This window comes from Lissotriton helveticus, chromosome 6 (genome assembly GCF_964261635.1).
Source record: "Lissotriton helveticus chromosome 6, aLisHel1.1, whole genome shotgun sequence".
NCBI classification, from domain to species: domain Eukaryota; kingdom Metazoa; phylum Chordata; class Amphibia; order Caudata; family Salamandridae; genus Lissotriton; species Lissotriton helveticus.
The window spans coordinates 59,699,059-59,771,147 of NC_136067.1; positions in this window are offsets into that span (position 1 = coordinate 59,699,059).

A 72,089-nucleotide genomic window follows, 5' to 3' on the forward strand; every position below is an offset into this window, starting at 1 on the left:
ATCAGGGCAATAAATCCAAGGGGAAGAACATGGCGCTGCGAAGACAAGTGTACTACTGAATATGGACACTCACAATATTGTGGCATACTAATATCGAGGACAGAATATTGAGGGACAAAACATCGAGAGGTAAGTGTATATAGGTAGTATAGATTTACTAATCCTAACACCACATCTACATACCTCGAAGATACATGTGCCTCATAGGTACATGTATGAGCAGTTAGTTATAGAAAATCTAGACTTTATCACCTTCGATATTTTATTTTTGATATTCTGTCATTGATTTTCTGTTCCATCAATATTGTTGATTCGATATTCAGGGAGTACACCTGTGCATCTGGATGGAGCTGAGCAGAGAGTTTGAATGGGCTACTGGGTCACTTATATGGCCTGGATTTTGAAAGGCAATGGCGTATGAGGCAGTCTGAACAAAGGCCGATCACTACCCACCCAGCAAACAAGTGACCCACCTGCCACCACTAATATCCATCCTCACTCAACTGCTTGACTCACACATGTTTCCTCAATACCGGCTCTTGCATTTCAGGAAACAGAAATTAACAATCAGTGGAAGTGCGTGGAGCCCACCAATACACAAGTACAGTTACAGCAGGCGTCTTCTTCGAGAGCCAAGGTTTTGCCAGGGCTTTCAGTGTTGCTGCTTCTAAAACTGGACACAGTGATGGAGAGAACACAAGGCTCCGAGGGCTGTGATGAGGAGGAGAATCAGCATGCTGGAGGACCCACATGTTCTTTGACTACTTGATTCACTCCTTGTCCATCCATTTGCCTGCCCACCTTTCACTTCCCATACTGATGTTTTCTGCCTGTGCCCACAGTCAGTACTGTGCCAATCAAGAGGGGAACTTCAGCCAACCCCTGTCAACATTAAATCCCTTCCATCAGCCAGAGAGCAGAAAGAGTGGAGAAGAGAGCAGAAAGAGGGTAGAAGAGAGCAGAAAGAGGGGAGAAGAGAGCAGAAAGAGGGGAGAAGAGAGCAGAAAGAGGGGAGAAGAGCGACACTGGTGCACCAGAAAACTGAGTAGTAAAACTGGAGAGGTAAAAATAGAATGTGAACGTGTTTGTGTGGCTGTGTTTGTCCATCTGTTCAAGGGTGCATCTGAGGGCGAGAGTATGAAGAAGGGAAAGTGAAACTGAGCACATTTATTTTATTTTTAAACGTAGAAGGTGAATGTGTGTGGGGTGTGGTTGTGTTTATCCACCTGTTAAAGGGCCCAACTGAGGGCGGGTGCATGAAGAAGGGAAGATGAAACTGAGCACGTAAACGTAGAAAGTGAGTGTGTGTGTGGGTGTGGTTGTGTTTTTCCTCATGTTGAAGGGCGCATCTGAAGGCGGGTGCATGAAGAAGTAAAAATGAAACTGAGCACGTAAACGTAGAAATTGAGTGTGTGTGGATGTGGTTGTGTTCGTCCACCTGTAGAAGGGTGCATCTGCCTAAGCGTGGGCGACATTGCATGTATTCATGTATATCATGCTGTGTGTGAGTGAATGATTGTAGACCTGTAGGAACTGATTGAAGGGACCTGGGGCAATGAGTTAATAGGCTACAACTATAATAGTTGGGTTCGTGTTCCGCTGGCATCTTGGGTCTCCGTATAATTGGGCCCAAACTGTATATCAATAACCATCTTTATCACTTGCCCCTTGACATTATGAGGATGAGCAATCTTAGTTAAGGCATTCTTGTCTTGGCAACATGGAAAGAGCCTCGCTATTTTGACGGGTTGGAAAAACTGGCATTACAATGTATGCTTGGCTACTGTATTGCATTCTCTGTGGTCAATGAAGCCAGCTGCACGGCTACGTATGGTTAACTGGGGTAATGCAAATGTGTCACTCCAACTGGAATCAGCTATGAAAATCCTGACATCATATAAATTGGAAAGCAATGAGTATGTAATTCGAGAAATGTGCAACTGGCATGGCAATTTCTGGGGTCAATGTAGGCAAAGGCATTGAAATGTACGCCTAACTGTGTATTTGTGAGCTTCCTGTGGCACTTTGAACATTTGGCATAACAATATGGAAACGGGCTTGGTTAATGTTGGACTTTGCCCTTTCTGCAGGGTCATCCCTGAACTTTCTGCCTTCCTTCAATATTCTCTCTGACCTGTTTTTGGTGGTTTAATGACTCTGGGCACTTTACCACTGATGACCAGTGCTAAAGTGCATATGCTCTCCCTATGAAAAGTGTATACATTGATTGGTTTCCATGATTGGCTTATTTGGTTTACTGTCAGTCCCCAGTAAAGTGCACCAGGAGTGACAGGACTTGTAAATACAAATGCTGCTGGTCGGCCTGCAGCACTGGTTGTGCCATCCACAGAAGCGGCCTAGTAAAATGTGTCTACGGTCTGCCATTGCAGAACCTACGTGCAGTCTGTTACTGTCATGCTGACTGCGCAAGTGCACCCACTTGCCAGTCCCTATACCTTCTCTTAACTTCATATTAGTCACCCCTATGGTAGGCCCATGGGCAGAGTGCATTGTAAGCATAAGGTAGGACAAGCCCTGATGTGTGTGGCATGTCCAAATAGTGAATTACAGCCATTTTCGGTTTTCACTATTGTAAGGCTACCTGTTCTCATAGGCCAGAATGGGCTGCTGGAAATATTACACTCTATAGTCCCAGTAGGCTAAGGGAACATGATAGAAAGTCAAGTTTAGTATGCCTGAACTCAGAATAATAAAATACTTCTTTTAGTAAAGTTTATTTTAATATCCTGTGTTTGCATTGCTACTTTTAGAAAGTTACCATTTGCTTGCCTAACTATTTCAGCCCGCCTCTGCTAGGATGTGAATCTGCTGCCTGGTTCTGTGAGTGACAGGGCTGGGGGATTCCAGGGGACAGTCTGGGCTGCCAGGTGGTGAATAGAGTGATTGCCCCCAGGATAGGTGGGAGGAGTGCGCCTTAACTCTGAATAGGGCTGTGCTCTGCCACCACAATGCTGGCTCCACCTCCTGCGGAGCGTCTGGTGTCCCTGCCCTGCACCCTGAAAGAAACAGCCAGAGGCTCAACAACAAAGTGCTCCAAAACTGGGCTGAACCAGGCTCAGGCACCCTGGCCTGGAAAGACAAAAGAAACTGTGTATGAAAATAGGAGCCCTGCTCCTAAACATCAGATCCTGTTTTGACCACGAAGAACCTCTGCCCGACTAGAAGGACCGGGAGAAGCTGAAGGAGGAAGACTGTCTCTGACCCAGGAGACTGGCCTGCAGTTTGTGCCTTGCTGAGAAAGGAGAGGAAAAGACCAGAAAGGACTTTGTAGAACTTGTGCCTGAAACGATCTCCAAGGGCCTGGAAGTGAGCTGGTCCCCTGAACTGAGCCCCAGGACCATTGAGCTCATCCTGCCTTTGCCCGTCTGCTGCTGATCTGCTGTGTCCCTCCCTCACCGGAGCTGTGATCCCCGTGCGCCCCCTTTGGGCTGTGACCCTTGTGCCTGGCTGCCCCCGCCGTCCGTGAGCCACCGCTCACCTCAAATACCGCTGGGCCGCCCGCACTCTGTCACCTCGCCCGCCTGGCTGCGCACCGTATACTTCACCCCTCCCGCCGGAATTTGACTCAGGCGCGGTTTCCAAGCCTCGGACGGCCCCGCTCCGCACCCCCGAGTCATAAGAGGCCGCGCCGCACGAAGAGAGCCGCTGGTACGTTGTGTACTAGCCGCTCCGTGCCGCGCCTGCCTACAATGAGACGCTGTCAGTCCCGCAGATCCGAAGGTACGACAACCCGCACAAGCGTACTAGAAGAGTACGCCCCGCAGGCCTGAACGTCGCCTCGGCCCGTGAGCCGCTTCAAGCCCCCGACCGCCGCACCTCTCCCCATCGTCCTGCTCCCCCTGCCTCACACCTCGAGGGGGCTTCGAGCCGGACAGCTCCGTGGAGAACCGCCGGCCCGTCCCGGGCCCGCCCTCACCGGTGGCCGCGTCTGAAACGCCTCGGACATCTACAACAAAGTACTGTGTAAATCGAACTCGATCCCGAGTTCGCATCGGATCCAGGGTCCGCAACGTTTGTTTTCCCTGTCGCTCTACACCTACAAACGGGTCACATCACCAGCACGAAGCGCGCAACGACCCCCCCAGAGTACCTTGTTGCCAAAACCCTGAAGAACTTTTGCCTTTTTAGATCTTGTGGCCTCATTTAATAATGTTATAACGGTCTTGTAAGTAAACCTGCAGATGAATTATATTTTTACATAAAGTCTACGTATTTTTTGATACATAACTTACACCTGGTGTCCATTTGTGGTGGGTCTTTTGATATTACTGTATGTGGTCATAAATGCTTAACTGACATAGCTCCCTGAGGATTAGCATTGACTGCTTGCGCCACGCAAACTAAAGGGTGAGCAGGGGTTATTCTTAAGGGGTAGTTCCCTTGCCCTGACCAGAGGAGAGGGTCCCTGTTTGTCACAAGTGCATACCTGAGCCAACCAGAGACCCCCAATTTTAACAGTTAATTTATAAAGGAGATGTAGCATCTGGCCCTCCAAAGCACACTTAATCTGGGATTGTGCGTGCTAGCATGGCAATGTGGGACTGGCAATGTGGAAAATTGAGCAGAAGTTTCTTGGAGGCAATGTCGTTATATTACAGTGCGATTAACTTGGGACTTGTGAGACTATCATACTAATGCAGATACTGGCATGTTATTTTTTTGTAAACATTGGACACATTTGCATAGTAATTTGTGCTTACTGCGGGGGAGGGGCACATATGAAACTGGTGAAAGAATGTGGAACCTGGCATGGAAATGTGGAAACTGGCATGGCAATGTGGAATCTGGCAAAGCAATGTGGAAACTGGCAAGGCAATGTGGAAACTGGCAAGGCAGTGTGGAAACTGGCATGGTAATGTGGAAACTGGCAAGGCAGTGTGGAAACTGGCAGGGGAGTTTTCCTCTTGATGGGTTGACCCAGCCATAGCAATATGTGCTTAACTGGGGCAACACAACACTCGCATAGCAATATGCGATCTGCCATATCAATACAGAAACTGATAAGAAAATGTAGATGCGCAATATGAACATATGCTTAACTGAGGGTAGGTAAAGCTGCTGTTGCACATGGAAACAGGCATGACAATATTTAAAGGGGTAAGATAGCAACCTACATAAAATGTATTCTGACCCAGGGCATTATGAAACTAGTGTGGAAGCTATCATAGCATTGTGGAAACGCAAATGGCAATTTTCTGGGATAACAGGAACACTGGCTTATCATATTTATCCCTAGTTGGGGCAATGTGAGATTGTAATGGAAATGTAGAAACTGGCAAAGCATAGTGGAAACTGTTTGGACTTTTGAGCAGAGCAGATTGGCAAACAGAGCATACAAATATTAGTGAAACCACGATATTATTTGCCGTATTTTGGAATAATTCAGCAGCACTTAGATACATTTGGGGCCCAAACTATTAGGAGCAAGGAAAGCACACATAGGCAGCAATTTGATGGACTTGTAATTCTTAGCACAATATTCTTCTGGCTATCAAGTAAAGAGAAGTATACATTTATATCATCTACCATGGTACATTATTTAAAATACATGCAATTTCAACGTAGTTTATGTTTGACCTTTTTAGCATGGGAATTAGATCACTGTATTACACTCTGCTTCAGTGATGTGGAAGAAATATGCGTTTGCTGTGCACCAGGTGTATTTCTAATGTCGGTATTGCAATAGCATTAAGTCCCTCATTACAGATGTGGGCATTTTATCCAGATCAATACCTCTGGGAGAAATTCTGCAATTTAGAATTACAAATCTCTCAGAGCCAGTGATTGTTGAGTCCACAAACTCCAGACCTGATCATTCTGTTCCCTCAGAAACTGGACTTGACTTTGCTGCTGCAGGGGCTTTGGCTGTGGGCAGCAGCCTACCAGACCCCGCCCGACACCTGCAGCAGAATGGGTCGAGCTGATAATCCCCCAATCCCCAGCAGACAGAAGCCTGCCCAGACTCCCCTTCCACCACAAGAGCCTGCCGCTGGCAACTTTCTGTCTGCTCAGAGCTGGCATATAATGTCAATGTTTTTTTAACTAGAACAGTAAAACACTGCCTAGTAAGAGACCAGGTAACGCTGGGTTTGAGCAGTTATTCCCTATTCTGTGGAATAAACTTGGAATTGCCAGAATTTGGTGGTGCGGTGATGGGGATACTCAGGGCCAGACTGGAAACCCAATGCAGCCAACGCAATGTTGTCAGACCAGCCCCCGTAGGGGGGGAGGGTACAAGTGTAAACTGCTGCTGCTTTTGTTACTGGGGGGGCAATATTGCAGCACCTCTGCAAAACCGACCCCCAGTAACAAAACCAACCCTCAATTCTGCAAAACAGGCTCCCCACCCTTCCAGCCTCACAGGAAAAACCGGCTCCCCACCCTTCCAGCCTCACAGGAAAAACCGGCTCCCCACCCTTCCAGCCTCACAGGAAAATTACTGATGCCCGCTACGGCCAGTCCTGCCCTGTGGAATCGAAGATTCTGGCCCCCCGTATCCCTGCATCAAATTCCCCCCAGCTCTTGTAGAGTATTTCATTAGATCCAATTCTGAAGTGCATGGTTGAATCTATGGCTTTGTGTTAAAAATAATTTTTAAATGTGTTGTAAAATGGATCATTTTGGAAATATTTTAAAATGTTTCTTAGGGGTGGAGCCACAAAGTCCACTGTTTAGGGTTGGGATTGGTCGCCATGCTTGTTTGTTCAAAGTACTGTGGAGCCAGTATTTACACCCTTGCGTCTTGAAGAGTTACCCACCACCACTGGCTGCAGGATTCAGAGTGAATGCTACCTTGAAGGACTTAAGTATGCCCCCTAGCTATGGTGTCACATCCTGCATGTTCTCAATTGTGAAGCAGGAGCCTTGGCCAGTCTGCCACGTGTGTTCCATTGGTCTGCTGGCTTTCTGTTCATAGCCTTCGCGGATCCCCATGATTTTCAGAGATTGGCACCGCCTTGTAGTCGACTGGCATGCCTTTGACAGAGGACAGAAGCAAATTTTCTAACACCGTGAGGCCGTTCTTTGACATCATGTTTACGTCAGATTGCTCTAATACACTACAACAGATATAAATCACAGATAATCAATGTTAAGACAATTATATATAGACAAATGCAAAAAGAACAATTGATGGACAGAATGCAGAACAGTGGCATACATTCACCCCAGTACAGAGATCTGGGCCTAAATCCCTTGGGGCAGATTTACAATGAAAGTGACACAGTGCGTTCGGCAAGTCATTTGGCTGCACCGCACTGAGTCACTTTCAGAGCACAGGGATGCGACATATTTACAACAATATATATCGCATCTCTGTGCTTCCCCCTGGGCTGGCGCACAAACTGCTGCCATGCACTGGCGCAGGCACCCTTGCATGCACCATGTTGTAGGGATGCCTGCACTATGGTGCAGGGATTCCTGCGTCATGAGGAGATAGTTTTTTATATATATATATATATATATATATATAATATAAACATGGCTTGTAAATCTGCCCCATTTTTTTTTGCCCCCCATGCCATTCCAGTTCGAACCCAGCCATATGCAAATCAGCCTTGACCCTGTGCATCATGGGAACAGTCCAGCCCAGGAAAACAATCACTACAGGCATTTTCATCTTTCAAAGCGTGCTGTAGAATGTAGCACGCATTGAAAGAGGAAAAAACGAGGAGAAATGAATACATTTCTCCTTGTTGCGCCTCCCTACGCCTCCCCTCGGGAGGCTTAGCATTCCGACGCATTTCCAGGTTTACAATTCCTCGTAAATGTGGAAATGTGTCTGGTTCCATGGGTGTTGTGTGGGAACACCCACAGCAACACCCATAGAACGCCCCTTTAATGCAAAGTGCTGCGTGTAAGGGGGCCATATTTACAAGAACAGGAAAAGCCACGCAGGGTGGCTTTTCCTGTCCTTGTAAATATGGAGCAGTAAGATACACCACCAGTACGTCACAAAAAAGTGACGTACTGGTGGCGTAGGGGGCTTGTAAATCTGCCCCATTGTTTTTTTGCCCCCCATGCCATTCCAGTTCGAACCCAGCCATATGCAAATCAGCCTTGACCCTGTGCATCATGGGAACAGTCCAGCCCAAACTGCCAAGCCAGATCCTCCCTGCACTGGAAACAAGCATCATAGGTCCAGTTTCAGAGTTTAACACAGATCTCTTGACTGGGGTGAATGTATGATTTCTTCAGCATTCCATCCATCATTTGTTTTTGTAGAAATTACATATAGACAGCACAGTTTACTATGCACAACACCATGTGCGAATCTTAAGTCGAACACACAAGATGATGGACGGAATGTTGCACAATGGCAAAACATTCACCCCCAGTCACAGATCTGGGTTTTATCAATCGTTATTTTGCTCACCAAGCCACCCCAGTTCAGACATGGCCATATGCAAATCAGTCTTGACCCTGTGCCTCATGGGAACAGTCCAGACTGAACTGCCAAGCCATGTCTTCCCTGGGCCGGAATCACGTATCCTAGGACCGGTTTCTGGCTATCAGCCTTCCTCAGCCAGGATAGCTTGACTCCAGTGGCTTAGTGAGCACGGGACCCACGTCTGGGCATACCCGTCCCACATAGGGTGAACAGCAACACACACAAGATGATGGACGGAATGTTGCACAATGGCAAAACATTCACCCCCAGTCACAGATCTGGGTTTAATCCATCGTTATTTTGCTCACCAAGCCACCCCAGTTCAGACATGGCCATATGCAAATCAGTCTTGACCCTGTGCCTCATGGGAACAGTCCAGACCGAACTACCAAGCCATGTCTTCCCTGGACCGGAATCAAGCATCCTAGGACCGGTTTCTGGCTATCATCTTTCATCAGCCAGGATAGCTTGACTCCAGTGGCTTAGTGAGCACGGGACCCACGTCTGGGCATACCCGTCCCACATAGGGTGAACAGCAAAACACACAAGATGATGGACGGAATGTTGCCCAATGGCAAAACATTCACCCCCAGTCACAGATCTGGGTTTAATCCATCGTTATTTTGCTCACCAAGCCACCCCAATTCAGACATGGCCATATGCAAATCAGTCTTGAACCTGTGCCTCATGGGAACAGTCCAGACCGGACTGCCAAGCCATGTCTTCCCTGGACCGGAATCAAGCTTCCTAGGACCGGTTTCTGGCTATCAGCCTTCATCAGCCACGATAGCTTGACTCCAGTGGCTTAGTGAGCACGGGACCCACGTCTGGGCATGGCTTGGCAGTTCGGGCTGGACTGTTCCCATGAGGCTCAGGGTCAGACTGATTTGCATATGGCCATGTCTGAACTGGGGTGGCAGAGTGGGCTAAAGAAAGGGGATGGATTAAACCCAGATCTGTTGACTGGGTGTGAGTGTTTGATTGGTTCAGATGCTCCGTCCATCACCACCCCCTTTTGTACCACTTTGTTCGCCATAAGTTTGCAGGGTATGCTCAGACGTGAGTCCCTTGCTCACTTTACCACTGGATTCAAGCAAGCCGGGCTGAAGACGGCTGAAATGCCAGAAATCGATCCTCGGAAGTTTGTTTCCGATCCAGGGAAGGCATGGTTTGGCAGTTCGGGCTGGACTGTTCCCATGAGGCACAGGGTCAGACTGATTTACATATGGCCATGTCTGAAATGGGGTGGCAGAGTGGGCTAAAGAACGGTGATGGATTAAACCCAGATCTGTTGACTGGGTGTGAGTGTTTGATTGGTTCAGATGCTCCGTCCATCACCACCCCCTTTTGTACCACAAATCTTGAGTCGCCCTTCTTTTTCTGGGATCCGCTTCTCCCTACCACAGACTAAAAAAAAGAAGCAAAGAGCATGTGGTAGGTGGCACGTACCCTGCAGCGGTCCACCAACCACTGTCTAATTACCAACACTCGTACACTGGGACACTCACTTTCTGGAGCTGAATTCTGATTGGCTGCCAGCATAAAGGCTCAGGCACCTTTCTCCTTCCTCACAACAGGGCCCGCAGCCCTCCGATAGAAGGTGTCAGCCCAGGCCACACCATCCATCTGGAGTTGTTAGGATCACCTGTGATTCATTAGAAATGACTCACAATCCGGGCGCCCAACTCAATGTCTGCGGCTCCATTAACCCTGAAAATCTGCCTGAACGCTTCGTTTGCTTTTAAAATAACACCGGACCTATTTTTCACTGCCTGAAATGCTTTTCATTGCATGTCATTTTTTTTCGACGCGAAGCAGAAAGTCAGGGGTCCGGGATCATTATTTTTGTCTCCATCATTAGCATAGATCTGTAAAAAAATTGTTTTCACTCCATTAGCCTTCACAGCTCAAGAGCACGGCAGAGGGAGTGGGGAAGGCGAGAGCGGCGCCCGCAGAACGCAGTCATTATTCGCGGCAGCCGTTCCTCGAGATGGAACTGACTCCGGCACGCGGGCTTTGACAAATTAATTTTTATTATTTATATTTTTTGCAAACAACCACACGCACGAGTCGATTCGCGCGGCAAATGGGTTCCTTGGGGGTTTTATGCACCTCTCCATTCACCCATGATGATAAACTGCCGAGTTGTTATCATGTTTGTTATGAAATCTGTCAGGTTTCCTGTGATTTACACCTGAAACAGAATATAAACCAAGGCAGTGGAAGCCGCAGCGCTGACAAATGCCTGTCAGGACTGGGGACCCGCAACGGGGGGCTGAGGGCTTGGTACTACTGGTCCCATGGCTTCCCTTCACGCTCCCGCCCTCCCTCTAAGGCAGCAGCCTTCGAGTCTCCTCCCCCTCCCTAATTCCTTCCTTCCTTCTTCCCTTCTTTTCATCCCTCACTCCCTCCCATCCGGCCTCCCTTTTCTGTGGTTATCAAAAAAATTAAAAATCCAAGCAAAATGTTCCCATTGCTCAAAGCTGGTGTAAACTAAATACCCACGTTTCTCAGACTTATTTTTTATCTAATTGTCAGTTTGTAAAATAATTGACATTTTTTTCCAGATATCACACTTTTAGATTTTATATATTACATTTTATTTTTAAGAATTTGTTTAGCATGAAGACTGGCTCATAAGCAGGGGTGAGCGGAACTCATGGCATTTGTCGCTGTGGAGTTCCACGGATTCCGAGGAGTTCCGCCAATGGGCGAAATAGGCACATTGCCCTACTCATGTCCTGATTTAGCGCCAGGAGCGTGTATCGTGCTATAAAATCAGCGCAAACAGCACCTCAAAGCCTGCCAGAGAGCACAGATACTTGAGTTGACTTTGCTGCCACTCGAGTAGATTTTGTACTTGCGCGGCAGCCTACTGATCTCAAACGGTTGCGACGACACCTGCCTTAAAGAAATATCGCTGATGTCCTCCAAGCGACTGAAAATCGCAGTAGGAGACACCAAATCTCACTTGTGATTGCCAACTTGTGGTGCTGGAGGTGTGCACAAGAAAAAAGTCCACCACGCGGCTATTGGCGGGATTTTGGCGGAACTCCAAGTTACAAGAGTAATGCGGAATTTGCCAACATTAGGCCTGCAGAACGGAATATTTTACCCACCCCTACTCAGAAGTACACCAGGGTACCAATCACAAAAGGCACAAATCACGCAAAAGCTATCACAAAAACATGTTTACATTTATAATAAGACTGTGATTGAAAAGCTATTGGCTTTACCAATGTGTTTTTTTGATTGGCAGGCGTATGCGAAAGCATGCATCATGACACATGCGTATACTCATGGATGGAAATGTGCGTACATTGTGACCATGTACACGCTTGGGTTGCGACGGAGAGGGATGAATGTGTCACAACAGTGGTCCATGCGTGCTTTGTGACATATGCGTACACATGAGTAACTATAAATATATGTCACTATTCCCTCTGCAACAATCAGGATGCAGTTCTGTGACTGTCTGATCATACATGCATATGCAGTGATCAGATTAAACAACTGAGATTTCATAACGTAAAAGAGTGCATTCTCAACTGATTCGTTTAACTTGCATTTCTTGGTCATTTAAGGTTTTTGCATTTTTTATATGAGGTTACCTTTTCTTTGACCCTAACACCACTGCACTGTTTCCACACTTTGGGGCCCATTATGATGTCGGGCGGATTGCCTCCGCCAGGCTGGCGGTAGCCACCGCCGGCCTGGCGGAGGCAATCTGCCCGACACCTATGCCCGGATTCCCCCCGCCGTATTAGGATGGCGGGGGAGAGCGCGGCGGACGGAAAGACCGTCCGCCGCTTTACCGCCGCGGTCGCCTTGCGACCGCGGTGGTAATGGAATAATATGGTGGCGGTGTCCAATGGACACCGCCAGCCATATTACAATGGTGCCTTTCTGCGGCGGCAATGCGCCACAGAAAGGCAGGCGGTGTTTGCTGCGGGGGCCTCCTGCGGGGCCCCCAGGTGATGCCGGTGTAGGGGGAGGACAGGATTGGTACCTATGGCACCCCCCCCCCACATTTGCATATGCAAAGCGGCAGGCACCGTGCGATGCCTGCCGCTTTGCACATGCAAATGCGTTCACGAGTGTTTTGCATTGTGGCGGGCGGTGCAGAGTGCACCACCCTCCACAATGCAAAACATGGAGGACATGCCCGCCACAGTGGCGGGCACATCCTAATTCCCCCTACGGGACCCCCGCCCTTATGGCGGGCGGTCCCGTTCTAATGAGCCTAATGAGCCCCTTTGTTAGGCACTACAGCCACTGCATGTCAATGAAAACAGCCTGCAAACACACCAATTAAATAAAGTCACACTTCCAGGCCATCTTCATTTACAAGTACTTGTTGAGGAATTTGCGCCCCATTGGGAATACAGCAACAAAACCAAGGGGGTGCACCCCACATTTTGACGACCTGTGGTCTAGATGTGTATGCCTTTGGAGCGACAATTACTTTGAAACAGAAACGTTTTTGAGAAACTGTCTACGAAGAAAATAAAAAAGTGGTAGTAAGTGGTTGAATTTTTGGTTCTGCAGGAATTCCACAGAGAGCAAATTTTCCTATGAGAATTTAAATGAGAGATCACACTTTTGTAATCCCCCTTTTTCTTGGCCCCCATTTGACAGATCTGCACAAAACCTTCCACGAAGGGGCCAAATTGGGTGAACTTTTACTGGGGAAAGTTTCGTGCAAATTTGTCAAAAAGCACCAAAGTTATTAAGAAAATAATTATTAGTTATTAAGAAAATAATTTCTCATATTAAGTTTGACTTAACTATAGCTACACGGGCGCTAGCTAGTATTAATAGCAGTTGGAGTTTAATGGTAGTATGAGTGATACTAGGAGCAGCACTAGTGTTGTTAGTAATATGATGAGGGTTTTGGCCGCAATGGACAGCTTTAAGTATTTATTCCAATGCTGGTGAGGGTGATCAAACATTGGTCTGAGTGGTATTAGACTTTCCAATCAATCAATCAATAATAGACTTATAAAGCGCGACTAATCACCTGTGAGAGTGTCAAGGCACTGCGGGGGAGGGAGGCGGGGGCTGCCAGTGATTTCCCAGTTATGGGTACCACATCCAGTGGAGCTTTTACTCCAGGGAAACTGGGTTGTACCTGACGTTCAACAGATAACGGAAACACAATTCGGATTGACTGGACCTCATGAATTCTTGACTCTGTTGATGTATGCATCCTTCTTGTTGCTATGTTTCTTTGACAGATAACTAAAATGCCCCCTTCTGTTTTCTTCTCTTTGCCTCTTGCCAGGATCCAGGCTCAGCACAGATGGGTGATCAGGTGTAGGCCTAGCTGGGGCTGGGGGTGGTACCCTGGAAACCAAGAGAACACCAAACTGACTGATACGCTTAGACACACCCTTCCTGGTTACTGGTACACTTCTGGGGCGTAAGCAGAAGAGCCAATATTTAAGGCCATTCTGACATGGAGTCCACTTTTAGCAACACACGCAGACTCCGCGTTGTACCAGTGCACACCTGTTCATGCGTCCTTCACATTTGTTGTTTTGTGCCTTTTAGTATTCTCACGTTAGGTTTCCTTCCAGGTTAGGGTTCCCTCCAGTTCCTCGCTTCTAATGAGCACTTGGTTGTGCTTGATGCCCTTGGGTATCATTCTTTCTTTAACCTTCCCAGGCCCAGCAGGTCAGGTGCGCTGTGATAACCTGGTGCTCCTGCCTGGTACCCTAATCTGCCAGGGCTCGTCACAGTAACATGCAACACTAAAATCGGTAAGCTTGCATCTCGCATATGTTCTTATAGTGCACTCCAGACTGTACCCTTCTACTTACCAGTGGTATTCCGTTCATCTACAGCCAGGTCAGTTATGTACGTACCATTCCTCCAACAGCAAGGTTACCATGTGCCATCCCTAGCAAGTGACAAATCCAATTCGCGAGCGAAATCCAGTCCAGTGTTTACCTCTCACTCCTTTTCCCTGTTTTCACTGATTTCTACCACAAGTATGTTATTCATATTTTCCACCTGCATAGGTTTTCAGGAATGGCAGGGATTTTCTATTGATCTGCTCTATAGGAACCTGATACCTCAGTGGATCACCTAATTCCCCAGGTAGGCGCTCATAGAAAGAGGTTTTCATCAGATGGGGCATTAGTCATCTCTGCACGTCCAACAGACAGTGGCAGCTGCTCCAGGCAAGCAGTAGTGGGGCAGGCAGTGGGGAAATGGACAAGGGAGCTTAAAAAACAAACAAAAAAAATCACATACCTGCTGACTGGCTGGCCGGCCGCCGCTGCCTCTCCTCCGTCCTCTCTGTCCTCTTCCTGGCTTCTGTGTGAACAGGAAGTAGAAAAAAAGCAGACAAGCTCTCCTAAGCCAATCACAACGCTGCATCTGAGCGCCCTGGTTTGGCACTCAGAGAGGGAATGGGAGCCTGGGCATGTTCTCCACCCAGGTTGTAAAACAGTCTGGGCGGAGAACATGCAAAGTGCGCATGACTGTTTGACCGGCACAAGCTGGCCGGCCAAATAGTCATGAGCACTTAGAGAGTGCCGCCACTCCTCCCCCTGTGCAGCCCAGCCCCACCCCAAATAAAATGATAATAACCTTGCATTATTATCATTTTTTTCCTTTTTTGCAGTGATGAAAGGCAGTGGGGTGACGCTCCACTGTCTTAGCGGAGGAGCCGCCCCTCCCATCTGATTGTGAATGACAGCACAATCGCTAGCCAGTTAGTCTTTGGGAGGTTTCTTACAGACTGATCTTTTGCATAGGTTTGCAGCTGGGTAAGAATTAGTCTCAAGCTGTTTGCAAGAGCATTGCAAGAATTAGCCCAAGCATTTGTGACAGCATCCACCCTCACTGCTTAGAGGCTGAAAGGGTTTTAGTTTGAGGATCTGACATTTTTTGGGGGGGCTATGATATTAACCTGGGGCTTCTAGAAGCCATTAATATGAAACGAAAAGCTAAAGTTTTGACTGTATCTTATGGTGGCAGATTCAAACAAACATTTTAGGAGTATAAAGGGTTAGCCTAGAGGACCTACCCCCAGCATCACAGATTCTCAACTCTGTTTGGATTATGAAAGAGAAGGTCTGGATACTTTTGGTGCATTTATCTGGTTGTGATTTCTACATTGGGAGCTCGAATTAATCAAGTGGGGCTTCAGAAGGCAGATAGTTTTTCACATAGGATCCACAGAAACAGATTTGCTGCTGTGAAGAAACTCCAATCGAGACAAGCCTCTTTCTTCAGCCCAGGGAGGAAGGAAGTTAGAATAAATTAAATATTGGATAGCATAAATTATGTGGTCCATGTCCTGAGGAAGCAAATATAAAGCAGTATGTCATCTGCGTAAGACAGAATTGCCACCTGAAGATTTCGGGCCAAGTCAAAAAGGAAGCACACATAGATATTAAAAAGTGCAAGAGATAAAATGACCACTCTGGAACACAAAAGTCAGCCGAGGAAGGGAAAGAAAGAAAAATAACTAACAGGCACAATGCATCTACCATTTTTGCGAGCGCAAATGGTACGATTCGGAAAAATCGTCCGTTTGCGCCTGCAAAAAGGGCTTCTGTGATGCATCAACCTGTCAGCCTCTTGCAATTTAAGATATCGCAAAATATTGAGATTTCTTTAAATTGTGATTGCATTTAAGGAATTGCAAATTGCGATTCCTTAAATGCAATGCATGATGGAATCGCAAATTGCAATTTTGCTAATAGGGGGCGCAAATTACCATCAATTTGTACTTGATGGTAATTTGCAAAAACTTTGAAAAATATACTAAAGTGCATTTTTCAAAGTTGTAGGTTACACACATGCATGCCCTGGGGGCTTGTGTGTGTTCAGCATGTCCGCACAGTTCAATTTCAGGGGTGCAACAAGGTGTCCTTCTGACACCATTGCACCCTTGAAATTGGATGCGCAATTTGCGAGTACCTATTGGTACTCGCAAATTGCGCATGCAATCTCCTATTCATTCCTATGGGCCTGTAGGCCCATAGGAATGAATGGGAAGGCCAGGGCTGGACTGGCTACCGGGCATTTTAGCATTCTGCAGAGCTCAGGGCTGATGCCACTGCGGTGGGGGCTAATTTCGTAGATGGAGACCTGCGTGTGCTTCGAAATCAACAATGCAAAACGAATTTCGTTTTGCACACGCAGGTCCCCATCAACGAAATCGGCCCGCAGCTCTGCAGAATGCTAAAATGCCCGGTAGCCAGTCCGGCCCAGGGGAAGGCATTCCTTAATTGCGACTCGCAATTAAGGCATGTTTGGGAATCGCTTATTTTATAGCGATTCCTACATGCATAGGCTTTTCCAATTCCTTAATTGCGAATCATTAATAATCGCAATTAAGGAATTGCAAAAGCCTACATTGACGCATGTGCCTGTAAATCCGTTGACTCCTTCAGGTGGGAAGCATTGAAACCACGTAATGTTCTCTTCCAGTGCCCCCAGCAGTGTGGACAGTTGCTTGCAGAGGATAGTGTGCTCTCTCGCATCAAGGTTGAGGAAAGTTTCAACATGCTAAGGAGAAATGCAGCAATATAATGTAGCGCATCACCCCAAAACCCTAAAAAAACTGTCCTAGTTCAGTTCAGGGGTTGAAACACAGCTTCTGTCAGGGACACACTCGCATTTGCGTTTGAAAGTTATTGAAGTTGCTGCAGCATACCAGTTCTAAGGGTTTGGGTCTTCAGTGGCATGATCGCCATTGGCTCAACGTTACCTGGCCGCTTAGGATGTTTGCAGGCGGGAGTCAGTAGGCCTTCCATCAGTAGAGTAGGAATAAAGGCCTCTCCTAAGAATAAATAGACGAGATGCTGCAATACTGGTGCAAAGAGGCAGCCTAGAAGTCGCTGCACCTAAGTGGCCATTCACTGCAGCCTTCAAGCTCTCCACTTGTTAATGATGCTCAGACTCATGGCCTTTAAGGGTCTATGCGGTGGCCACAGACCATCTATGGTGGGAAACATCCTTTACGACACAACTTTTACCACGCAGTGCCGTTACAACGCAGGTTTTTCAACGCAAGTCATTACAACGAATTGCGCTGGGGGCGCTCTAGGATAGGTAATAGTTTAATTTACTATCCAACACCTTCCCTACCATCCATGGGGACTGGAGTTGGAATAGTAAATTAAACTATTCACTATCCAGCACCCCCCAACGCAAGTCGTTGTAACGACTTGTGTTGAAAAACCTGCGTTGTAAAAGCATGCGTGGTAAAAGCATGCGTTGTAACAACGTACATCCATCCATGGTATTATATAATTCTTCTAACAAGTGTAACTAAAGTAGTCCATGCAAAGTAGGTCCCTTTTCTGTAAAGAATGAAATGCCTCCTGCCCATCTGACCCTTCAGGAAATTGCATTATGGGGGTTCTTATCTCTCTGGTCAGACAGCCAAAAGCTGGGCACTTGCTGCCAGAAAAGGTAAGGAACATTCAGGATCACCTGGAATTTAGGAGAATAATAAAGACGTGGCTGTCCTCAAAGAGATAACCCCTTTTTCATGGGCATAGTAGACACAAAGCATGGTGTTGTCTACTCCTACATGAATTATTTGTTTGTTTCAAACTGTACCTATGTGCAGCCACTAGTTTGCTAAAACCCAATATGAGCACCGACCCCACCTGCCGTCAAGGTCAACACAGACTAGTGCTCTTTTTTGGTGGAAGACAGGCCTCCAGTGATTTTTACCTTGGCATGATGTGGCACTCTGTTAGCTCTACCCAATTTCATGCAACTGTGCTGCTTGCAGGCCTGGTTCCCTTACCGTATTCTGCCTAAAGTTGAGCATGTGTATTTGGTTGGCTAGTCTCATATGGTGCAAGCTTTGCTTAAGCATGAGGTTGCCTCGTCTGATTTAGTGTAATATTGGGATTTCCATACTGAGGGCCTCAGAGTAATGTCCAAACGAAAGAAGAAAGAAATGACATCTATACATAGCATTAAAGATGTAGCCCAGACAATAGTTACAGTGTTTCTAAGACCTGCCATTGCCACCAGAACATATCCAATGGGTCTAGGTTGAAAGATGGGAAGTTTTAAAGTTCCCCTTAGGCTTATGGTAGAGGGATAGGTCCAGAAAGTCTAAGGGGTTTAAGCAACCCAATTTAGCCTTGCTGCACTTCACCACTAAGTCACAGGACCAGGCGCTCAATACCGATCCTTACAAAATGTAAATGTAAATTGATACATGTATAGCGCACTACTCACCTGCAAAGGTCTCAAGGCACTTGTACGAATACCGCTGTGGAACCCATCCTGGCTTTCCCTGTGAGGTGTCCACTCCTGGGCACCCCCATGGTGGAGGCCAGGCATCCTTGGTGTTGTGGGGGCTGTTGTGGAGATTAAGCAAGCTATTGCCCAGAGTTGCAGAGTGGGACTCCATGATTGGAATAGGCACCGAGGCGAGAATTATCAAGTCTGTGGAATTTTTGAGCCCAAGACCCACCAAGGCGGGGAATTGAACCCTGGTCCCAGGCTAGACCTCTGCATCAGGGTCTGCTGCTCTAACCATTGAGCCACCTGTATTACCCCCTCAGCCCACTGGGCGGGCTGAGGGGGTAATACAGGTTCGAAGCAAAAGCAATCCTTTAATGTCTCTGGCACAGCCTGAACCCTCTTGGGTTGCTGATGGTGAACTTGCTTTAGGTTTGGTCTAGGCACCTTCAGGCTACTGGGTTGGTACGTTGGAGGTCTTCCCCACTCTGGGCTTACTTATCTGGGCCTTAGTCTGGTCATCAAAGTCAGGTGATGTTTCTCTCCACGATGGGCAGTGTGGCTACTTTTATTCCAATCAGGACACTTCCTCCTATAAATACTGAATTCTTCCCAGAATTATAAGAAAACAAACACAATTTCAATGTCCTGGTGCAACAGAGCAAGTGAAACATATCATGAATTCCAACTGCCAGCTCTGGAGGACCTCTAATGATGTCAAACTTAGCCTACTGCACGGGGAGGCTTGGGCGGCAATGCCAATTCTAGATCAACAGAACTCGTCGACATGTTTCCGCATTTATTGGAACTGAAAGATGCCACTTTGATTAAACTCATGCTCGCATGACTGTGGAAGTCACAGGTTCCTCCTAATTTTAATCAGTAGAGGAATTGGTCAAAAAGGTAATATTGAGATACTGAATATGTTTCACATTCATTTAGGGAAAAGTGCTTTGTGTCAGGATATTTGGTTGAGAGTGAATGTGCACAATTAAATTGTTACATTTAAGAGTGCCCTTTATCAATATTCCTGAGGGTTGCGAGGTATATTCTAATCAGGGAGCAGATGAAGAATGGTACTTTTTTCTGAAGAAAAGGGTTGGTGCAAGGTTTTGATTGACAACATTTTTCAAACAAAGGGTGCCCTTACCTCATCCCTTTGTTTCAAGTCGATTGCCCATGGTTCCATATGAGGATTCCAGGATAAAAGTAAAAAACAAGTTAAGTTTGGACCAGGGCCGGCTTTAACACTGGTGGCACTCTGTGCTACAATGTTTGTTGGCGCCACCCCAATGCCCACCTCTGCCACGGATTCCCTCACTAGCACTCTTTAACCCCTTCGGGGCTGATGACAAAGCCAGCTCGTCATCGACGTTACCTGTGCTGCGCGGATGACGAGCTGGCTTTGTCATGATCAAGCCATTTTTAGAATTCCAGCGCACAGCGGGAAAACGCGGTAGCGCGGTAGGGGCTAACAGTGCCCCTAAAGTCTCCATAACCACTGTCTTTCAGATTCATTTAGTTTTATAGCACCACTCATACCAGTGTAAGGTGTCAGAGCACTTTACATCACACACACATTACACAGACAATCATATGAGTAAATCAGTGTATAGGAAATGTTACATCAGACAGGACTACAAAGTGTAGTGTAGAATGACATGTCATCAATACTGGTTGGCAATATATTTGAAGAGTCCTTATTCTGGAAAGGCACACATTCAGAATTTAAAACGTAACACCATTGTTAAAGGTTCTCTTTAATAATAAGAATTGTTTTCTACCCAAATGAACCCTTTTGGAAAGAGTAGAATAATGAAAGACTGTGCCAACAAACATATAGCTCTAACATATACCTTTCAGTTTGTATGCAGCTCTTTGATGACAGTTAATAACTCAATGTTCTGACTTCTAAACTACAAGTAACAAAAGGAGGTCACTTACAGAAACAGTAACTCACTGACCTATTTACATTATATGCACTTTCTTATCTGCATAGTACACGTTTTAGCAGCGGCATTTTAACCCTCTGTGCTACCTTAGAATGAGTCAAAACTTTCACTAGACAAACCTCCAGACTCTTTCCAGGAAGGACATTAATCACAGGAGTTATCTTGAGACTTTAATTGATGCCTGAACATTGCTGGAAGCCAGGAATGCAGCAGCAGGTGCTTTTAAAATGTTAATATACTTGCAAAAATGACGCCCCCACCCCAAGTCAGCGCCCGGTGTGGTGCACCAATCGCACCGCCCTAGAGCCAGTTCTGGGTTGGACATTAAGCCCCTATATCTTATTGGTCAGGAGGTTGGATCCCAGCCACTGTTCAACTGAAATAAGGTTTCATGCAAAGTGGACAGCGTTCTCCATGAGGCAGAGTGTAAAGTAACCACAATCTATGTCTTGTTTGGGTAATTATAAAAAGAGACTTCCCATGCATGAAGCATTGGTACGGCCCTACAGATATTAACAGATGTGGACAGCATTGTTTTCTGTGAAACATTTGGGTCATGTCCATAGGTTGAAAGTGTCAAGGATGCATTGCTAAACCCTGATGTTGTCCAGCTGAATGCATCTATCCCAACCCAGTCCAGGGCTTTGGACCCGGTGGTCATGAATCCCAGGTAGAGAGATGGTCAGTGCTGTTGAATACCAAAGTTTTTTTCGGGTTCCCTGAGCAGTAACACAGTGTAAGTATCTCTATATTGTTTAATAAAGCTTTCAATCATATATTCATGAAAAAGTTCAATAGCATCCAATATAAGTCCGTAGTTTTTATTTCCGTATTCTTTTGATTTCTTACGAACACTTGCTAAACAAATATCCAATTTTCAGATAATGCAGCCAAAACCGCCGATAATAAAGGGCTTAAACAACAAATTCCTTGTAATACTTCTTAATATTGAGGATCACCGAAGCCTCCCAGCGAGTATACCCAGAGCAAATGTGGCGCCACATTTGCTCCGGGTATACTCGCTGGGAGGCTTCGGTTTACGATAATACAGGACTTGCAGTCAGGAAGAGACTGCACGTTTTTTGGATATTGGATTGATCTGAAATTGAGTTTTAACTTGAAGAACACTAATGAGATTAACAGATGTGAATACATGATGATCCTCAATATTAAGATGTTTTACAAGGAATTTGTTGTTAAGCCCTGATGAAGTCTTTTGGAAAAATTTGCCATTGACGAAACACGCGTGTTGGCTGTTTTGGCTGTATTATCGGTGGTTTTGGCTGCATTATCTGAAAATTGGATCTGTGTATAATAAGTCTTCGTAAGAAATCAAAAGAATACGGAAATAAAAACTACGGACTCATATTGGATGCTATTGAACTTTTTTATGACTATATGATTGAAAACTTTCTTACACAATATAGAGATACTTACACTGTGTTACTGCTCAGGGAATCCGAAAAAAACGTTGGTCTTTAGCAATTGCTTCCAATTGCGAATTAACAGCACGGGTGGTGGCTGTTCAGGGGTCCCTTGGAAGCAAACTTTGTGATTTTGAATTTGAAATATTTAACCCATCAGACCTTGCGCAGTAAAGACCCCAATGCCCATCTGTAGAAATTATGCTGTTGAATACCGTTGGTTGGCTAATATTGAATCCAGTACTGTCGCACCGCCTTAATCACCCTAAATTCAGCTCCTTTCTGTACTGTTCTATTAATGGGTCATACTTGGTAGATTTCTAAAGCTCCAAAAAGAAATACCTGGCAAAGTGTTTCTGCCCTCTTAACAGAGTCAGTCTCATATGGTGTTAGGACTCAGATGATATCTGCACAGACCCTCTTGGTGACCAAATAAAGGCCTAATCTCCAAAATCAGTAGACACATACAAGTATCAGCATGATTATTTATTATAAATTATTCGTCTACCAATAATAGTAATAAAAATTATTGCAAATATATGAAAAGCTCCCCAAATAGTGTACAAGTCAGGGCAAAGGTAAGATATACCCTGATCATATTTAATCACACATCCCTAATCAATTATTGAAATAGCTATTTAAGTTAGAACTAGCTGTGTCATATCAAAGCTGTATTAGTTTATGGGTATATGGCAAGTTATGTAGGGTTACCCTGTGTTTCCTATTGTGCTATCTGGCTTGAAGTCAGAACTCCATGGGGCAGATTTACAAGCCCCTTGCACCACTTTAGCGTCACTTTTAACATGGGAAAAGTGACGCAAAAGTGGCGCAAGGGCCTTGTAAATCTGCCCCCATATTTCAGTATCCTTCCAGCAACTTATCTGTGGGTTTACCCGAATCAAACAATGGTATCTTTTATACCTTATTATGCAAGGTGCTCTGTGGAGTGAGGAGGGCGCCACTCACCCCGACTCCTGTATTACAATACTCTTATTCAAATGATACAACATACACAGAAGCTTAATATTACCTTGTCTTCTTTTCTTATTTCAAGACTAAACTTGCCAGGTGATTTCTCCTCATAGCCACATTTCAGCTGCTGTGTTTATTAAAAAGCTTCACAGAATGGAAATTTTTCCTCCACTTGCCTAATAACATGATACCCAGAAAGCATGACAATGAAGCACATATTTTATCAATTGCATGCATAATTTGATTGGCTCTCGTTAGAAGATGAGCATGCCTGTTTCTGTGCCTTGTGTTTTCATCCCTCAGTCTAATGCATTCAATGCATGAAAAGTGACTATATTAACATACAGCATGGGTACTCGCAAATATATTCCCAGGAGGCGAAAATGATAGTTAGTGGTGTGACAGAGAGCCGCATTGATGCCAGCAGGGTGGGGATCAGAGGTAATGGAGGGGGAAGGAGGGTGTAGGGGAGCAAAGAATGTACATGGGGCCTCATTTATGAGGCCGTGCGTCACTTTTACGCCGCCGGTGCGTCACTTTTTGTGACGCACCAGCAGCGTAAAAAATGTGCCTTGTTGCACCATATTTACAAAGTGACGCATCTAGGTAGATGCGTCACTTTGTAAACCCCTGCGCTACATTATACCTACGCCAGGTATAATGTATGCAGGGGGGGGGGCGTTCTGACGCAAGAAAGGGTCCTAGAAGTGATGCAGTGAAATCTATAAGATTTCACTGCGCCACTTCTAGGACACAAATGCGTCAATTTCTTACGCCTGCCTCACAGCAGGCGTAAGACTGACGCAGGCCCTTTCACATGGGGCTTGCCCTATGTGAAAGGACACATTGCTGGAGTTGCGTCACTTTTGTGACACACTCCAGCAATGCGTCACTTTTGCGCCATACAGATACGTCAGAAATTCTGACGTATCTGTAACTCCTTGCGCCATGATGCGTCATACTGTAAATATGACGCATCATTGGTGTCGCAAGGAGGGCGCAGTGAAAAGTGGCGCATCGCTGTTTTCACGCAGCGATGCGTCACTTTTCATAAATGAGGCCCATGATGTGGACTGAGTCATGCAGTTATTTTGAGGGTTTCACTCGATATTTGCCTCTAAATTCGGTTCCCCCATCTGTAGAAGCGACATAGATTTGACAATACTGAGCCATACTGTATCTGTGTTGCTATCCCTCCACCGCACCCTGGAGTAAGCCCCTCTCTGCTTGCTATCGCTACCATTGCAGAGTCAGGTGTACAAAAGAAGTAACTTGATTATTGAATTGGGGAAACAACATTTACAACGCCATTTTTACAACGCACTACCAGTACAACGCAATCATTACAACGCATGACACTACAACGCACACCACTGCAACGCATGTCATTACAACGCATAACATTACCATCCAACACTTACCCTACTGTTGCACCTCCTGGAGTTAGAATAGTAATTTTTACCCCTACACTATCCAACACTTACCCTACTGTTGCACCCCCTGGAGTTAGAATAGTAATTTTTACCCCTACACTATCCAATACTTACCAAACATGCAATGTAATGTTACGCGTTGTAATGGTATGCGTTGTAAAGGTATTATGTGTTGTAATGGAATGCATTGTAAATGTAGTTTTTAAAATTTCGTTGTAATGGCATGCGTTGTAATGGAATGCGTTGTAATGGATGTTACGATGTAAAACATGCGTTGTAAAGGTATGCATTGTAAAAGTGTGCGTTGTAGTGACATACATCCATTGAATTGGAATGAAATAGTATTGTGGGCCTCACAGACAGTCTCCTTATGCCTTTAGTCACTCATCTTTAAACATTTGGAGTGGTTATCAATAGGTAGAGTTAAGATAGCAAGTGCTATTGGAAATCCTTGACAGAGACCCTTCCAACTAGGTAGCTATTTACTGAGGTGGGCAGACGCAAATACCGAACCTCCACCGTTAGACCTGTCACAGTGGGAAAGGTTTAGCCATGGCACTAGGAGACTTGATGTTTAATCCTGGCTTTACTTCTGTACCAAAATATGCTAGTAGTGACCTTTATTGAAGGTATGGACAGGTTCCTCATCACATGGGTATTTCTTTGGAATGCTTAGTGCCTACATTTCACCATCAGAATTACTCAAACCACTGTGCTTGTGTCATGAGCAAGATGGAAACTGTGGAGCCAGAATGAATGGTTTTATTAATCCTGGCCTCCATTTATGACAAATTGTATGCTCTTGAGCAATCACTATTTGACCATATTGCACTACTTTATTTACAGCGATAGGAAGCTATAGTAAGAACCTAAGTCAAAGTTAACTGTGGTACTAGATATGTTATAAGACAACAGGACTTTAACTCAGCAATCCGTCGATTTTAGTCATACGGAAGAGACAACGTAGTCACTTTGTCCACTCACTAAATGGGGTGTAGTGAGAACCTTCTAACACAGGTCTTCCACTGTGGTGTTGATGTTCTTGCATCACCAAATGTTTTGATGGTGGTCAAATCATATACTTCCTTTACCTGTGTCCCCTTGATTGCATGTATGTGATAGAGGGGGGCAAACCCCTCCACGCTCAAGCCAAGCTCAAGCCAGATGTTTGGATCTGGCTCAGCTCGAGATTCTCTTGAATCCTCAAGCCCAAACCATGGCATGCCTTCATGTGGCTTCCGTCTGCCATCAACGTTGAAGCCTCATGCACCAAAGTTAAAGTTAAAGTTAAAACTTTCGCTTTTGATGCAACAAGAGAGAGGGAATGGTATACCCATCTAGTGGTGGAATTACACAATGTGAAAGCAGAAAATGAGATCAATCCTAGCTTCCCATCTTGAACACATTTAATAGACTATAATGCTGTTCCGTCTATAACATCCCAGGCCACACAGCGGGTGCATATGACATCTGGCTTACATCTTGATTCACAAATGGTATTTGTCATCAGGGTAGGGGAGAAATAAAGGTTTCTAAGTTCATGTTTGAAAACAATCACTTTTGATAAATGCCTCTCAGTGCAGTGATATGGTCTGATGTGCTAAGGTGAAATACATCTGCATATTAAAGGAATACACAAAGTGAAGTTAGAAGAGACTTCACCATGTCTTTATACATGAAGTTTTTTTTTAAGTTAGTGGTGCAGGACACCTTCTGTCTATCTTTTCCTTTACTCCAGTTAATGTGGGAATACATTATGAATGTTAATTCTAAAGGGCAAGACAATGAATATCCCGCCCATAGAGCAAGGCAGGCTTTGAATGCAACAGTATAATAAAATAAATAAAGTAGTCATGCCACACCTCACTTAAGTTGTCTAAAGTGGCTGATTTAAGTCGCAAGATATAGCTGACATTGTGACAACCTGTAGTCACAAATGTCGTTGTCTTAAATAAAGGTTTGCAATTTGCAATTGTTTACTGAACATGAGTTTGGAGAACTTGGCCAGGCTGGAGGTCAGATGCAGGACTAGAGTTGAACATATGGTAGTGATTGGTTACATCCTTGGCAGGACTGGGTACCAGAGGCAGGATCAGTAGGCCAGACCCTGGCACAGGACACACCCACTCTCTGTGCCTTCAGCCAACTTTCGCTCTCTAATCACCCTTCTTTTATGGAAACTGAGGCGGAGCGATAGCAGTGTGTGGGAAGAGGTGTGACATCACCAGGGCAGGGATAAACCAGCATTTATTACATCCATTCCTCCAGTGTCAGCAACACCCTCCTTAGCAATCATAGACAGGGACTGTTGAGGCCCTGGAAGCAGTCAGGGCCCCAAACCACCAGGTCTCAAGGTTTGACCTGCACCAGAAGGTTTGACTCACTAAGCTTCCTTGACTCTCTGGGTGGACGTGGATAAACAATCAAGCAAGTCCTAACTCGTGTACAGAACAACACCATTGACAGTGTTACACTAAAGATGTTAATGTCGAAGCCAGAGCTGAGTATTACAAACCACTTAAATGGTATGCGGATGACACGCAGCTCATCCTGGTGTTAGATGACGACACTACAGAGGCTGAAATGAATTTGAAAAACTGCCTCAAAGCTACCTTTGAATGGATGAGAAATAACCATCTTAAGTGCAATTCAGGCAAAACTGAAATCCTGCCATATGGACAAAACAACCTTTTTAACCCCACACAATGGTGCCCAGAAGATGCATCCGTCCCCCTAAATTCCATTAAGACAGTTAGAAACCATGGGATTAAATTCAACGTCACTCTATCTTTCAAACACCAAGCATCATTAAGGGCCTGAGGAAATTTTTCGATCTGTTACCATTCTCAGCTCGGAAAATGGTGTCAGTAGCGCTAATAACATCGCGACTTGATTACTGCAACAGCCTACATGCAGGGACAAACAGGACGGTCGGTTATAAATTACAGATGGTCCAGCATGCAGCTGCTAGATTGGTGTTGAGATGGCGTAAGAGAACATCTGCCACAGCGGCAATGGATGTCCTCCATTGGCTACCGATACATAAGAGGGTGCTTTTTAAACTTCTTTTAATTACGTTCAGGGCCTACCACTCAAGAGGGCCCAGCTACATCCAGTCGATGTTTGAGCGTTATAAACCCTCACGGAATCTGAGATCCTCAAACGCCAATCTCCTTATCATCCCCACTTTTAGGCTAATAACTAGGGGAGGAAAGGCACTGGCGATCTTGGGCTCTAAGGCCTGGAATAAACTACCCCTGCTTCTTCACCAAACAACCTCAGAAGTAGTTTTCAGAAAATCCTTAAAAACCTGGATATATAGCCTACCTGACACGCTATGCAAGAGTTTAATATGAAGCGACAAGATCCACCTGAGATATAGCTGATATAGTGCCATCTTACCCCTGCCGGGTTTCTCGAAGTGCCAAGATGCTCCGGGGAGTGATAGTTGCGCTATATAAAACCCCCCTTACATTACATTACATACATGTGAAGATATGTCTAGTGGTATAAATTGCAGGTTCAGGCCGCGCAGGCCAGCTGGTCCTTTAGGCTTATAGTAGCCAGATGGAAGTGGGTAACCTCCTGTTCAACTCTCAAGTCATTGTGATGATCAGAGCTGCTGGGCAGCTCCCAAAGTCAGGCATTTGGTGTGCAGCCTGCTGCCAGCCACACTCAGTGCATCCCACAAAAGTTCAATATTCAGCCAACGAGACTGGAGCACAAAGTTACCTCCTAAGAGAGCGGTGTGTGAAAGGGCCACTCAACTATAGAAGAATCTCCCTCCATGCAGAGACCCACCAGACAGCCCCTTTTAGGGACTTTTCTATCACTGAACTGTGGGGGGTCCTTCCAGACAGGTCCCAGAAAAGAAAGGAAATTGGCAAGAGGTTGTCTTTTGTGGGCAGTGTGTGACTGCACCCCCACATCTAAGGTTTCAACACAATATTTATTCAGAAAATAAACACAGAGGGTCCCCTGTCTGCTTCAAAAGTCTGGGACAGATTTATGAGGATAGGCCAGTAGGCAACTCCCTGGATGACACTATGCATTTCAAGCTGCTGCACGTCAGGACTTGTGCAGATGAGTTCGAGGGGGCTTCACTCTTGAGATTAGAAGGTGGGAGACCACTTTAATGCCTTGCTCCCTAGAGCTTCCTTTATGGGTGACCCAGAGGAGCTCTAAGTTGCAGCTTGAAGTCTCTCAGGATCAGGGACCCCACAAATGATTGCCAAACAACCCAGTGTTGGAGGTCTTTCCTCCTTAGACCAATCTCCACAAAGACAGTAATGTCCTACAACACTCTAGACTAAAATGAATAGACAGAATGCAAGCAGTGGCTGAAATAAAACACACATTCTCCAAGAGAAGACATTGGGAAACACAAATATGTATGGAAATAAAACACTTCGGTACGTTTCTAGTCATCAGGGAACGTGCCTGTTTCAAGGGTGCAGTTGATTCTCCATTGTAGTTTTAGTGCAATGGCAGTGGCGGCTCTGTGGTAGATGTGTGGCGAGCCGGGCTCAATGGGTGCTCCAGAGTGTTTGCTCCTCATAGTGTTTGCAGTGTCTTCTGTGGTGACAGGGGTCCAGGTGAGGAGGGTCGGCTGGGCCGGATGGGTGGTATTGGGTCAGTGTTCTGGTCTTGGTCATTGGAGGTGCTGTAGAGTTGTATATGTAGTTGTAATTGTAGAGTCTCTTGAGGAATTGGGTGGTGATGCACGAGTAGAGGGCTGTCCCGTAGTAGAGCTGGCTGGTGATAAGGGCTTAGGTGATGGTTTTCCTGGTGTTGACAGGGATCCACTTGAAGATATTTTGGAACATGCAGAGGGTGTGAAAGCAAGTGGTGATTGCATTGATTTGCCAATTAATTCGGAATTAGAAAGTGAGATATTGACATGGGAAAAGTAAAACCTGGGATCTGAGCAAAGCAATAAAGAAACCCTGGGGACGAAAACATCCTAACAGCAGCAGAGTCCAGCTTCATTTCTCAGCGAACTTTTGGTGCAAGAATTGTAGGCTTCAATGATAGTCTAGATTTTGAAAGACCATTTCTGGTTCAGCATCATGACTTGCCCCATTGGAAATCAAGAAAAAAGACTAAGGTCCCCCTTTAAAGTAGGGCAAGTGTCATGCTGGGCTGCCTGGTTGGGGGACACTTTGGCCTCTGCTACTCTGGGGGAGGGCCACTCACCCACTTTAGAAAACCGCATCTGCCTTGCGGGTATTTTTAAGCCTACAGTGGAACCACAGCACTGGAAGCTCCACTGTAGAATCAGTGAAATGCCAAGTGAGTGCCATGTTCTTCTGGCCTCATTCAGCATTTGTGTTCATTTAACACAAACTCCAAAGGTGAAGTTTGTTAGTGTTGAAAAATGTAATGGTCCTGAAATGCAGGAAGTGTTTCCTTGCCTGGATGCTAGTAATTGATTTATTTATCTTCTGAGAAATGCCATGGTTTTCATGGTGATCATTGGCAGGGAATTTGATTGACGTTGGTCCAGTCCTAATAGGGTGCGTTTACTGTAAGTGCTATGTAGCGGCACTGTAACAAGTGGGCCTTTAGGTCAAGGAGTTCCTTCCAACAGCAGAGCCAACTGAGGCTCAACAGTCAAAAATCCTACAGTTCCCCCACTTCTAAATGGGAGGTACTGTAAGTTTGGCCGGCGGGACATCTCCTGCTTTATGGCAGATTCTTCACTTCTGGCACACACTAGATCAGGGGTCTTCAAACGGTGGAGCACGACCCCCAGTGGGGGCGTGGAGTGATAGAAATGGGGTCGTACTTTCCCGGTCACAGTTCTGGCTATTATTATTTCCATTTGTAGTGCGTTACTGTTACCAAAAGGTGTCCTGGTGCTAATAACCATCTGCTGCCTGAAATGGCAAATGAGAAACACACTGAAGGGGAAGGAGAACCAGCCAAATGGGGTAACCTACAGGGTGTAGAGCCAGGTTTTTATAGCTGCTTAAAGGACAATACATTCTTGGTGGAGCGAAGCAAAGGAGGGTGCAAGCCCCATAACTGTGTGGCCTGCACCAAAACGAGACAGACAATTTGTGCCTTCCTGAACTTGGGAACAATAAGATGATTGGCACAGGCCGAGAGGAGCATACGGGTTGGTTCATACTATAAACTGGACAGCAAGGGAGCGAGAGAATTTGATTTAAGAGGTAAGGAATTAGGAGAAATGTGAAGTGTCATAGGAAGTGCGGAGGAGAGATGAGTGTGAGTGAAAGGTGAGGGCACAGAGGAGGGCAACTGTTAAACTGTGAGAGAAGATGGCTGAGAGATGATGTAAAAAGAGAATTTGATACAACATGGTGAGGGGTGCTGAGGTAACAGGGGAGAGGGACGTTGTTTCAAGAAGTTGTGAAAGAACAAAGGGGAGATGTGAAAGACGAATGGGGGACTGGAGAGGTCTAAGATACAAATAGACAGAAATGTTAAGGGAGAGACTTGAGGTGAATGAGAAGTGCTGAGGGGCGACAGAGGTGACGGGGCCAGAGAGGCCAAGAGATAAATGCAAGAGAGTGAGGACAGTGAAAAGACAGAATGGAAAGAGGTGATTAAAGGTGAAGTGAGTGGTTGAATGGGGAGAGTTCAGAAGTTGTAAAAAGGGATGAAAGAAAATGGTCTGCAAAGTGAGAGAGGGATCTGGGGTTGGGAGAGGAGAAAGGGATGTAAGAGAGAAGGTGTGAGGAAAGAGGCGTCAGTAAACTGCTTAACTCTGCACAAGACTGCTAGGGTTTTAAGGGAATCCTGCTGCTCCTGGCCAGGGCCAGGTGAGCTTCTAATGTGGCAGCATGTATTCCTGCGGAGTGGAAGGCACTTCACAAAGGTGGACTAGACATCTTTCTGTTGTTTATTGCAGTATTTTGCTTATAAACTGGTACTGCTGAGGTGAAATCTTTCCTCAGCGTTACAGTGTGTAAAAATAATGTAGCAATACAAGTCCAAAATATGCGACATCACATAGCATTATTTTCATTTTCTTACCACACAATTTAGTCCTCACCTGCCTCATAATTCCAGTAGCCCTGCCTATAGGTTTAGAAATGTTTGTCAGGGGTGGGTCCTTCCGCCTGAAAATTTTGATAGGGGGGTCTCGGCATCCAAAAGTTTGAAAACCTCTGCACTAGATGATCCATAAGTCTGAAGACAAAGTGTTTCCCTGGTGTGTCCTGCAATGCTTTTCTATCACCTGCTCCATCGTAGCCAGCCTGAAATTGCTCATAGCTTCCAGGCAACCACAACTATTACCTTAACAGGTGCTTTGTGTTTTTGTGGCACTTTTTGTCTCAAAACTTTAAAACTTCATATCTCTTGTTCATTTAATTTAATTGTCACCATTCGTGTGCTATTTTGCTTATTGACTTTTGGAAATGTAAGTTGCGTTAGGAAAAAAGGTTTTACACTGTGTAAAAAGGAGCTCTGGATAGGGTACAAAAACCATGTTTAGAAAGTGTGTGTGAAATGTTCATGTTTTATGTGTGGATTAGGGTGAGCAAGCAGGTTATCTGTTATGTTTTATCATATGGGGGCAGCCAACACATTTTTAGATCTCCTATCTGAGGATGCAGAAAGCCTGCCAGACAAGGTTGTAAACTATAGGAAAATCCCTATGGTCGTCTGAACAGGGCCCTGCTCTGGTGAGAGCAAGGAGAGAGATAGATGCCCTTTTGAGGTGCAGGAACAGTCTTGAACCTTTCAGCTTCATTCTACCCCTGAGGTATCACTGCAGATAGTTTCATATAGCGGCTGCGTTGGGAAGGCCTCTCTCTCTTTTGTGATTTTGTTTCAGATTTCCCTCTCAAGGAACACTCTTTCAGCTGAATTAGCCTAACCAGTCTAAGGCTGAAAGACAAATGTCTGGAACTACCTGAAATGTGCTCCAGAATTCAATCTCTAGACCGCATCTGCAAAACTAGAATAAATATTGGGTAGGAACCCATATAAGCGTGCCAGTGTTCAGGTTGGCCAGTGAGAGGATCAACACCATTGTGTGGGTGGGCGGTAGAGACAACCTGATCAAGGTGGAGGCAACCTGGCCAAGACACTTAATGGGAGATCTGTTGACTGCCAGGTGAAGGTGAAGGATAACCTGTCTTGTGGATTCATAAGCACCACTGCCTGGTGACTAAGGAGCTGTGCAAGAGATTTGGGTACTGTCCCTGCTAAAGGAGCTGCACCTGACTTGAGGGAAAAGGCCAACTCACTATCAGAAGGTTGATTAAAGTGTCTCCTTGTAGAAGAACACCTTTTAGAAAAGGAGACCGCAGCTTTTCAGAAGAACAAAGGACTGAGATCAGCCAAGATCTCTGGTATTGGTGGCTGGAGTCCATCACCAGAAAAAGACTCAGGTGCCCAGTTGCAGGGTGGCACCTTCAAATGTACACCTACTTAGCCTACTAGCTTGATCCAGTGTACGAATATGGTTCTTGTGTGTTGTTCTATGACTGTCTGTCCACTCACTGATTTCCAAGGAGGGCCAAAACCTATTTGCCGCACTTCACTTCCAAGACTGGTATGAGCTGGACATGCAGCTGCCTGAAGTGTTTCTCGCTCAGACCTTGGCATTACAAGAGATCAAACTTTAAAATTACTAAGAAAACACTTACTATTCTAGAATATGAACCCTGAGGAACTCAATTGTAATGTGTTTCTTTCTTATTGCATCTTGCCCACAGGTTGATTTCACTGCCTGTAATCCAGTACATTTTCCTGAATTTGAACTTGCAAGGATATGAACTTGCAAAACTTGCACATTGCAGATCAAATTGGTGATCATCAATCACTGAGCCATTTTGGGGCATCCATTAAATATGCAAAAGATGCGGTGTCAGCGTGGGCAGGTGTAAGGTGTAGGGTAGGATGGGGTGTGAGCCTGGGTAGGTTTATGCCTCACATGCAGTTACTGTGTTATTCTCTGGGTCACAGCACATGGACCCAAAATAGTGAACGTCAACATTTACCTCAATTACTCTTGCTCTGCTTGAGTGGTGTATGTACAGACAGTTATGTTTCTGTACTAGTGAAGGCCTTCTAACATTTCTGTTACATGTGTACAGACTCTTCCCGTCTCTAGAAAACAGTGATTTTCCTCACAGGTTGGCGGGCATCCAACACAGACTTTAATTTGACCTGTCAATACACTTGGCCTATCAAGTATCAGCAAAGTTAAATGCAGAACTTTAAATTACTCCTAAATAAATAAATTAATCTCTTTTTGATTTTCTTCTGGCATCCTATTGGCCACAGCGGCTCTATCATTTCCACATCATACAGAGCTGACTGTCACCAGAACCTCTGCACTCCATTTCATTTCATTGGCCTATAATTACAGACACTTTCATGGTCGTCAATACATTTTTCTCTTTATGCTTTATGGAGTCATCTCTTGTGCAGGTATAGGCGTATGCTAGTCTATTAAATAAAGTAATAACAGGTAAAAAAAATGCATAGATGTAGGGAGCCACACATTTGCAACAGGTTATCGAACATATATGACTCAGCACTCAAAGCAATTAATCAAATATGTTGTCCAAATGCAGATTGCTCAACCAGGTTTGTTAAGAAACAACAAAGAAGAATTTAGAGTCCATGGTACCTTGTCACGTTCTCATGATGGAAAGATTATTTGATTTGCCGCCACATACAGAAAGACTCAAGCAACAGGTCCTGAAGAAGTCCTGGATGGGATGAAACATTTTGGCTATGGCTACAAAAAGAAGACCCTTTTTATAAGAGAGAAGATGTTGGTTTGGGTGCTGAGTCATATACATTTGATAAGTTATTATGGAGTTTCTCCTGTGGGCAAGGTTAAGATGACTGATCTTCCACACTCATGCACCCCTTCTTTTTGAATATCACTATAACCCACTTCAGTGATAGGTGCGATAATTATTGCATCAGTCTCTTTTGTAAATCGCTTGATATGCTACATGGATCCATGTACAAGAGTGTCATCACATATGAAGAGAGCATTTTCAACGACACCCATAGGTGTGCATTCCTCTTCCGCAGATATGCAGGTCCCAATTATTGACAGTATTTATTAATATTTGTTTACTGTCCGTTTAATATACCATATAACTTTTAAACCAGTGCACGAAACGCCCTGCACTGAGTAACGGTGTAAACAGGAAGAGTGATCATGGCAAAGAACAGTCTTTGTGGGCAATTTTTTAGAGTTTCCAAGTGTTTTTGCTGTCTGGCTCTTCATCTTCCTATACAGCATGGTGATGGTCGTGGAAGGGAGGAATGGATGTCTGAGGTCCCATGACATGCATTGTGAATACCTTTGAATGCTTATGATAAAGTCCTCAAAGATTATGATGAATATCTTTGCCTGTCAAGAACGTCCCAAGGAAGAGCATTTTAGTGAAGGTTAAAGTTATGGCTTGTATAAACATACTGAAACCAAAGAACTTGAGAGGCTGATGTCAAAAACTGCATAAAAGAGAGAAGTACTGGATTACCAAGAAGAGTACTTTAAGGGTTCGTTGGGGAATCTGTGATGGACCTGTGGTGAACTTATAGTGACCCTATAGTGACCCGTGGTGAACCTATGATGAAGGCGGGGGTAAACTGTCCTAATAACCGATGTCAACCAGTCTGGAAAAGAAATTCTGGCAACAATGGATGTTGGAGGCATTCGTCGAAGTGAAGGGGCGGCTACGGAGGCTTATAGTTGATAACCATAATATTCATGAATTTTTGTATTGCCGTCTTCATGTTTATTTGTTTGTTTGTTAAATTGTGGGTTTGAATAATGCAGACAAGACCCCCAAGGGGAACACGGACATTCAACAGTTGTAGTTATTTCAAGTAACTATAACTCGTACCGCTGCGATGTACAGCGTTGTCGTCAATGATGTAATTTCAGTTCTCAGCAGTAGTGTTCTCAATGATGTCACAGAGCATCTCATGAGTGTTGTAATATGTGAGAAATGCAAAAAGAACAATTGATGGAGAGAATACATTCACCCCAGTACAGAGATCTGGGCCTAAATCCATCGTTTTCTTTTTTGCTCACAATGCCTGGAAACAAGGTCTGAAAGACCGAAACCGGTCCTAGGATGCGTGTTTCCAGTCCAGGGAGGACCTGGCCTGGCAGTTCGGGCTGGACTGTTCCCATTGGGCACAGAGTCAAGACTGATTTTCAAATGGCTGGGTCCAAACTGGAATGGCATGGTGAGCAAAAAAAGATGGATTTAGGCCCAGATCTCTGTACAGGGGTGATGTATGACATTGTTCTGCATTCTGTCCATCAATTGTTCTTTTTGTAATATGTGAGTTCATAAGCAGAGCATGACAAGGGTGTGAGTTATAGATGCTTGAAACAGCTATAGCAGTTGCATTTCAGTGTTTTTTTATTTAAAATGGTATATTTTAATTTACATTTTCAACCCACTACAATGTTATATTAAGCTATGTTTTTTTTCAGTGAACTTCTAATGTTTTTTACAGTAAAGTAATATTTGATTACCTTATGTAAGACCAACTCCCTGCCGCACACTGCCTTCAGCCGTGAGTGGCGGGGGTTGACGGCAGGGTCCCTTCACCCGGGGTGATCAACACCCTCACCACACACAGCTTTTGCCTATTTGCCGAAACACACAGCAGACACTCAGGTCTGCCTCTTTTTAAAAAAAAATCAGATTCCACAAGACAAATGTGGGAGGCAATTTTCGCCCCTGAGCTCCAGTAGGATTCCCGCGGGTGTCCAGGGGACCGCACTGGCTCTCACGGGACACCTGCAGAAACCACAAAAAAGAATAAGATTTGGTTCTGTGGAGGGAGTCCCTCTGGGAACCCTTCAGCCCACCACAAGGTACAGGCAGCAGGATACTGCCACCCAGTCCCATTATACATTAATAATTAAAAAATTTCAGATCACGGAGACCATGTCCTGAAATGGCAGCCGCAACATTTCTGTTCATGTTCTAGTCAGACAGCTCCCGCGGGAGTTCGTGGAAATCTTTTGCTCCTGTGTGAACAAGGCAGCCCATGGGAAAAAAGCCCCCTCAGTCAATCAGATCTCTCTGTTATTTGAAGTTGTGTTATCGTGTGACTCTTGTGAGCATCCCGTGTACCCAACCATCCAGATATACATTTCTGAAAATTAATTTCTCAAAAACTACCAAACAAATTTACACCAAATCATGAAAAGCGCATCTTTTTGACAATGATCTAGTGTTATGGCAAATTTGGTTCAATTGTGTTCAGCCATTTTTGCGGTATTGCTATTCCATTTCATAGAACTAAAAAAAGAATCCAAAAAACTGGAAAGGGTTTGGAGAAAAAATTATGATGAAATCTGTAAGAATAACTATAATAAAGCAGTCAAAAACAACCTTTACGCAGTTAGGCAAATTAGGGTTAGCTATTTCTCATCTAAGATTGACAATGCATCAAACTCATCTAAAGAACTGTTCAATCTGGTGAACAGCCTGATAAAACCAGCTAAAAATCAGTCCCGTCATCCTCCATTGGAAGCTCGATGCAACATGCTTGCTGACTTCTTCCTGCAAAAGGTAAATAACATCCTCCACACACTCGCAGGGGATTGTGGCATAATTAAGCCTCTTCAGATGCTGCATGTTATCGGAGCAGTGGATGAAGGACTAACTGCCTTTCCAGGAATTAACTTGAAGGTCACAGAAGAAACTTTAAAATCAGTCAAATCAGGCTCCTGTAGGACCCAGACCCCCTGGATATAATGTTAAAAGGGGGGGAAGTAGTGTTGTCTACCTTGACAGACATGTTCAACCATTCACTACAGTCCGACTGTCCTGCTAACATGGAAACATGCCATTGTTAAAACTTTCCTGAAAAAACCCTCTGCCAACCCACTACAGTGTGTAAACTACAGACTGATCTTCCTTCCAGGGCAAAGTAAAGTCTTGGAGAAATTTATAAACAAGAATCTCTCTTTATGTCTTGAGACTAATTGTATTTTTATATCCAGGCTCTAGACTAGGAAGTAGCACAGAAATGTATTTATTTGCAGCTATGGAGGAACTGACATCAAGGTGGCTCAGCGGCTTTAATTCTACTAGATCTGAGTGCAGCCTTTGATACCGTCTCCCATCCTGTCTTGGTTCAAAGGCTGGAAGAGGCTGGCATTGGTGGGTCTGTGCTAAAATGGCTTGCCTCCATCCTGAAAACAGAACTTTTCAAGTGTGTGAAGAAACTACACTATCCATAACCCATTTCCTAAAATGCGGGGTGCCCCATGGTTTGTCACTAAGCCCCACTCTGTTTAATCTGTTGTTCTCCTGTTGTCAGAGATTGTGAAGGCTCTCCCCCACACAGAAAAGATAGCCAACCAGCTAAGTAACTTCTTTAAGCATGTAGTAAATGGGATGTCTGCAAGCATTCTGAAATTAAATGGAGAAAAGACGGGAGTGTTAGAAGTTAGTAACAATCCTGCCTTGTGGATGGTGCTGAGCTGGCCAGATTTTCTCAGCAGCTAGTCCAAGCCTAAATCAGAGGCCTGGGCTTTTGGATCAACAACAAGCTCTCTATAGAGATTCCGACCAAGAAATTGTTATCAAACTGTTTCAGCCTAATCAGGACACTGAGAAAACTGTTAAAATGGCGGCCGGAACCATGACGAAGAGTGGTTGTGCAAGGTCTAGTAATATCACAACTTGATTATGGGAATTCTCTACATCTGGGGAGTCCCAAATCTGTTGTGTTTTAGACTCCAGGTAAGCCAAAAAGCTGCAGCCCAGATTCTACTAAAAATCCCCAAACAACAGTCAGTCACAGCGGTTCGGCTACCTTGCCCTTGCTTCTGGTGTTCAAAAGAATTCCGTTCGAGTCACTCCGTCCTGCTCATTGAGCAATGTACAAGGAGGTCCCTTGGCTGATATAAGGATTTTAAAAACCTTATAATCCAATTAGAACTTTGCGTTCTACAAACCAGCAACTGTTTGTAGTCCCTACAACCAAACAAATCAGGGTGGAAGACGTTCATTTACTTTCTATGACCCCATACTTTGGAGTCGGAATTAAAATTCAGAGAACTTCTGAAGACTGCTCTTTTCAGCTAACATATACGTTTAGGTCAATTCAACCCTAATAATGTCTCAGTGCTGGGAGGCCCTTCAGGGTAGCCAGGCGCTTTAGAAATCTGCATAGATAGAATAGATTAGATTTTTCCTAAGGAAAAAAGCATGGGGGAATTGCATTTTGAGATCCCCTTTTTTCTCATCTACCGCTTGACAGATCACCCAAAACTTTCTAGGAAAGAGCTGAGGTGGATGAACTTTCTTTAAAGAAAGTTTTGTGAATATTTCATTAAATGGTGTCAAAGGTATTAGAAAAACCAAAAAACACTCTTATTATGGTAACTATGTCCTAACTATAACTAAAAAGTGGCGACCACCAAAGCGCATGACACAGAACTCTCTATATGACGTAACAATGTCAGCCCAACCAATCTGAGAGTCAGCAATCTGACTTGTCACACCAGAGTGTCTTATTCACAAACCTCCAAAAAGTATGTGACGTGAATGCCACAAGAGGAAATCATCAAGCCAAACCGAAAATTGTGCTATAACAGCCCAAAAATACTGGATAAAAAGGTAAGGCTTTAGAGTATGCCTCGAGGGGCGTGGAGCTCATTACACTCACCTGCTTCATGTAATAACTGGGCAGTATTAAAGATGTTATAGGGGCGGCTTTTGCCTCACAGTTGTTTCCTGTGTAAAGGAACCCATCAGACATGTGGCCCACATTGCTTCAGTATATGTGTCAGGAATTACTAAAATGGAATTGCATTGAGGGCAGTGGAGCTGGTGAACTTGTGCACCAACATTTATGGATTGTATTGACTGCATCAGTGCTAGTTCAGTGTTGCACTGTCCTAGACTGCATCAACGCTAGTTCAGTGTTGCACTGTCCTTGACTGCATTGGTGCTAGTTCAGTGTTGCACTGTCCTTGACTGCATCGGTGCTAGTACAGTGCAGCACTGTCCTTGACTGCATCGGTGCTAGTACAGTGCAGCACTGTCCTTCACTGCATCAGTGCTAGTTCAGTGCTGCACTGTACTTGACTACATTGGTGCTAGTTCAGTGTTGCACTGTCCTTGACTACATCAGTGCTAGTTCAGTGCTGCACTGTCCTAGAATGCATCAGTGCTAGTTCAGTGTTACACTGTCCTTGACTGAATCAGTGCTAGTTCAGTGATGCACTGTACTTGACTGCATCAGTGCTAGTACAGTGCTGCACTGTCCTAGACTGCATCAGTGCTAGTTCAGTGTTGCACTGTCCTTGACTGAATCAGTGCTAGTTCAGTGTTGCACTGTACTTGACTGCATCGGTGCTAGTACAGTGCAGCAGTGTTCTTGACTGCATCGGTGCTAGTTCAGTGCTGCACTGTCCTAGACTGCATCAGTGCTAGTTCAGTGCTGCACTGTCCTAGAATGCATCAGTGCTAGTTTAGTGTTACACTGTCCTTGACTGAATCAGTGCTAGTTCAGTGTTGCACTGTCCTTGACTGAATCAGTGCTAGTTCAGTGTTGCACTGCCCTTGACTGCATCGGTGCTAGTTCAGTGCTGCACTGTCCTAGACTGCATCAGTGCTAGTTCAGTGCTGCACTGTCCTAGAATGCATCAGTGCTAGTTCAGTGTTACACTGTCCTTGACTGAATCAGTGCTAGTTCAGTGTTGCACTGTACTTGACTGCATCGGTGCTAGTACAGTGCTGCACTGTCCTAGACTGCATCAGTGCTAGTTCAGTGCTGCACTGTCCTAGAATGCATCAGTGCTAGTTCAGTGTTGCACTATCCTTGACTGAATCAGTGCTAGTTCAGTGTTGCACTGTACTTGACTGCATCGGTGCTAGTACAGTGCTGCACTGTCCTAGACTGCATCAGTGCTAGTACAGTGCAGCACTGTCCTTGACTGCATCGGTGCTAGTTCAGTCCTGCACTGTCCTAGACTGCATCAGTGCTAGTTCAGTGTTTCACTGCCCTTGACTGCATCAGTGCTTTTTCAATATTGCACTGTCCTTGACTGAATCAGTGCTAGTTCAGTGTTGCACTGTCCTGTGGACCATCTTCCCGGTGGAAGGTGTCCTTTGTGCAGTGGCCACTTAGTAAGTCAATATTTCACTTGTCTAACAGTATAAAAGTCAGTACCAAACTGCACCGGTAACTACTCAAAGTATGTAATCTATACATTTCAGAGCAAAACTGCACCGGTAGCACCACCATGTATGTAATTTGGAAATGTCAATGTGAAACTGCACCAGTAGCCCTTCAATTTACGTAATCAATCTGGACATGTCAGTGCAAAACAACACAGGTAGCACCTCAATGTACGTAATCATTCCTAAAAAGTCAGTGCAAAACTGCACCAGTAGCACCTTAATACACATAATCTGGAAATGCCAGTGCAAAACTGCACCGCTTGCAGCTCGATGCACATAATCTGGAAATGTCTGTGCAAAACTGCACCGGTTGCACCTCAATGTAATTAATCTGGAAATGTCAGTGTGAAACTGCACCAGTAGCCCTTCAATTTACGTAATCAATCTGGACATGTCAGTGCAAAACAACACAGGTAGCACCTCAATGTACGTAATCAATCCTAAAAAGTCAGTGCAAAACTGCACCAGTAGCACCTTAATGCACATAATCTGGAAATGCCAGTGCAAAACTGCACCGCTTGCAGCTCGATGCACATAATCTGGAAATGTCTGTGCAAAACTGCACCGGTTGCACCTCAATGTAATTAGTCTGGAAATGTCAGGGTGAAACTGCACTGGTACCACCTTTATGTGCGTAATCTGAAAATGTCAGTGTGAAACTGCATCTATAGCACCTCTATGTATGTAATTAGGAAATGTCAGTGCAAAACTGCACCGGTTGCACCTCTATGTATGTAATCAGGAAATGTATGTGCTAAACTGCACCGGTTGCATCTCTATGTATGTAATTAGGAAATGTATGTGCTAAACTGCACCGGTTGCACCTCTATGTATGTAATTAGGAAATGTATGTGCTAAACTGCACCGGTTGCACCTCTATGTATGTAATCAGGAAAAGTATGTGCAAAACTGCACCGGTTGCACCTCTATGTATGTAATCAGGAAATGTATGTGGAAAGCTGCACCGGTTGCACTTTTATGTTTGTAATCAGGAAATGTCAGTGCAAAACTGCACCGGTTGCACCTCTATGTATGTAATCAGGAAATGTATGTGCTAAACTGCACCGGTTGCATCTCTATGTATGTAATTAGGAAATGTATGTGCTAAACTGCACCGGTTGCACCTCTATGTATGTAATTAGGAAATGTATGTGCTAAACTGCACCGGTTGCACCTCTATGTATGTAATCAGGAAAAGTATGTGCAAAACTGCACCGGTTGCACCTCTATGTATGTAATCAGGAAATGTATGTGGAAAGCTGCACCGGTTGCACTTTTATGTTTGTAATCAGGAAATGACTGTGCAAAACTGCACTGGTTGCACCTCAATGTAATTAGTCTGGAAATGTCAGGGTGAAACTGCACTGGTAGCAACGCAGTGTATGAAATCTGGAAATGTCCGCGCAAAACTGTACGATTGCACCTCGATGTACATCATCTGGAAATGTATGTGCGAAACTGCACCAGTAGCATCTCAGTGTGTGTAATCTGAAAATGTAAGTGCAAAACTGCACTGGTTGCACATCTATACACGTACTCTGGAAATGTCAGTGCGAAAATGCACCAGTAACTCCTGGATGAACACAATCTGGAAATGTGAATGTTGAATTCATCCGACATTAACACATTTTATTGGAGGTCAGGGGTGAGCATAGCCGCGCGTGCACGGTGGAATCTTTGGCGAGTGTCCCTGACTGCAGGAGAATAAGAAACAATGGAGAGCGCCGCATGTTTAACCTGATATCTATCCTCGACTCCGGGGCGCTGGCAGGCCGCTCTGGGGCGTATAATTGAGTCTTCCCTGCACAGGGCCAGGTCACGCTTCTGCAAACACGGCCTCTTACTTATACAAACATTTCGCTTCAGTCGCTCACATCTCCCTCTCTGCAGAGCACCGCGCGCGGCATGGCATGCTAAACCCTGTAATGCCTCGCGCGCGCCTCTGTAGGGAAGCGTCCTTTTGGGAGGGCCATTAGAATTATGCGGCAGTGGAGGACCAAATTATGCGGCAGAGTTGATTATATTACATGGGTAGAAAAGGCAATTCATGCAGTGTAATGCGGCACAGTTTTTTGACAGGATCCCTTCATTATTTAGTTATGTGTACTCATGTAAAGACTGCAAGGGCTTCACCACATTAGTACAATTTTAACACCCAAACACATCACTAAGCAAATGAAAGTCGACCAGTCAACCTTGGCAAAGGACCTTCCACTGTGTTGCAATCACGCGGCTGTGTTTTTAGTAACTTTTGATCCGTTTGAGCTAGACACAAAATTGCTTTTTTTGTAAAAAATCTTTAGGTGGTTATACAGCCGATGTTGAATTGTTTGGCAAATCCATAATTGTGTGGAAAATGCCACAGAATCAAATAATTCCAGTGGCTCTGTCTTTAGCACTCAAAATGTGGTTCCTAGCCTTACACTCTCTTATTTTTTTACAATTGTGTTTTCTCTTGTATTTTATCCAAAAGGAATAAATAGACCATTTGTTCAATCCATTAAAATATTTCTTTTGTTTGTTGAAAACCCATTTAAAAATTAAAATCTTCCGTATTTGTCATGCTTCAATTAGATCGTGATCAACTTTATGTTCAATCTTTTACCTTTTATTAAATCACCCGATAATCCTCTCTGATTTCAACTTCTCTGTGGTAACGCACTAAACTACCTAATCTAGGGACAGTGAGGACACACGTGACAATGAACTTAGGGCAAGGTCACAGGAACCTGTAAGTGGTGCAAAAAAGGGAAAAATATATTCGCACTATGGGGCCGATTAGGATGGCGGACGGACTTGCGTCCGTCCGCCACCCCTGAGTAGGAGGGACCGTCCGCATGGGCAGCGGCGGTCCCTCCATGGCAATTAGGATGTGACCGCCACCCTGGCGGTCACATCCTGTATGTTTTACATTGCGGTGGGTGCTGCTTGAAGCAGCACCCGCCGCAATGTAAAAAACGAAAGCTGTGCATTTGCATGCACAAAGCGGCAGGCACCGCGCGGTGCCTGCCGCTTCGTGCACTCAAAGGCAGGGGGGTACCATAGGTACCCCCCATGTGCACCCCCCACGCAACCTTCACCCAGGGGGCCCGTTGGGGGCCCGCAACGGGCCCCCAAAGTGATTGTCCGTATGCTTTTCCACGGCGGAAAAGCCGCCGCGGAAAAGCATTACTTTCCCTACATCCTAATATGGCTGGCGGTGTCTGATAGACACCCCCAGCCATGTTAGTGCTTTTCCGCCGTGGTCGCCTTCCGACCGCGGCGGAAAAGCAGCGGACACATTGTGAGACCCACCAGCCATCCTGATTTGGCGGTGGGTCTTTCAGGCCTCCTCGGCGGATTTCCCGCATACTCCGGGCCGGCGGAAGCCACCGCCGGCCCGGAGTATGCGGAAAATCCGCCATCATAATGACCCCCTATATGTGTGGCTCATGGAATGCAAACTGGAGCAAAGAGATTTTGCTCCACTCCATAAAACTGAAGGATATTTGCATCAAAACGAAAATTTAGGAATCATACTTTGAAACTTTACGGAAAACCAGTCATTTTATACAAAAACATAAATCCATGAAGAGCATGTTCTGTAAAAAAAAAAGTGAATAGATTTTTTTTTTATTTCATACAATCGTTATTAATTATATGAAGGTAGGCAAAACTAAACTGAGATAAATAAAGCACCAATACAAATCACAAAGCCTCTCATAATAAAAAGTTCATATGAATACCACATATAAACTTTTTCTTTTCATTTGGTCTAATTTTTAATTTGAAAAGTGAAGAAAGTGTTTTTCCTCTATGTATTATTATGCAAACATAGGAAAAAGTGAATGAAAGTAGTTTGTGACAAGTGTCTGTTTGCGCCATTCCCTACTGTGCAGGAAGCAGAAACTGGGCAAATAAATTAGCTGTTTTTTGTATTTTTGTTCACAATTTCAGAGTAACTGCAAAAGGCCTCATGATCTTATTAGATGTCATAGATGAGGCAACCAAACAAATGAGCTTCAGCTGGGGAGAGGGCAAGAACTTGAATTGTAAAAAGTATTCCTGAAGCAACTTAATTTGGGAGAAAACCTAAATGAAGGGGTGCAAAGCCTGTCGCCCCTGCTCAGTGCCTATTCTTGATCTACATCCTGCTTCTTTCTTCCACCACCCTACACTTCCTGCCTCTTTTTCTCCCTCTTGCAGGTTTTTTGTCCTGTTTTAGGTCTGGATAAAAACAGCTTTTGCTGTCATGCCAGCCTCATGTTTTCCAGAACATATCATCCAAAAAATACATACATATAAAGGAGCTCCCAATCAACACTCTTTCACCCACCCTTGGTCTGTTGACATGGCACTCAAATTATACTCCCTCCCACCCCAGCAGAAGGTATAGATCAACAGACCTGCCCAACTCCAGCCATTGGATGCCATCACTTTGAGTGACTGAATTTTCCCTTGCCCATGTACACATACACCTAAAAAATAGTTCCCTGAAAATAGAAATTATTTGGCACTTGCGCTTCCCAATGACTGATAGTTCCTATGTATAGCAGGGTTACAACAACTATATTCATAATCTTCAATACATTTATTGTTATTTACAACGTTCATTCCTCACTATAAACAGGATTTGTGAATGTATAGTTTTGCTTCTCTTGTTTTTCTAGTAGGTAATGTAATGAGGCAATCGTTTATTGTGCTAACCGAATTTTTCTTTTAGGGCGGCATCTTGTCGTATTTTATGTAAAGTTAAGTAGTATTCCTTGGTCAGGCGGTAAGGTCATGATTGGTGGGCATAGTTTAAGGTCCTTAGCCAGCATCACCATTGTCAAATGGGGACGCCTGAGGGGGGAACAGATGGTCTCTCATGGAACTCCAGGGGCAGTTACAGCCGGTAGGCTGGAAGGGTGCGGTGGGAGGGGAAGTTCCGCTTCCGGTAGGCTTTTTGGCCAACCCCCGCACATGTGCAAGGGCGCAAGTAAGCTGGGCATAACTGCAAAGCCCCTTATGGAGATAATGTTTAGGGCATCGGGGTGCCCGAGGTGAGGTAACCTTCCGGCGAACTGGGCCTCGTGCGCAAGGTCACTCCGGTAGGAGGGTGGGACCTAGCTGGATCTTGATCTTAGACCAGTCATTGACTTTGCTGTAGGCTCAAACAGGGATACGCAGAAAGATAATATTGCTGATCACTTAGCTTATGATAGGAATGGCTATGTATCAGAAACATGTTAAGGATAGCCAAATGACACACTGTACATATCAATGTAATGGACCGGACATTCTGTGCATTGTATAAATGGTGTAAATACTGAGATTAATGTTTTTTGTTTATTGTTATGAATAAAATACGTCTGGGGTTTACGACCCCTAATTTAAGCTGGTGTGTTGTCTAAATTGTTGCCTTGGAGTAAGAGGGCGGAGCATTTGACTGTCCTATGGGGGGGCCCCAAGGGTTGAAGTAAAAGCGAGGCTGGTTTGGTTAAGGGAGGGAGACTCTGCAGTACCTGGCCATACCCTTGTAAGAAACTGGGTTACTGGTTGAGGAGGGTGAAACCCTTCTTAAGCAGCAACCACAATTCATCTCAGGGTGAAGTCACAAGCAAACCCCAAATTAAACTGTGCTCAACCTTCAGGTAGCTTGACACAGAGCAGTCAGGCTTAAGTCAAAGGCAATGTGTAAAGTATTTGTGCAACAATTCAAACAGTAACACAGTGAAAATACCCCACAAAAGGATACCACACCAGTTTAGAAAAATAGAGTCATTTTGAATAAATAAAACAAGATCAAAATGACAAAAAAGCAATTGGTACAACCGTAGATATTCAAGTTTAGACTTCAATAAAAATAGTGCCAAAAAGCACAAAGTGCCAACTATGGATATCTGGTCCCATACTCGGACAAAGTCACAAGTTCAGGCCGACCAATGATGGCGTGAGGGCGGACTACAGGGACTCAGTTAGGCCTGCTGAACAAAGTACCTTAAATTCTAGTTTGCGGAGCACTGCGAGGAGCTGCGTCCAAGACCTGCTTCTTCGGTTCTTGAGAATTTGTCTCCTTATATATTTCATGTACTGTTAAATGGAGTGCTGGACCACTGTTTTTTTAATTATTGTGTGTGGATTGCTCCATTGGGGACGGAAGGGTATTGCGTCTCAGGTCCTGGGCACCCGAATCAATTATTGCACCTAATTTGGGTATAGGTGCAGTTGCTCTTGCGCCATACCCTGTGCTTATTACCCTGTGCTTATTTATCATCCCTTCTTAAGCAGCAACCACAATTCTTCTCAGGGTGAAGTCACAAGCAAACCCTAAATTAAACTGTGCTCAACCTTCAGGTAGTTTGACACAGAGCAGTCAGGCTTAAGTCAAAGTCAATGTGTAAAGTATTTGTGCAACAATTCAAACAGTAACACAGTGAAAATACCCCACAAAAGGATCCCACACCAGTTTAGAAAAATGGAATAATTTTGAAAAAATAAAACAAGATCAAAATGACAAAAAAAGCAATTGGTACAACCATAAATATTCAAGTTTAGACTTCAATAAAAATTGTGCCAAAAAGCACAAAGTGCCAACTATGGATATCTGGTCCCATACTCGCACCAAGTCACAAGTTCAGGCTGACCAATGATGGAGTGAGGGCGGGCTACAGGGACTCAGTTAGGCACGCTGAACAAAGTACCTTAAATACTAGTTTGCAGAGCACTGTGAGGATCTCCATCCAAGATGCGTCAGGCAGTCAAAGCCATGTGTCCCTTCTGCGGTGCAGTAAGGCTTCAATGTGGGGTCCGGCTTCATCGTTGAGACTCCCATTGATGAGTGCTTCCGATGCGAAGTCTGGTATTGAAAATTCATCGCGCAATTGACTTGTGTCTGTTCCAAGGAGCCCGGAAGCTGTGAGTAGGAGTGGGTGATAAATTCTGCTCTGCCACCGAAGTTGGTGAAGTTTTGGTCACTCAGCATTACGAGTTCTGGCCAAATTCTGCCAGCTGCCACGTGGTGGAGCTTTTTCTTGTGCACGGCTTGCCAGAAGCAAGATTTGGCAGCCCCTAGCGATATTTTCGGTCACTGGGAGGGAACCAGGTGAGATTTCCCCATAGCCGGCAGTTGCGCCCTTTCACGATCAGAAAGCTGCAGCTGACGAAGAAAATCTATTTGAGTGACAGCAAAATCAACTCAGAAAGTAGCATCCTCTGGCGTGCCACATGGTGTCTTTCATGCTGATGTTTCAGCATAGAACAAGCTCCCTGTGCTAATACTCAGCACAAGCAGTGTGACGTGCCTAATTCAACCCGTTTGCAGAACTCCACGGAATCTCGCAGAGTTTCATGTAACTCCAATGAATTATGTAGAGTGAAACTACTTAAGTTCCACCCACCCTCAGCTGTGATGCAGAGTTCAGCATAGTCGTCAGAGGCTGTTGACGGGAGATGCAAAGGCCTGCACCGGGGATGCATTGCGCATCAGCAGTTCTGAAAAAGCTACGGAGGCAATGCAGGTCTGTGAGATGGTTCCAACCCACACGGCAGCAGAGATGCACCTGTCCTGCTCAACATTGCGCTACACAGAAGAGGAGATGCTCTGTTCCGCTGCATCCACAGAGGCTGGCAGAGCACCATAAGCCCACATCCAAGGGTCCAGGACTGATCTGGCATCACTTGGCACAGTAAATTCACAAATGGCAGAAGCCAGGTGTAGGGTTATTGGAAGCCTGTTATGTCCCTGAGGCTTCAGATGAGGAGGCCAGTCAAATAGCCCTTGTAGCCACTCTGGGAACAAGAGATGCAGGTCCAGTCCTTCTCACCCAGGGCAGCAGGTAGCAGGTCAGCATTTATACCCATGTGCCTTTGAAGTAGGGGAGAAGCTTCTAGAGGTTTTCCCTGTCCTGGCTCCAGACTAACTACAGGGGGTATGCAGCCCTCTGCATAGAGGCAAGACACAGCCTATTCAAGTGTAGGCAGGGCTGGGCCCAGTTCTGCCCAACCATCCTGACAGTGCTTGCCCATCCAAACACACCAAAACGTTCTATTCTGTATGGCTTTCCGGGAGGAAAACACAAAGCCCACCTGTCAGTTGTTCGAAGTCATGTGACCCGGGCACAGGCTACAGGCACTAAACGGCCAAGACAGGAACATTCCAATTTTCTAAAAGTTGCATTTTCTAAATTGTAAGTTCAAATTTGGCTTCACCATGATTTGGGATGTTTCATTACAGTTCCATAGCCACCAAACATGAACTAGTGACCTGTTCCCATTTGGAAATTACAGCTTATTCAATAAGGTTATCCCAATAAGAAAGAGGTACATTGATTAAATCGGCCTCCCTTTCTCCTATATAGATACTGTGTCTTACATGTGAGACTCTTGTCTGGACAGGCATTCCAAAAGTTACTGTAGTAACACAGTTCTGTTGCATTGGTATCTTTTTTGTCTATAATATTTTGATTTATCCTTTTCAAATCACTTGAGGACTTCTACAAACACTCTCCTATGCACCTATTGGAGCAACTTTGTAGCACTGATTGTATACTAATGAAATTTTTCAGTATAATATTTAAATATAAAGAATTGGTTTGATTTTCAATTGTGGCTTCTTTCTCTCTCTCTTGCATATGGCTTAGGCTTGATGTTAATACAATATGGAGTATTGTTTTCTGTATCGGATTCTACCCAGGTCTTTTTTTTTGCCCATCTGGGTTATCCCATCACCTTTTAATGGGAGCAGGACAGTGGTGTGAGATTACAACAGGTGTCCGTTCCCGCATGCCAAGGACGCCCAGGAAAGTGCAATATTTACAGAGATATGGCACAATCCTGCTGCCTCTCTATCTAACACTGGCGCAGAATAAGGCTGATGAGCGCTGCTACACACATTTGGACCATGGTGCAAAGGTGTATGCATGAGCCTTACTTAGATTTTTGAGCTGGAAGAGTATCCTTGCAGTACAAAATTCTATACTTAGACTAACTTTAAAACTTTTCTCACGTTGGGTGTGTGCTGTGAAAATGCTTTGGGCTGTTTCTTCCTATTCAGCTATGGTCAATAGACCGTTTAAGTAGCCTGAGAGGAAAAGGGGTAAACAACAGTTTAAATCTCCAGGTACGGTGTGATCATTAAGACCACACAATAAAATTCTGAGTCAGTAACTTGAAATTAATAGATGTATTACAAACGTAAAACCAGACTAACATAAATCAATCTAAAAACATGCAGTAGAACTATAAAGTTATTAAAGGAAGGCCAACATGTCTTACAATGTTGGTCCTCAACAACAAAGAGCATATAAGTATCTCAGTTGCGGTGATACAAAATATGAGGAAAAGACTTTGATGACAGGACGAATACGATCCTTCTCCCCATACATGAAAAAGATTTGCAGCATCTAACAAACCCCACGCTGACCTAAGGATAGGGAAACCTATGGAATCAAGGAAGCAAGAAAGGTGTCAGCATCAGAACATCTTCAGAAGTTCTTTAGATAAGGAAACATGTATGGCATAAAGACCACACAATCAATGAAGTCCAGAGAGGTATTTTCCTTTCCAAGGCTAAAGGGAATCTGACTAACCCAAGGTCGGTTCACTAATATAAAATGCACAAAGAACATTCAAGAAAACATGATGTCATACACATCTCAGTATCTTTCAGGTCCCAAGAAAGAACCTGCCAGCTTGAACACTACTCCCATATTCCTGTCTCCACTTCCAAATCGTCCTTGGGTTCCTCCCTGTGATACTACCAATGGGTAACACTCCCTTTGTTCTTCATTAAAATTGTTCGACCTTGTCAGTTCTTCTTCGCCTCACTATCTAAGAAATACAATGTGCCTTTCACCAACTAATGAATGCCTTTGGTTAGCACCTGCAGAGGAGAAAATGTGCTGAAAAACTACTTTCATGTTAGCTTGGGCCCACAATCATGCTAACTTAACATATCTTCTTTGGATGCATATTAGTCCTACAACCTACATATATCCCAATACATTAAAACTTTTATATGGAGATCGAACCATCTTATATTGAACTCTTATATTGTGCACTATAACTAATACATGTATTATTAAAGAAAAACAACTACTGTCCACAATTTATAAAGTAAGCATTGAAATCACGTATGAGTCATTTTCACCAATCCCTGGTGAAGCGCTGCATTAAATGCATTTTAGCGCACCACCTTACAATCTAAACATATAGAAGAAATTTCTGAAAAGGAAAACGTTAGTTAGCACACATATATATATATATATATATATATATATATATATATATATATATATATATATATATATATAAAACATACACAATAAAGGCACTTGCCATATAGTTAGTTAGTGTACCATATCTAATTAATATCATTGCATGACAAGAGTAAATGAGGTCAAATGTAATTATATATATGGCCTATCCAAACGTTGAAGAATGGAGACAAAATGATACTACTCCAGCTGTACAGTGCTGCACATATGCTAAAAGGGTATGTTTGGAGACACAAAAGCCTACTTTAAATTGGTATTCATTTTTGGTGGAAACCCGTCTACTATTGTTAGCTGATAAGGTTTTGCGCCAAAAACCATGGGTGCTTGAATGAGAACACCCATATACCACCGATGTAGCGCCTACATGAGACAGAATAGTGCAAATGAGCACTTTCTGCTGCTTTGTGTTACCTTCAGGCCACTTTCCAGTGTAACAAGTTTTTCAAGTAAATCCAACAAAAAACATTTTGCGCGTGTAAAAGATTTCTAAATGCGGCCTCAAGAATGTCATAAATTTGGAAATCTGCACGTCTTTGAGGTCATAACCCTGAGGGTGCAGATTTCAGAAATATTTTGTGAGTCTAGAACTGTTACTCCGATTTCCACGAGTCTTTGCAGTTTCTCCACTGGCGTAGCTAGGGGGAAGGGGGTCAGTGGGGGCGGTCCGCCCCAGGCGGCACAATTTTGGGGGCAGCCAGTGGCAGCTGCATTGCACTGGTGGCCAGCCCAGAATTTATTTGGTCACATAGTCACTGAATGTGATGTACACCCACCACCCCCACACGTACGGCTGTCGTTCTTTATGGGCAATTTCTGTCTACAACTCAGCAGTCAAAAGCTCATCCTTAATGCAGGATACAGCCTGAATAGAAGAGCAAGCAGGGGCGATGAAAACCGACAGCTGGGTAAATAGAACAGGGAAAGAAAGAAGGAATGTTGGAAGAAAAGGGTGGAAAAAAGGAAGTAGGGATGAATTAGTAGGAGGATGAATGGATATGTGGATGAATGAGTGGGTGAAAGAAGAAGTGAATGATGATGGATGGACACATGAAAGGATAGTAAAGTGAAGGGATGGGTGGATGAGTGAGTGAGTGGATAGGTGGATGGACAAATGAAAGGATGGCAGAGCAAAAGGATGAATCGTTAAGTTAATGAATAGGTGGAGGGACAGCTGAAAGTAGGAGAGAGTAAAGTGATGGATGAGTGGGCGGAAAGATCTGTGAATGAAGTCACAGTGGATGGATGATGAATGGATCGCAGGGTGAATAGATGGATGGCAAAGTGATTGAATGTATAGGTGGATGGCAGATTGGATGGATGGCAAAGTAAATGGATGGATGCGTGGCAGCATGAATGGATTAAAGGCTAACTGACTGAATGCGTGATTGGATAGCAGAGTGGATGGATTGATGGATGAATGAATGGCAAAGTGGATGGGTGGTTGAATGGATAGATGGAAGAGTTGATGAATGGATGGGTGGCAGAGTGAATGGATGGTGAATGGGTGGCAGAGTGGATGGCAGAGAGGGTGAATGACAGAGCGGATTGATGGATGGATGGATGGAAGAGAGGATAGGAGGATGGATGGATGGCAGAGTAGACTGATGGATTGCCCTAAGTGTGGCAGGGTATACTCAGACGTGAGTCCCTTGTTCACTTGGCCACTGGATTCAAGATAGCCTGGCTGATGAGGATTATGAATCCGAAACCGGTCCCAAGATGCTTGTTTCCGGTCCAGGGAAGACATGGCTTGGCAGTTCGGGCTGGACTGTTCCCATAAGGCACAGGGTCAGACTGATTTGCATATAGCCATGTCTGAACTGGGGTGGCTGAGTGAACTAAAGAATGGTGATGGATTAAACCCAGATCAGTTGACTGGGGGTGAGTGTTTGATTTGTTCAAACGCTCCGTCCATCATCCCCTTTTGTATCGCTTTGTTCGCCCTAAGTGTGGCAGGGTATACTCAGACGCGAGTCCCTTGTTCACTTGGCCACTGGATTCAAGATAGCCTGGCTGATGAGGATTATGAATCCGAATCCGGTCCCAGGATGCTTGTTTCCGGTCCAGGGAAGACATGGCTTGGCAGTTCGGGCTGGACTGTTCCCATAAGGCACAAGGTCAGACTGATTTGCATATAGCCATGTCTGAACTGGGGTGGCTGAGTGAACTAAAGAATGGTGATGGATTAAACCCAGATCAGTTGACTGGGGTTGAGTGTTTGATTTGTTCAAACGCTCTGTTCATCATCCCCTTTTGTATCGCTTTGTTCGCCCTAAGTGTGGCAGTGTATACTCAGACGTGAGTCCCTTGTTCACTTGGCCACTGGATTCAAGATAGCCTGGCTGATGAGGATTATGAATCCGAAACCGGTCCCAGGATGCTTGTTTCCGGTCCAGGGAAGACATGGCTTGGCAGTTCGGGCTGGACTGTTCCCATAAGGCACAGGATCAGACTGATTTGCATATAGCCATGTCTGAACTGGGGTGGCTGAGTGAACTAAAGAATGGTGATGGATTAAACCCAGATCAGTTGACTGGGGGTGAGTGTTTGATTTGTTCAAACGCTCCATCCATCATCCCCTTTTGTATCGCTTTGTTCACCCTAAGTGTGGCAGGGTATACTCAGACGTGAGTCCCTTGTTCACTTGGCCACTGGATTCAAGATAGCCTGGCTGATGAGGATTATGAATCCAAATCCGAAACCGGTCCCAGGATGCTTGTTTCCGGTCCAGGGAAGACATGGCTTGGCAGATCGGGCTGGATGTTCCCATAAGGCACAGGGTCAGACTGATTTGCATATAGCCATGTCTGAACTGGGGTGGCTGAGTGAACTAAAGAATGGTGATGGATTAAACCCAGATCAGTTAACTGGGGGTGAGTGTTTGATTTGTTCAAACGCTCCGTCCATCATCCCCTTTTGTATCGCTTTGTTCGCCCTAAGTGTGGCAGGGTATACTCAGACGTGAGTCCCTTGTTCACTTGGCCACTGGATTCAAGAAAGCCTGGCTTATGAGGATTATGAATCAGAAACCGGTCCCAGGATGCTTGTTTCCGGTCCAGGGAAGACATGGCTTGGCAGTTCGGGCTGGACTGTTCCCATAAGGCACAGGGTCAGACTGATTTGCATATAGCCATGTCTGAACTGGGGTGGCTGAGTGAACTAAAGAATGGTGATGGATTAAACCCAGATCAGTTGACTGGGGGTGAGTGTTTGATTTGTTCAAACGCTCCGTCCATCATCCCCTTTTGTATCGCTTGGAACATTGATGAAAGGATGGCAGTTGATCGATGAATTGCAGAGGTGATGGTAAGATAACAGAGTGGTGGATGGATGGCAAAGAGAATGGATGGCAGAGTGAATGGATCGATGGGTGGCAGAGTGGATTGTTGGTTTTTAGACTGTATGGATGGGCAGAAGGATGGCATAATAGATAGATGGCAAATTGGATGGATGGATGGATGGATAAATGGATAGAATGGGGAAATATTGAATGATGGATGAAGGAATGAATGGATGACAGAATCGAAAGGTGAAATAGTGGATACCAGTAGGTGGATGGAAGGGTGAAAGAATGAATAGATAGGTGCATGGATGGAAGAGACAAGGAAGCTGTTATATTGAGGGTTCGGCTCACTTGCTTTGCTTGCTTGGGGGCATCAGAACTTTAATTCAAAGTAGAGGCTACTTTAATTTTCTGCAGAAGCAATTGTTAAGACCAATTAATGTCAATGCCTGCCACCTGTAAGTCGCCACATTTTGTCCCTGGCCACTGCTCATATTTTCTCTACATTTTCATTATCAGTGTTCGTGGCACTATGGTTTTTTCAGAAACACTGCAGTGCGCATGTAAGGCCACCAGTGTCTGCTTCCTCTGAAGCTGACATGCGGATGACTGAGGGGGCTGAGGCAGACCCTGAAAGTACTGGAATATTTAATCATCGCCCCTATAGAACATATGGGATTTTTATGCTTTAAAATGCACTATTTAACCCCTTTTTAAAACTATTTTCAGGCTAAAAAAAACCTACCACAAAGTCCCCACAAGAAGTCAGACTCGCTTGCTGGAGTTCAGTGTAAGTATTTTACTCCATCACTTTCAAAGACAACCAGCTGCCACTGCGTCCAGGAAAACAGTGATATCTTTATTAGAGCAGCAGTGAGTCAGCTGATTAGCATATGCTTAATTTCTTATTGAAAGTTCAAGTACTTCCTTTGCTGTTCGGATACACTCATCCCTAAACATACCCTATAGAATCCTTGTAATTTTTGATCCTTTTTAAGAAGCCTTCCTCATCCGTTGAGGCTATTGGAGGTCGAAGAGCCCTGTAATAGCGGAAGAGACACCTGAGATTTTCAATAGAAGCTCCTATGTTTTTAGTCTATTTGTGAATGAAAAGAGGTATGCAATTCACTAAACAACTGCGGACATATGGCAGACTGTCCAAGTAGGTAGACCATTTTCTTCCAGCGCAGTTACCTCTTAAAGCATTTTGTCAGGTAGTTTTATTCTTCAACCTGTTTTTATCAAGTTTGCCATTTGGCTTACCAGTCTGCATGGTACATTTCCACCTAAAGTAGGATGGTCCACTCTGAGAGGTATAACTTCTATCTGAACGGTCAATGGGATTGTTCTTTTTATCAGGACATTTTCTTTTCTATTGGACTCCTCAGCGTGCTGGGTCTCTTTTCTGGAATTTGTTTAATGATGACTCCTTCTTTGCATATTCCTACTGTTGCTTCCAGTGGCAGCTGGCTTGTACCCAGGGTGGTGAGGGTCACAAAAACAAACAAATAACTAAAAGAAATACACTTACCTCCGAAATGCGACGTCCTCCTCCCTTGGGTGTCTTCCAGGAAGAACCTGATGCAGGAAATTGCACTACCCAATCCTGGCACTGCCATCACAGCATGAAAGCAGCACCAGGATTGGATAGAGCAGGCTCTCTCAGCATTCCTAAGAGCACTGAAGGCCTGCACTTTCTCTAACCCAGCTGTCTAAAACAGCTACGTTAGAGATCTTTAAAATGTGCATTTCTGGCTGGCCGTACCAGGACAGCCAGTCAAACAGACATGCACATTTTAAAGCGCACAGCTCCCAGCTGCTGATGCTCAACAACACTAGCCTCACCTGATCCTGACATTTAGTTAGGGACGGGTTGCTGAAAAAGAAAACAATAATAAATAAGCTTTATTACATTTTATTTTTCAGCTCTGGGACTTGTGGGGCGACGCTCCTCCGGTCAAATGGAGAAGCCGCCCCTGATTGCCTGACATGATTTTGCCTCATGTGGGGCCATATTGCACATATCTGTAGATGCCATCTTCCTACACAAGATTTTATTTCCTACAGCTCTCCACTGTCAAGCACACCAGCCAATCAGGGTTCTGCATTGGCATTTACCATCTGCTCAGTATGTACATAAGTAGATTGCATTATAGATATTGAATGATGTTGACTCTGCTCATATACTCCAATTGCTATCAGCAGTCAGATTTCCAACACCTCTACTTAGGACCAGACAGCCATGTATACACACAAGGACCCAATGATACCTGCCAGCCAGTCTGGTAAGTGGCTCAAATTTCTGAAGGATCACCATGAGGTCATAGAACTTTGCCTCCTCATTCTGGAGCACATCCTGCCTGTTGCAGACGATGTGGTAGAACAATTCACCACATTAAGAGACAATGCGCATGGATCTGTATGTGGGTGTGTGTGTTGGGTCCACAAGATGTATTTTGAGGTACTCCTACTTAAATCCCAATTTTCAAGCGTGAGCAGCAAACTCGTTTTGGATCTAGAGCAGCAATTGAATGTCCGCAGGATTTCATGCTGACAGTCCCCTCAACTTCTGGCAGGAATCTTGGAACATCTGGAACAGGGTCTGCAAAATGGTAATGGAAAAGGCCTGCGGGCGTGCTCGCAGAGGATGTGCCAGAGTCGCAGCTCTTGCAGGGTAACTCAAGTCTGTGGGACACCTGCTATCTCTCCCTCAGTTATCCAACCTCACTTGTGCACCAAAGCAGAATGTGTGCATTTAAATATTGTATCAGCTCTTGAATTCTGTCACTAACAATGCCTGAAAGTGGAGCTTCAAGGGCCACTACCACCGACAGATAGTGCCAGACAACCTGTTCAGAGAACCCCCATTTACTTAGTTTTTAATTTTAATTTCTCTCTTACCTATTCATTCTCTCCTTATTTCAGTTTTCCCACTCTTTTTTCCTACTTGTTTTATTTTGCTCTCATCCCTCATTTTTATTTCCTTTTGTATTTCCCTCTAATCTCCCTTTTCCTCTACTTACTCACTGATTTTGTTCTCTTTCATCTTTTGCACCCTTTTTGCTCCCGCCGTTTCAAATCACTCATTTTAAATTTATTCTTCTCAAATCAATATTCCATTTACAAAATTACATGCTCTTGATTTACTTTTTTCTCTAAGTCCCTTTTTATTTTTTCTCCCCTTTCCCATCTTCGTAATCTTTTAATTTTTTTCTTTTCTTCTCTCTTAATCCTCTTTGCATCCTTCCTTTCACTCTCCTTGATCTTTTTTCCGGCTTACCTGGATATTGTTTTGATGCCTACTTTGGTACCACCAACCTTTCCTTTTGTTGTAGCTTGCTTATCTTTGTTATACTTGTGTTTTTCCACTCTTGGGTTTGTTTAGGGAGTCTGAGCCATAGTTGATAAGCAATGAGAGCTGCATGGCTAGTGGAGAGGATATGGAGCCTAATGGCTAGAGAGTCGACCTCAAAGGAGGGGAACTCAGTTTGAGTCTGGGCAGGGACTACCAACATCCTGTGGTTCTGAGCAAATTACTAAATCTCCCCCTTCCTAACAAAATAATGTATCACACTGTAAGGCAACTGGTGCTCATGTAAAGCGCCCTAATACCTTCGGGTAGAGTTTGTGCTATATAAAACTTTTTTAAAAAGAAGGAAAGAGGCTGTGACCACAATAAGAACCACACATCCCACCACCCCGCCGTAGTTAAAGAAAGGTACTATAGAAGAAGGGAATGATGCTGAAACCTAAGAGAGGCACAAGGATAGCCTTCAACATTGTTCAGTGTGCTTGAACTGCAGTTGCTACTGTGGGTGAAGGATAGTTAAAACCAAGGACACCAGGATCAGGTACTTTAGTGGGAGATGCAGAAATGACATTGTGGCGAGCGTGAGATGCTATAAAACAGCTATACCAGCAGTAGATGCAACAGGAGCATAAGTACCAGTGTGACATGCTGCATGAACTGAGGTACCAGCAAGCGACAGCAGGAATGCAATCATTGATGATAGGAGGAGGGAGGTTAATTCTGCATTAACAGCAGACATAATAGGTCTGTTGCATACCTGACTAAAATGGTGATGCTGTCAAGATCACTGTACTATTTCTCAAACTTACCAATTCCCAGATCAAAGAGCCTCTTCCACATGCTGGAAGCCATGCTAGGGGATCTAATTTGAAATAATGAATGGTGCAGAGTAGCACTTTCCTTTCCAAACTGAAACTACCCACAGAGCAGGGAGGCCTGGGAGCCCTGCACTTCAAGCACTGCTATCTAGCGGTGCAACTTCAGTGGACTTCTCGAGAATGAATGTGTATAGTGTGGCCTATGAGACATTGGTTTCATGCATAAGGACCTGAGGGGTGTCTCTTAAATGACACGCATGGAGAGGAGCAAAAAGGAGATAGCTATAGCTTTGCTTATGTTTCTAAATACTGTCGTTGTTTGGTAGAGTGTGGGTGTAGAGTGTGACCTATGTGGGAGTTGTTTTGCTGTTGTGCTTGATGTCTAGTGGGTGGTTTTACTGCTGTGGTCTTGTAGCAGCTGGTAAGTATGGAGTGGTGTAAAGAGGAGGAAGGGATACATTTACTTATGTGTTTAGCTACCATTTTAGTAGGGGCACAAGTCCTAAAAAAAGAAGTGGGGGGACGCTGTCACCGGAAGTGGCGTCTGTTGGACCCGGCCTCATGGCGTGGTCCTACCCCTCCCGCATGGTGGGCCCAGGACGACATCAGCCCTCCTCCGGACCTCGGACGGCCCCGTCGGCCCGACCCTGCACGCCCCACCACCACAGATCCGGCTGCCATCCCGGATCCCCATCATCGGCCTGGCCCCAGCGGAGGCCCATCACGACCTAAGCACGAGGCCGTGCCCGACTCCATCTTGGGCCCACCACGTCACGACCACGTGGCCTCGGCCCCAGCCTCGGCCCCATGACAAGAGTAAATGAGGTCAAATGTAATTATATATATGGCCTATCCAAACGTTGAAGAATGGAGACAAAATGATACTACTCCAGCTGTACAGTGCTGCACATATGCTAAAAGGGTATGTTTGGAGACACAAAAGCCTACTTTAAATTGGTATTCATTTTTGGTGGAAACCCGTCTACTATTGTTAGCTGATAAGGTTTTGCGCCAAAAACCATGGGTGCTTGAATGAGAACACCCATATACCACCGATGTAGCGCCTACATGAGACAGAATAGTGCAAATGAGCACTTTCTGCTGCTTTGTGTTACCTTCAGGCCACTTTCCAGTGTAACAAGTTTTTCAAGTAAATCCAACAAAAAACATTTTGCGCGTGTAAAAGATTTCTAAATGCGGCCTCAAGAATGTCATAAATTTGGAAATCTGCACGTCTTTGAGGTCATAACCCTGAGGGTGCAGATTTCAGAAATATTTTGTGAGTCTAGAACTGTTACTCCGATTTCCACGAGTCTTTGCAGTTTCTCCACTGGCGTAGCTAGGGGGAAGGGGGTCAGTGGGGGCGGTCCGCCCCAGGCGGCACAATTTTGGGGGCAGCCAGTGGCAGCTGCATTGCACTGGTGGCCAGCCCAGAATTTATTTGGTCACATAGTCACTGAATGTGATGTACACCCACCACCCCCACACGTACGGCTGTCGTTCTTTATGGGCAATTTCTGTCTACAACTCAGCAGTCAAAAGCTCATCCTTAATGCAGGATACAGCCTGAATAGAAGAGCAAGCAGGGGCGATGAAAACCGACAGCTGGGTAAATAGAACAGGGAAAGAAAGAAGGAATGTTGGAAGAAAAGGGTGGAAAAAAGGAAGTAGGGATGAATTAGTAGGAGGATGAATGGATATGTGGATGAATGAGTGGGTGAAAGAAGAAGTGAATGATGATGGATGGACACATGAAAGGATAGTAAAGTGAAGGGATGGGTGGATGAGTGAGTGAGTGGATAGGTGGATGGACAAATGAAAGGATGGCAGAGCAAAAGGATGAATCGTTAAGTTAATGAATAGGTGGAGGGACAGCTGAAAGTAGGAGAGAGTAAAGTGATGGATGAGTGGGCGGAAAGATCTGTGAATGAAGTCACAGTGGATGGATGATGAATGGATCGCAGGGTGAATAGATGGATGGCAAAGTGATTGAATGTATAGGTGGATGGCAGATTGGATGGATGGCAAAGTAAATGGATGGATGCGTGGCAGCATGAATGGATTAAAGGCTAACTGACTGAATGCGTGATTGGATAGCAGAGTGGATGGATTGATGGATGAATGAATGGCAAAGTGGATGGGTGGTTGAATGGATAGATGGAAGAGTTGATGAATGGATGGGTGGCAGAGTGAATGGATGGTGAATGGGTGGCAGAGTGGATGGCAGAGAGGGTGAATGACAGAGCGGATTGATGGATGGATGGATGGAAGAGAGGATAGGAGGATGGATGGATGGCAGAGTAGACTGATGGATTGCCCTAAGTGTGGCAGGGTATACTCAGACGTGAGTCCCTTGTTCACTTGGCCACTGGATTCAAGATAGCCTGGCTGATGAGGATTATGAATCCGAAACCGGTCCCAAGATGCTTGTTTCCGGTCCAGGGAAGACATGGCTTGGCAGTTCGGGCTGGACTGTTCCCATAAGGCACAGGGTCAGACTGATTTGCATATAGCCATGTCTGAACTGGGGTGGCTGAGTGAACTAAAGAATGGTGATGGATTAAACCCAGATCAGTTGACTGGGGGTGAGTGTTTGATTTGTTCAAACGCTCCGTCCATCATCCCCTTTTGTATCGCTTTGTTCGCCCTAAGTGTGGCAGGGTATACTCAGACGCGAGTCCCTTGTTCACTTGGCCACTGGATTCAAGATAGCCTGGCTGATGAGGATTATGAATCCGAATCCGGTCCCAGGATGCTTGTTTCCGGTCCAGGGAAGACATGGCTTGGCAGTTCGGGCTGGACTGTTCCCATAGGGCACAAGGTCAGACTGATTTGCATATAGCCATGTCTGAACTGGGGTGGCTGAGTGAACTAAAGAATGGTGATGGATTAAACCCAGATCAGTTGACTGGGGTTGAGTGTTTGATTTGTTCAAACGCTCTGTTCATCATCCCCTTTTGTATCGCTTTGTTCGCCCTAAGTGTGGCAGTGTATACTCAGACGTGAGTCCCTTGTTCACTTGGCCACTGGATTCAAGATAGCCTGGCTGATGAGGATTATGAATCCGAAACCGGTCCCAGGATGCTTGTTTCCGGTCCAGGGAAGACATGGCTTGGCAGTTCGGGCTGGACTGTTCCCATAAGGCACAGGATCAGACTGATTTGCATATAGCCATGTCTGAACTGGGGTGGCTGAGTGAACTAAAGAATGGTGATGGATTAAACCCAGATCAGTTGACTGGGGGTGAGTGTTTGATTTGTTCAAACGCTCCATCCATCATCCCCTTTTGTATCGCTTTGTTCACCCTAAGTGTGGCAGGGTATACTCAGACGTGAGTCCCTTGTTCACTTGGCCACTGGATTCAAGATAGCCTGGCTGATGAGGATTATGAATCCAAATCCGAAACCGGTCCCAGGATGCTTGTTTCCGGTCCAGGGAAGACATGGCTTGGCAGATCGGGCTGGACTGTTCCCATAAGGCACAGGGTCAGACTGATTTGCATATAGCCATGTCTGAACTGGGGTGGCTGAGTGAACTAAAGAATGGTGATGGATTAAACCCAGATCAGTTAACTGGGGGTGAGTGTTTGATTTGTTCAAACGCTCCGTCCATCATCCCCTTTTGTATCGCTTTGTTCGCCCTAAGTGTGGCAGGGTATACTCAGACGTGAGTCCCTTGTTCACTTGGCCACTGGATTCAAGAAAGCCTGGCTTATGAGGATTATGAATCAGAAACCGGTCCCAGGATGCTTGTTTCCGGTCCAGGGAAGACATGGCTTGGCAGTTCGGGCTGGACTGTTCCCATAAGGCACAGGGTCAGACTGATTTGCATATAGCCATGTCTGAACTGGGGTGGCTGAGTGAACTAAAGAATGGTGATGGATTAAACCCAGATCAGTTGACTGGGGGTGAGTGTTTGATTTGTTCAAACGCTCCGTCCATCATCCCCTTTTGTATCGCTTGGAACATTGATGAAAGGATGGCAGTTGATCGATGAATTGCAGAGGTGATGGTAAGATAACAGAGTGGTGGATGGATGGCAAAGAGAATGGATGGCAGAGTGAATGGATCGATGGGTGGCAGAGTGGATTGTTGGTTTTTAGACTGTATGGATGGGCAGAAGGATGGCATAATAGATAGATGGCAAATTGGATGGATGGATGGATGGATAAATGGATAGAATGGGGAAATATTGAATAATGGATGAAGGAATGAATGGATGACAGAATCGAAAGGTGAAATAGTGGATACCAGTAGGTGGATGGAAGGGTGAAAGAATGAATAGATAGGTGCATGGATGGAAGAGACAAGGAAGCTGTTATATTGAGGGTTCGGCTCACTTGCTTTGCTTGCTTGGGGGCATCAGAACTTTAATTCAAAGTAGAGGCTACTTTAATTTTCTGCAGAAGCAATTGTTAAGACCAATTAATGTCAATGCCTGCCACCTGTAAGTCGCCACATTTTGTCCCTGGCCACTGCTCATATTTTCTCTACATTTTCATTATCAGTGTTCGTGGCACTATGGTTTTTTCAGAAACACTGCAGTGCGCATGTAAGGCCACCAGTGTCTGCTTCCTCTGAAGCTGACATGCGGATGACTGAGGGGGCTGAGGCAGACCCTGAAAGTACTGGAATATTTAATCATCGCCCCTATAGAACATATGGGATTTTTATGCTTTAAAATGCACTATTTAACCCCTTTTTAAAACTATTTTCAGGCTAAAAAAAACCTACCACAAAGTCCCCACAAGAAGTCAGACTCGCTTGCTGGAGTTCAGTGTAAGTATTTTACTCCATCACTTTCAAAGACAACCAGCTGCCACTGCGTCCAGGAAAACAGTGATATCTTTATTAGAGCAGCAGTGAGTCAGCTGATTAGCATATGCTTAATTTCTTATTGAAAGTTCAAGTACTTCCTTTGCTGTTCGGATACACTCATCCCTAAACATACCCTATAGAATCCTTGTAATTTTTGATCCTTTTTAAGAAGCCTTCCTCATCCGTTGAGGCTATTGGAGGTCGAAGAGCCCTGTAATAGCGGAAGAGACACCTGAGATTTTCAATAGAAGCTCCTATGTTTTTAGTCTATTTGTGAATGAAAAGAGGTATGCAATTCACTAAACAACTGCGGACATATGGCAGACTGTCCAAGTAGGTAGACCATTTTCTTCCAGCGCAGTTACCTCTTAAAGCATTTTGTCAGGTAGTTTTATTCTTCAACCTGTTTTTATCAAGTTTGCCATTTGGCTTACCAGTCTGCATGGTACATTTCCACCTAAAGTAGGATGGTCCACTCTGAGAGGTATAACTTCTATCTGAACGGTCAATGGGATTGTTCTTTTTATCAGGACATTTTCTTTTCTATTGGACTCCTCAGCGTGCTGGGTCTCTTTTCTGGAATTTGTTTAATGATGACTCCTTCTTTGCATATTCCTACTGTTGCTTCCAGTGGCAGCTGGCTTGTACCCAGGGTGGTGAGGGTCACAAAAACAAACAAATAACTAAAAGAAATACACTTACCTCCGAAATGCGACGTCCTCCTCCCTTGGGTGTCTTCCAGGAAGAACCTGATGCAGGAAATTGCACTACCCAATCCTGGCACTGCCATCACAGCATGAAAGCAGCACCAGGATTGGATAGAGCAGGCTCTCTCAGCATTCCTAAGAGCACTGAAGGCCTGCACTTTCTCTAACCCAGCTGTCTAAAACAGCTACGTTAGAGATCTTTAAAATGTGCATTTCTGGCTGGCCGTACCAGGACAGCCAGTCAAACAGACATGCACATTTTAAAGCGCACAGCTCCCAGCTGCTGATGCTCAACAACACTAGCCTCACCTGATCCTGACATTTAGTTAGGGACGGGTTGCTGAAAAAGAAAACAATAATAAATAAGCTTTATTACATTTTATTTTTCAGCTCTGGGACTTGTGGGGCGACGCTCCTCCGGTCAAATGGAGAAGCCGCCCCTGATTGCCTGACATGATTTTGCCTCATGTGGGGCCATATTGCACATATCTGTAGATGCCATCTTCCTACACAAGATTTTATTTCCTACAGCTCTCCACTGTCAAGCACACCAGCCAATCAGGGTTCTGCATTGGCATTTACCATCTGCTCAGTATGTACATAAGTAGATTGCATTATAGATATTGAATGATGTTGACTCTGCTCATATACTCCAATTGCTATCAGCAGTCAGATTTCCAACACCTCTACTTAGGACCAGACAGCCATGTATACACACAAGGACCCAATGATACCTGCCAGCCAGTCTGGTAAGTGGCTCAAATTTCTGAAGGATCACCATGAGGTCATAGAACTTTGCCTCCTCATTCTGGAGCACATCCTGCCTGTTGCAGACGATGTGGTAGAACAATTCACCACATTAAGAGACAATGCGCATGGATCTGTATGTGGGTGTGTGTGTTGGGTCCACAAGATGTATTTTGAGGTACTCCTACTTAAATCCCAATTTTCAAGCGTGAGCAGCAAACTCGTTTTGGATCTAGAGCAGCAATTGAATGTCCGCAGGATTTCATGCTGACAGTCCCCTCAACTTCTGGCAGGAATCTTGGAACATCTGGAACAGGGTCTGCAAAATGGTAATGGAAAAGGCCTGCGGGCGTGCTCGCAAAGGATGTGCCAGAGTCGCAGCTCTTGCAGGGTAACTCAAGTCTGTGGGACACCTGCTATCTCTCCCTCAGTTATCCAACCTCACTTGTGCACCAAAGCAGAATGTGTGCATTTAAATATTGTATCAGCTCTTGAATTCTGTCACTAACAATGCCTGAAAGTGGAGCTTCAAGGGCCACTACCACCGACAGATAGTGCCAGACAACCTGTTCAGAGAACCCCCATTTACTTAGTTTTTAATTTTAATTTCTCTCTTACCTATTCATTCTCTCCTTATTTCAGTTTTCCCACTCTTTTTTCCTACTTGTTTTATTTTGCTCTCATCCCTCATTTTTATTTCCTTTTGTATTTCCCTCTAATCTCCCTTTTCCTCTACTTACTCACTGATTTTGTTCTCTTTCATCTTTTGCACCCTTTTTGCTCCCGCCGTTTCAAATCACTCATTTTAAATGTATTCTTCTCAAATCAATATTCCATTTACAAAATTACATGCTCTTGATTTACTTTTTTCTCTAAGTCCCTTTTTATTTTTTCTCCCCTTTCCCATCTTCGTAATCTTTTAATTTTTTTCTTTTCTTCTCTCTTAATCCTCTTTGCATCCTTCCTTTCACTCTCCTTGATCTTTTTTCCGGCTTACCTGGATATTGTTTTGATGCCTACTTTGGTACCACCAACCTTTCCTTTTGTTGTAGCTTGCTTATCTTTGTTATACTTGTGTTTTTCCACTCTTGGGTTTGTTTAGGGAGTCTGAGCCATAGTTGATAAGCAATGAGAGCTGCATGGCTAGTGGAGAGGATATGGAGCCTAATGGCTAGAGAGTCGACCTCAAAGGAGGGGAACTCAGTTTGAGTCTGGGCAGGGACTACCAACATCCTGTGGTTCTGAGCAAATTACTAAATCTCCCCCTTCCTAACAAAATAATGTATCACACTGTAAGGCAACTGGTGCTCATGTAAAGCGCCCTAATACCTTCGGGTAGAGTTTGTGCTATATAAAACTTTTTTAAAAAGAAGGAAAGAGGCTGTGACCACAATAAGAACCACACATCCCACCACCCCGCCGTAGTTAAAGAAAGGTACTATAGAAGAAGGGAATGATGCTGAAACCTAAGAGAGGCACAAGGATAGCCTTCAACATTGTTCAGTGTGCTTGAACTGCAGTTGCTACTGTGGGTGAAGGATAGTTAAAACCAAGGACACCAGGATCAGGTACTTTAGTGGGAGATGCAGAAATGACATTGTGGCGAGCGTGAGATGCTATAAAACAGCTATACCAGCAGTAGATGCAACAGGAGCATAAGTACCAGTGTGACATGCTGCATGAACTGAGGTACCAGCAAGCGACAGCAGGAATGCAATCATTGATGATAGGAGGAGGGAGGTTAATTCTGCATTAACAGCAGACATAATAGGTCTGTTGCATACCTGACTAAAATGGTGATGCTGTCAAGATCACTGTACTATTTCTCAAACTTACCAATTCCCAGATCAAAGAGCCTCTTCCACATGCTGGAAGCCATGCTAGGGGATCTAATTTGAAATAATGAATGGTGCAGAGTAGCACTTTCCTTTCCAAACTGAAACTACCCACAGAGCAGGGAGGCCTGGGAGCCCTGCACTTCAAGCACTGCTATCTAGCGGTGCAACTTCAGTGGACTTCTCGAGAATGAATGTGTATAGTGTGGCCTATGAGACATTGGTTTCATGCATAAGGACCTGAGGGGTGTCTCTTAAATGACACGCATGGAGAGGAGCAAAAAGGAGATAGCTATAGCTTTGCTTATGTTTCTAAATACTGTCGTTGTTTGGTAGAGTGTGGGTGTAGAGTGTGACCTATGTGGGAGTTGTTTTGCTGTTGTGCTTGATGTCTAGTGGGTGGTTTTACTGCTGTGGTCTTGTAGCAGCTGGTAAGTATGGAGTGGTGTAAAGAGGAGGAAGGGATACATTTACTTATGTGTTTAGCTACCATTTTAGTAGGGGCACAAGTCCTAAAAAAAGAAGTGGGGGGACGCTGTCACCGGAAGTGGCGTCTGTTGGACCCGGCCTCATGGCGTGGTCCTACCCCTCCCGCATGGTGGGCCCAGGACGACATCAGCCCTCCTCCGGACCTCGGACGGCCCCGTCGGCCCGACCCTGCACGCCCCACCACCACAGATCCGGCTGCCATCCCGGATCCCCATCATCGGCCTGGCCCCAGCGGAGGCCCATCACGACCTAAGCACGAGGCCGTGCCCGACTCCATCTTGGGCCCACCACGTCACGACCACGTGGCCTCGGCCCCAGCCTCGGCCCCAGCGAAGCCCAGACATCGGGGCACCAGGATCCACCCAGGTGGTCGAGTGGCCACTCGACAGATCCCGGAGGAAGAGAAGTTTCGATGGCCCTCCAGCCGTCCCCGGACGCCTGGTATCGATCGTCCTCCGGCCTCCCTGGGCGCTGGCTCCGCCCCCCTGCTGGGTGTCTGGACACCATCATCCCAGCCCCTCTGGCCCCCAGGCGCGAGGGTCCGGACATCAAAGGACCTCCGCCCTATATCTGGGCCAGCCCCGGAGTAGGACGCCAGTTGTATCCTGGACTGGAAGCCCTGCTGACGCTGTCACGGCCGACACCAGACGAACTCATCCTTTCTGTACCTTGCTGAACCACATGAGAGCCTGCTGGCGCTGCCGCGGCCTACCTTGCTGAACCATCTGAGAGCCTGCTGGCGCTGCCACGGCCTACCTTGCTGAACCACCTGAGAGCCTGCTGGCGCTGCCGCGGCCTACCTTGCTGAACCATCAGAGAGCCTGCTGGCACTGCCGCGGCCTACCTTGCTGAACCACCTTGCAAGCCTGCTGGCGCTGCCGCGGCTCGAACCTCTCGGAACCCCCCAGCTCGAGGATTGAGAGCTGTGCATAGGGTATCCCTTCCTCCGCCCAGAGTAAGACTGTCCCGCTACCTTACCCTCCTTGTCCGAGACTTTACGGATCCCGCGATCCAACTGTATATACTGCCAAGAACCTGCAACCGTTATTTCTTATAAAAACTTGAGAACTTGACCTCCTGTGTGGTGTCCGTTCGTAGTGTGTGATTACTCTGCTGTACGATCCTAGGAGAGGGCCCTCATTCAGGAGGCCTCTCGGTAACGCTCGGCTACTTCTCGACGGAGGGGTGGACCTAGGGGTGGTTAGTCAGACATCTTCTGCCTCCCCCGGGTCGCCTTTCTAACAGCGTCATGACGGAAGTGACGTCACGAAAGGTGGCTTGCACCATCGGGTTCATTGCCTCCCCTCGCTCACCCCTTAGATGCGATTGCATCTGAGAAATCAGCGTGTGAGCAGCGTGCAGTGAGCTCCAAGCTCCTTGTCTCAGAGAGCCAAAGAGTGAAGTCCAGCTGTTTGGCAGGGGGACGGCGTCCACCTGGTAAAATAAGAGGGGGGACGCCGTCCACCCGCGTGGTACCCCGGCTCGAGCCCTGATTTTAGTGCTGGTGGGCCTTCAACTGAGACTTGACCTTCAAGATTTGCTCTATTCTCACGCCGCAATTTCACGCCCTTCCTTATGCAGTGGGGTAGAGAGTGGCGTAGTAACTTAAACCCTGCCCAGTCCACCCCTGCTGTTCGCCGCCATTTTTCCCCAGACCCCCCCCCCTTCCCGTTGCTACCTGCCATGGACGTCAATCTGGGGGATCGCCCCGGGTGCCAGAAGCTCTAGCTACGCCACTGAGTTTCTCAATGTAGTACATTTTACAAGGTAAAAAGTTACAAGCCATAATGGATGCGTGGTGTCCTTATTCCGCCTTGATATTGGTATTCGTTCAAACCTACCACCGTGGAGGCACGGAGGCCCGGCTCCTGCCACAGAAGGCCACGTCCCCAGCGCGTGCTACCGGCGCAGAAGGCCACGCTCCGCGCGTGCTACCGGCGCACAAGGCCACGCTCCGCGCGTGCTCCCAGCGCACAAGGCCACGCTCCGCGCGTGCTCCCAGCGCACAAGTCCGCGGCCCCAGCGTGCGCTGACGGCACAGGAGGCCACCCTCCCCACGCGCGTGCTGCCGGCGCACGAGGCCGCGGTCCCCGCACGCGCCCCTCCGGCACAGAAGGCCATGCTCCTCGCGCGGGGTCTCGCGCCTGCGGTCACGAGGTCAGCTCCGGTCCTCGAGCTCCGGGCAGCTGAGCCAGCCCCCCGGTGGATCCGGTCTCTGCCCCGGGGCCCATCTGTACGCAGGACACTTCACTGCTATGCTAATGAGAAATTCATCGCGCTATTAGCGCTCTTTGAAATGCACTCTGGAAACCTTTCAGCGCTGTTAAGCAAACCTCTGCACATGATGAAGTGCCGCTCATTTTCCTATTAATGGCCTCATTAGCATTCATCCAGCCATCCGATACAATCAATTAGGTGTCGTGGGCTGGGAGTCTCCCTTTCACCCCAGGAAGGCGTTCCCACGGGACAGGATGTCAAAGGAGGCCCTGTCATGGCGCGGGGTTTAATGAGGCAGAGAGGCTCAGGTGTGTGCGTCAGGCGGGCACGGAGAGGGGAGGGGTGCATGGCTCAGCTGTCCCACAAGCATCATGAACAAGTCAGACTTCCCTTGGATTAACCTCAACTATCTCCCTTCCTGCCCTGCATACCTGTCCATCGTTTTATTATCTTTAACTGTCCTTAGGAAGAGGTATCTTACTGTGATTCTGTGTGGCAGAGTAAGATGCTCGAATGACAACCCTGGAAAGAAAAATACATTAATAAATGCAAAATATCACATTTAATACCACCGTGCCAGCCTCGACTGTTGCCACCAGAGATGGTCACATCAATCTAAGGCCTTCTGTACACGTTTTCTGAAACTTTCATGTGATTAATCCATACATACATAACTGGGTACCTAGAATGATAACTGGGGTCATTCCCTATATCACAGGTGTAAAATTACTTTTGTTAGAATCAAATCTTCCCTAGTTGAGGGTCATACCCGCCCACTTTAATTTTTCTCACAGACGATGGTCCTATTCGGTCCTTTTTTCTCTTCCTTGCATTCACATTCATCATTCATCTCGCTCTTGTTCAGCATTGGAGTGGAGAGGATGTGGCATAACAGCAGAACTGCCAACTTGGAAACTCTGCAACCAGGTCCTGGAGTCGGCTCAACATTCTGTGATCCTGGGCGAATCACTTTATCTCCCCGTGTTGACCAAAAATGAATATGTCCTTGTGTAATGTAACCGGTATCATGTAAAGCACTCCAATTCGTTGGCCATGGATTCACAAGGCCAGAGCTGGGGGGAATCCTTCACCTACCTCGCCGCCAAGACCTGAACACCCTGCCCCTCCACCGCAGGCAATCCGCGTCGCTGATCCAGGTCAAGAAGGACCTCAAGACACAGCTCTTCGACCGAACCTCTATGACCAGATGGATCAGCAGCTCCCCCTGCAGAGCCTTGAGACCCTCGTGGGTGAGTAGTCGCATATACAAACTTTTGATTGATTGAATACCTTTGGGTCGAGTTTGCGCTATCTAAAACTGCAAAAAAACAGGTCATGCTCAGTTAAGGGATGCCCCCTTTCCATCATTACAATCTGCAGGAGGGATGCACACTGTGAGAAGGTCTTCACTGGAAGGAAGGATTTGAAGCCGTGATAAGGACTCCAGAGGGTGAGATTGCCAGTGAGAGGGTGGATGAGGTGTGCTTATGTTAATGACGGATCAGATCAGAGATGTGTTTGAGGCATTAGCAACAATAAGGGTGCCGGGTGAGTGGTGTTTAATATGTGCTTCTCTTGGCAATAGTGTGGCAGCTATTGGGAAATTTGCTTTGCCCTTTCATTGAAGAGAATTACGGTAGCCGTTATAGTACAATCAATTATAATGCAGTGCACCTCCCATGGGCATTTGGTATATAGTATCCATTCATCCATGACGTTATAGAGAAACGCGGAGAAAGGCCCATTTCCTTCATAATGTCATGTAACTATGAGGTGACTTTCAATGTCCTTATAATGCACCGCAGGGGGTACCTTAATTCCTTATAATACATGTTCGCGCCATCATCATTCCCACAAAATGCTTAAGTCCATGGCATGTTCTCATATGACAGAGAGAGGATAAATGCAAACATTAAGAATACAAATAGAATCTCTAATGCAAAATGAAACACACCAAGATAAGATTAATATTTTTTGCAAAAAGATATTAGAACCAGTTTACTTTAAGTCAGATTTAAAAGAACCTTGCACCTCAGAATATGTAGAAACTTGCAGTGAGATTCTCTATTTCTTATAATTACCTAAAGCATGAAAAAATAATCATGTTGCCATATATATCTGCTTTTAGCTTCTCACTGATCATCTAGAACAACGGAACAGAAGAAGGAAAAGCCAGGTTTCCTTTTCACTGCTTAAGCCACAGTTTTAATTATGTTGCATGTCTTGCCTTTACCCTGGGCTGCTGGCTCTGGCAGCAATATGGCCTGGTATTGCCGAGTCCCCACCCTGGACGTGGCCAATAACCCATTGTCACCTCCCTCAGAGCACATCAATAGTCAGATCCAAACCATTTCTTTGGATTAGGGGTCGGTAACCCTGGCCGCATTTATTACAGAATAATAAAACACAATATTAAATCATAATCATTTTCATATACGCAGAAAACTCAAAACATATCCAATTACATTTCAAAATTATAGAATTTGATACAATTGAATGGCTGAGCTTAACAAGAGCCTATACCAAGCACGAGGCTGGACAAGCGTGAATTTAGGGCCCGGCCTCCCGGCCCACGCAGCACCATTGGGAGAGATTGTGGGAACGGCTAGAAGTGATCTAGATGGGGGATTCAGTTTGAGGACACCAGGATTGCCACCGGGGAATTGGTGTGGTTCTGAGGAAATCTAAGACTGACCAGTCAGGCAAAGGGGCGGTGATACATCTGAGCCCCACGCCTGCGGCACCTATTTGCCCGGTCGCCTGTATGCAGGCATACTTAGTCATCCGGCCGAAGGGGAGGGGCCAGGCCCTATTCATTCACGAGCAAGGAGACTGTGTGTCGCAGTACCAGTTTAAGGCTGTGCTGCGGAGGGCCCTGGTTAGAGGTAGGACTGGGGGACTCTGGTTATTCATCTCATTCCTTTAGAATAGGGGCAGCTACTCTAGCGGCAGGGGCGGGACTGTCTTCTTCTGCAGTAAAAAAGGTGGGGCTTTGGTCGTCCGGATGTTTCAAACGATACGTAAGGCCTGAGTTGCTATGA